This window comes from Macadamia integrifolia, chromosome 10, assembly GCF_013358625.1.
Source record: "Macadamia integrifolia cultivar HAES 741 chromosome 10, SCU_Mint_v3, whole genome shotgun sequence".
Lineage (NCBI taxonomy): Eukaryota > Viridiplantae > Streptophyta > Magnoliopsida > Proteales > Proteaceae > Macadamia > Macadamia integrifolia.
Genome location: NC_056566.1, coordinates 7,222,344 through 7,294,432, shown reverse-complemented (window position 1 = coordinate 7,294,432; position 72,089 = coordinate 7,222,344). Strand labels below are relative to the sequence as shown.

The following is a 72,089-nucleotide window of genomic DNA, read 5'->3' as shown; positions in this document are numbered from 1 at the left end:
AATTTAGCGGTGGCTTCCTTCTTGAGAGCTCGCTTTCTGTCCAAATCAGGTTTCCTTAAGGCATCCTACTTAAGTTCTTCTATCTGGTCAGGGGTAAAGAAGATTTGGGATTTTGTCAGCTCAAAGGAGAGGTGGATCGTGGGAGATGGTGAGAGCATCAACTTTTGTCAGACCGCTGGCTCTCTGACAGATCCATTTTAGATATGATTCAGGGTCAACCTGGAGATTCTACGATAGCTAAAGTAGCAAACTTCATTTGAGATGGGGTTTGGGATCTTCTGATTGTTGAAGACCCATCTCTTAGACTTATTGTCTCCTAGGTTCAGGAATTCCCTCTTCCCTCAGTGGCCCATCCAGATAACAGAGTTTTTACCCAATCGGGTGCTTTCTCGGTCTTATCGGCGTGGGAGGGGATGTAGAATAAGGCCCAAGCTGTACCATGGTATAACCTGGTTTGGGGAAAGGGGATAGTCCCTCGGGTTTCTATTTTTGGTTGGCGCCTATCACTTGGAAAACTCCCTAGAGACGAGAAAGTTATGAATAGGGCAGTTCCTTCAGTATCTAGATGCTCTCTGTGCCAAGCGGATGGTGAGTCGATTCCTCATATTTTCTTGAACTGTCAGTTTGCTGCATTGATCTGGTCTGAATTTTTGAAAAACTTTGATCTCCCTTGGCATGGATTTCTTTCCATTCAAGAGTTGTTCTCATGGTGGAAGAGAAAAGCTAATGTTTCCCCTTTAAAAGTGATCTAGAATGCTGCTTTGATATATATTTGTTATCAGATATGGGTAGAAAGAAATCGTCGGCGTTTTGACAATTGTAGTAGGGTGCCAAGCTTGGTTGTCAAAGCCATTCTTAAGGACCTACAAGACCTGTCTAGTTTTTCTCCAATCAAGATCAAGTCCTTGAGAGATCTCATGTTATCTATGTCAATGCATCTAGTTCGTGCTCCTCCCTGCTCTGTGACTATTCAAGAGCTATTCTGGCAACGCCATCCAATGGGGTGCTATAAAATCAATGTAGATGGTTGTTTGTTGGGAAACCCAGGTCTTGTAGGGGCAGGGGGTATAATTCGGAATCATCAGGGAGCTCCTTTGATGGGCTTCTCCTCTTTTGAAGGTGTAGCATCTAATTTCAATGCTGAGTTTGCGGGGTTTTTTTGAAGCTATCAAATTAGCAAAGCAGCTAGAATTATCATGGATCCAGGTGGAATGTGAATCTCGAGCGGTGGACTTGTGTATTGATAGAAGGAAGTTCCCATGGTGCTTTCGTCAAAAGTGGCTCCTGCTTAGGAGTTTATTGGATGATATTCACTGGGAAGTTAAACATTGCTTTAGAGAAGTTAATTCTGTTGTAGATGTAGGGGACTGAGTGCGGTCTCTATATCGTTTCTTGTATTGTCTCCTTGTACGGCTTCGGCCTTTTTTCTTATTCATAATTAATTTATTCCTTGCTGACCTTAAGCAAAAAAAAAAAAAAAAAAAAAAAGATTCAAGGGACTCATTGGTACTTAGACCTGGAATGTTTATCTACAGGTAAACTAACTAATAAAAGTGATATTTGTAGTTTTGGAATTGTTCTAGCAGAGCTTTTGATTGGTAAAAACGTGATTTTCAAAGAACTATATGGGGAATATATAGCTCTAGCAACATATTTTGTATCTTCAATGGAATATGGAAAGCTTTTCATATTCTTGATGATCGTATAGTAAATGAAGGGAATAGAAAAACAATTATTTAGAGTTGCTGAGCTTGCAAGAAACTACCTAAATGATGGAAGGGACGACAGGCCGCCAATGAAGGAATTCGCAAAGATGCTTGCTTCTTTCCAAATGCTATTTGAGGAGCCTGAACTTGGTTTAGGTGAGCCATTACCAAGTTCTACTTCGGATCACTGCCAACATGACAAGGTAATGTTTTTAATGATTAGAGACATATATTTTGCTTATGTTGCTGAATAACATTGTACAATTTTTTATTTTTTTATTTTCTTAATTATCATATACTCCCATACATGACATGCATAGACCTCAACCCCTTTGGCTTGAATATATCTTTTAACATTTAATTCTTAAAGTTTTTCACATATTCATACAAGTAAAAAAAAGAGTTCATGTTTTTTTTTTTTTTTTCCCCGCTAAGGGGATTATTTGTATTAAAAGGAAGAAAGAAGAAAATGAACAAATACAACCTGACAATAGTTGGAAACTCCAACAACAAAGCTTAGATAGGCCCTTCCACTTTTGGAATTCACGTTGATCATTTTTTGTTAGTTACTTGTTTGTTAGTTTGTTTGTTTTTTTATTTTGTTTTGTTTTGTTTTGTTTTGTTTTGTTTTTTTTTTTTTTTTTTTTTTTTTTTTCAACAACAATTCTTTACTGTGCCTTGTTTTATAATATTTGTTAGTTAATAAATTGTAAGAAAGTAACTTTACTCTAAAAATGAATAAAATGAAAAATCTTTTTTGGTAGACGATATAATGAGAATTCAACCCACAGTTCTTTTGCAGCATTAGTGAATTAAGCTTGGTAGGTGTTAATTGAAATCATGCCACCCATTTGAGTTGGTCTCAAGTTAAGGTTAGATCAAATAAGTGATTATTTGATAAGGTGTGAAATGGTCGTCACACCTATTCCTTGGGAATGTTCCTGTTTGGATAATCAAGCTTTATATTTCTTCTACATGCATGTCAGCTAATTTGAGACTCCAAAATAGATTGATGTAATCTGTTTTCTGCCCAAATCTGAGTTGTACTGCAAGGAGGGCTATGGCTATGACCCTCTTAGGATGTTAATAGTTTTCGTATTATTGTTGATGTTAACTTTAAGAAGAACAAAGGGAGAGATTATAGGTTTTCAATTTTATACTAGCAAGTTTTTGTTTTTGTAAGATCTAAAATCCAGGATCATGTTATAAAATTAAAAAAATACAAGTGTATCATTGAGTTGTTAATTGTTTTCATATTTTAGATGTTACTTCTTAATGTATCTTTTGCCCACACACATAGGGAAGTGGAACTAGACTGTAAAAATATGCCCATCTCCAGGCTTCACGTCCTCATATTTGTGGATGTAAATTACATTAGGTGGTAGTGCTCTTTAACCCATTTTATTATTTTATATGACTGTGTACTGTAAAGTAACCATTTGATATTTTTAACCATTTTGCTTGTTAGTTCTCTGTTCAACATGGAATTTCTGTTCTATTTTTTGCTCAGTGATTCTTTTTAATAGTTATTTTTAATCTCAAAGTTCATAAATTTCAGCTACATGGTGCTTGGTTAGGAGACGATGATTGGGACGGGTATTTCACCTGCTTCTCATGGGCTAATACAGTTGGGTCCAGCGATTTAAGTATCAGAACCGAATTGGACTGGGTAAGATTTGATGATTCTAAAGGGAAATTATGTTCCACCAGCACCTCATTGGTTGGTACAGTAGGGTGTGATGATCTATATTCTGCTCTATTTAATAATACTTTTTAATTATAATCTTATTAAATTTAACTAGTAAAACCTATGCATTAATTAATGCATCAGATACATGGGTCATTAATCATTATTGATCCTACATATTTAGTTCCAATGGAAAATTGAAAAAAGGTCTCAATTTATATCAACCTAATCTTAATTTATTATGATTGTAAAGTCTAGAAGCAAGCTCTTGAACCTTTTATACATCAGAAGCTTCGATTAGCAACCACTGGGGTCCTTGGGCATTTATACCCTATATCTCTATTTTCTAAGGCCCCATATTCTTCATTTTTTTTTTTTTTTTTTTGTGCAAATAAAATTTGACTTGAAAATTTTATTCGCAAAAAAAATTCTTATTTTTAAATTTTTTTATATTTTTGTTTTTTAGACACTAAAGTGATCAAGAAAGTTGATTAAATAGTAACCTCTTTTTCCATGCCTGATCTGAGCCAATTCTGCTTCTTGAATAAATAGAATCTATGCTGAAAAATATTTAATATTTGAAAATAAAAATTCTCAATGACATTTCAATGGGAATCAACAATACTGTTGTTAAAGAATCTATGCTATGGAATCTCAAGCATAGACATGTGGTTTCTATGATTGGGTTTTGCAAGCATAAGAATGAGATGATTTTGGTGTATGAATATATGGCAAAAGGGGATCTGGAGAATCATCTCTATGAGAGTGATGATCTCCCACCATTGAGATGGAAGTAGAGATTAGAGATTTGTATAGATGCTGCACGTGGGCTTCAATACCTCCACACAAAAACATGTCCAGATCATACCCATATTTTTTTTTACCGATGTAAAGGAACCACTGGATATATTGATCCAGAATATATGCAAAGTGGGGAATTGAGTAAGAAGTCTGATCTCTAGGTTGTCAGTGCTTAGCCACCTTTCAGTAAAGACTAAGTTACACGTAATAAATATAACTTCTGTATGTAATCACATTTAAAAGTGCATTTTATATGATTAGAGAGTTGCTTTATTTTAGAGGTATAAATACATGATCAATCTAATTTACATATATCATCTACATCATCAACAGGTACAATGGTATCTCAACGATATACAACAGTAATTCAAGAATAGATAACACTTATATTCAGTGCCATTACATTATTTTCTTATAACTTTTCCCTATTACATAAAAAAAACTACTTTTACTTAGCTCATTGAAAAAGGAATACTGCCATGCAATCTAAAAACAGTAGATTTCACCAGCATAGAAGCTGGTCTCATTAGCTTCTTCGATCTTACTTAGTGCAAATGACGTATATAAAAGTACATGTTTGGGCTTGTCGGTCCAACCCTACCATGTCTCACAGAACATGTAAGATTACATAGTTCCACCAGCATAAAAACTACTCCAAACAATTCTATCCATACATGCAGACCCCACACTGAAAGCTATCCCCAATTATTCTAACCACACAACCTCAAAGGTCAAGCCTTCTTTCCTTAGTGGAACGACGCGCTTCCATGGTTTGTTATTTCCTGGAGGCACGCGGAAGCTGTCGCAATCAACTTGGACAGTAGGGTGTTTACTTAACTGATGGCCCATTCACACAATAGGGGGAGAAAGATGAGGAGAAAAAAACAGAGGGTTCACATCTGGACAGTTCCATCGGTCATTAATGGGTGAAGGAAAACTTTATCCTAAGTAAAAAGCCTCCAAACGAGACCTAAAAAACGGAGATAGGATCCGCTGCTCATATGAATCAGCATCCAACACGTCTTATCTTTTACCAACGGATAAAAAGGTGTATATTTGATAATAAAAGGAAAACATGTTGGATGTTGATTCGTATGAACAGCTGATCCGTTTTCCCAGAAAAGTCAGCACTCTCCCTTCTACTCTTTTAACTTAACTATGATTTTGTGGAGAGCTGTTGAGTCAATCCAAAATTTCCGATTAAAAACCAATTTGTGAAAGAAGAGAGTAGAGAAAAGAGCACTTTGAGCATCTTTGTCTTTTCTTCCACTGTAAGTTATGGTGGTAGCTCCACCTTCACCTTCACAACTGGATAGTTCAAAACAACTTTAACCATAAAGTCAAGGTCACACTTCAGAGGGCCCATATACAAAGCCAAAGAAGCCAGTAATTTCGTGGTGGAATAATGGGTGACGGTGAAGGCCTTCTCTTAAGAAGGTAAATATGGAGAGCCACAAGATAATTATCAGGAATGAATGAATATAATTTGAGGAAGCAACTCAAAAAAGTCAGTCGTCGCCAATCGGCACCTGGCCTTCCACTCATTTATCTTGTGGAAGGCAGTTGAGGATCTCCAATCCTCCCTGTAAATTAGAAACCAATTTGCAAATCAAGAGAGTTCCTTGAGAGAGAGAGAGAGAGAGAGAGGAGAGCACTCTGAGAATCTATCTTCCCTCCAACTGCAAGTTATGGCAGCACTAGATTGTGGATCCACTACCGTCACAAATGGATTTTCTAGTTTTGATGTGTTCCTCAACTTCAGGGGCGAAGATTCTCGTAATAACTTCACTGCCTTCCTTAACTTAGTGAAAAGTTGTGGACTGGAGAAGCCATTGGACCAGCCTACCTTACAGCAATGATGGCTCCATAATCTCCATCGCTGTCTTCTCCCAAGGATATGCCGACAGAAAATGGTGCCTGCTGGAACTTGCTCAGACTCTTCAGTGCCACGAATCCAACCGTCAACTGGTCTTGCCTATATTCTTCCACGTTGATCCATCGCATGTTTGGAATCAAACCGGAAGTTTTGAAGAAGCATTTCGAGAGCACGAGAATCAATTTTCCTCTTAAAATGCGGGATATTCAATAGCTCAAACTCAATTAGTACTGGAAAAAAATTAGTAAATTAGGTTATCTTGATTTCCCTAAAAAATAAAAAGGTTATCTTGATGCTCTTTTATCACTCCAATGATACTTGCATTTAAGCCACCACACCCATACTTCATACAATATGTTACCTTACTAGTGTTTATGTATGATTACTTTCCATTCCATGTAAACTTAAATTCTGTATGTCCTTTTTTTTTTTTTTTTTTTTAATGAGATATTTTTCATCTCATTAGTCATTGTGATTTTCTTTTTTATACGAAATTAATGCAGGAATCAAGCAGAGATAGTTGAATTAGTTGTCAAAAGGGTTTTGGATGTATTGGTTAGTAGATCGTACTTGGCTGAATGTTAATACCCTTTTTTCACTAAAGATCAGAATTTTATTGAGAACAAGAAAAAAGAATGAAGAGAAATACAAAAGAGCTAGAATACAAGAAATGGCTCAGCTACTAAACAGAGAGAGCCTCCACCTTTGGCATTGCCATCAACAGAGGCTCACTACCGCTATTTATAAAAAAGGAATCGAGGGCAAACAGCTTCATCATGGATCAGCTCATCTATGACCGATTGAGGAAGAAAATCTATAACACCTGAAACCCTAGACTTTGCTGCATCTTTGGCAAGATAATCAACCACCGGGTTCCTTGAAGCAGTGGGTGATCTTCTAATCAATGGAGTTCACATAGTTAAGATGATTTGTCCATTCCTGGGAAACAACCCAAGGGATGAGCCTATGCTGGAAGAGGACGACTATAGGGAAACAACCCAAGGGATGAGCCTATGCTGGAAGAGGACGACTATAGGGGTAGAGTCTGATTTAATCCATAAGCACCACACATCCATATTATGAGCATGATTCAACCCCTTAATAATGCTCCAAATTTCCGCTTGAGAATTTGTAGACACCCCTTGGGAAAAACCAAAGGAGAGGAGCATTTTCCCATGATGATCTCTGAAAATACCACCACCACCAGCTCTACCAGGATTCCCTAAGGAGCAGCCATCCACATTCAGTTTCACCCACGAAAAAAACAGCTTGCACCAAAGTACTTCCAATATTTGTTGGGGAGAAGTTTGGTCATTGACACAGAGAAATTTCCTACTCAGAACAAGATTATTTCCAGATTTGGGTGATATTTTCATCCCATTACAAATGAAGGAGATATCCTTGTGAATAGCTGCCACAATCATAGCTACACTATGAGAAATTCTCTCATGCCTTCTGAGATTCCTCTCATTCCAGATGGCAGCAAGCGTTACCACTAGCCAGATCAACCAAGGGCGCTTCAGGAACCAACACTTCGACTTATTCCTCCACCATTTAATGACGTCAGCCACTGATGATTTCTTGACCCACACCATATCAAACAAGGCATCAGACTTAGTCCAAACTTCAAGAGAGAAGCTGCAATCCAGAAATAAGTGAATGAAGGATTCCCCATTCTTCCCACACAAATCACATCTGGACAAAATGAAAATCCCCTTGCCCTGGATTTTGTTGTCAGTCGGCAATTTCCCATGCACATAGCGCTAAGCCAATGTTGACAGTCTGGGGGGTAAATCCTTGTTCCAAACAACTAAGGTCCAAGGAACCACGGAGGCAGCAACCCTTAGACCTTCTCAAGCTGACTTAACAGTGAAATCCCCCATGGGATCAAGATTCCATACACACCTGTCTTTCATGGGAACCGATGAGAGAGGTATGTCTTTTATTGATTCAAAGACATAGAGAAGGAGATTTGATTCAACTCGAGTCAACTTCCACACTCCATCATCAATGAAAGAATCCACTGTAGGGAAATGATTGATGAAGACACTCTCACCAAGGCCAGAAATCTTTGAAATCAATATAGGGCCCAACCAGTTATGTCTCCAAAAATCAATATTTTTCCCGTCCTCCACAATCCATCGCTCATTCTTAGTCACAAATTGCCACATTCTCTTGATGTCATGCCAAATAGAAGAACTTTTATAGCTTTTCTTGAGCTGACCATGACTAGATAAGAACCTAGCCTGAAGGAGCCTGCTTAGATCAGAATTTTCATGCTTAACCTTCCAAACCATGGAGTGGCGAGGCTAGCAAGTCTAAACCAGTAGTGGTGAATTGGGAGAAGGTCTGTAAGCCTAAAAGAGAGGGTGGTCTTGGCATTCGCAGGCTTAATGAAGTTAATTTAACTTTCCTGGCTAAGTTATGTTGGTATGTCAAGACCGAAAAGTCTAGTTTGGCAGCTTTCTTGTGAGGTAGATTTGTGGCGCCCGATGACTCCTTAAAGCATTATGTTGCATCATCTTCTATTTTTCCTGGTATTAGAAAAGTTTGGGAACTTGTCTCAGATAGTGCTAGATGGGTTGTTGGCGATGGCTCTACCACTAGATTTTGGTATGATCGTTGGTTAGGGAATAGAAAGATTTATGATGATATTGACCATGTTTAACCTCAAGCTAGCGCTATGCTAGCCATGGTGTCTGATTTAATTAAAGATAGAAAATGGGTGTTGCCAGCGGTGGAGTCCACCAATTTGCAAAACAATTGCCAACGCATTCTTGTTTTTCAACTCCCCTCGGTTAATAGACTAGACAGATTGGTCTGGTCCCTGACTGAGTCAGGAAAATTCTCAATTTCCTCAACATGGGAAGGTTTGAGGTCAAAGAATTCTTCTAAAAGCTGGTCGAGACTTGTTTGGCTAAAAGGTCTTCTTCCTCGACAGTCTATGTTTGGGTGGAGGTTAATTCATGAGTGCCTTCCAACTGATGATAAAATTATGAAGCATCTATTGCTTTACCATCCAGATGCAGTTTATATAATCGTAGGAGAGATATAATCTCCTACCATGCTTGGACTCCTCAAACGGCCAGGACTGCCAACGTACGTAGCCGACCCTTCTTTCCCAACTCCGGTGAGATTATCATGCTCCTGATCTACTCCTGCGAAGCTAGCAGTCTCACTGGAAATGTCTCTTCTATCCTCTCTCATCCCTCTACATTGAGCAGCTAGATGCCCCAGTTTCTTACAGAGAGTGCAACGAGAGAAATCATCCTCATAAGTCACACGCTGCTTGAATCAGAAAGTAATATCCTTACCAGGCTGCTTCCGCTCAACTTGGATCTCCTCTACCCTGGAGCTGACTAATGCAATCCCTACAAGGACCCTAGCATAGTTTCTTATGGTTCCATTCAAAGTTCTGCTATCCAGGGCCACAGGCCTCCCTGCTGCTTTGGCCATAGTCAATAGGATTCTTTCATGCCAATACTCCATCAGGGGTTGATTTTCTCTCATCTCCCAAACTTTGTGTGGGCTCTCTATATTATAGGTTAGGTATCCCAAGGAGATGGAAGAGAAAGAGAGGACGAGGAGAGACTGGTGACTAGGCTGGAGGTGCTTGATTCAGATGGAGGCTGACCATCGAATAGACGTCAACAACGGCTGATCATCGATTTTTGGAAACCTACTATCATCAATCGCCCTGTGCATTAGGTAGATTCTGATAGGGCTGCTGAACCTATGGGACATGTGTCTGAGGGGGTCAGATCTTTGGAGGATGCAGTGGTGAGGGGAGATAGAACTGTTGAAGAGACTGCAGGGTGTAAATCCTATGCAGCTATGACGAAGAAGGTGTTTCCAGATGTGGCAGACCTTTTAGACCCTATTCGAGCAGGGCCCTTAACCAAGGTGGTCATAGCTCAGGAGGCCTATGAAGAGAAGCTTTAAACTTTTCAGTTTGCTCTGATCGGAAGGGTTAATTTTAGATATGTTTCCATGGATGATATTTGTCGTGACTCCTCAGATTCATGAAACTTGAAGGGGAAGGTTACCCTCGCTCCCCTAGGGAAGGGCTTCATCCTCTTTCGCTTTGAGAGGGAGGGGGACATGTCATCGGTATGGAGGAGAGGACCTATCAAGGTTGGGAGCCAGGTGATCAGGTTTCAGAGATGGAGGCTGGAGTTCAGTATCCATGATAACTACACTCAAACTAAGTTGGTTTAGGTTTGTTTTCCTAAACTTTCGATGGAGTATTGGCCTCCCTTTGACTTTGGCCATAGTCAGTAGGATTTTCTCTTGGCTACCAAACACAGCCTTAGAGACTTCACCCCTAGAGGACTCTTTCGTATTAGTTATTAATTCATCGAAGTCACCATCAGATGGAAAATAGGGCCACACGCAAAGTGTAATGGTGTCTACCATAATAAAAAGATAGAATAGAAAAAACACAACAAAATTGTTCAGTCCCTGAGGTTTTCCTGTCTCTAAAATCATTTTATTTTTCTTTTCTGTATGTATAGTGAAAGGCAAAATGATTTTGGATGAACCCAAGCCTAAAGTAAAATTTATAGTGTCCATACTCCATACCTCGATATCGTAAGCCGTTTGGCTAAGGGGGCTATTGACAATAATTCACCTAGTTGGGTTATATTGATTGGTGATTTGATGATTTTGATATTAGATAATTATAAAATGATATAGGCACTTGTCAAATTTTATATTTAAATTCGATCATATATCCTTCAATTTATTATTTTGCACTAACCAAGGAGGTATTCAATATGGATCAATCAAAACAAACATTTGAATTGAAGCCGGAAAAATCACTAAAATTCATTATTTCGTTACTTTTTTTTTTTTTTTAATCTTTTATAAAAGCCAAGACTCGACCGATATAAAGTATAAGCATGTAAGGGCTTTTAAAATAAATTGACCATGGATTGAAATTGATCAAGCCGATAGCTATCAATATTGGATTGGTTTTTTAGACCAAATTATCTCATTGTTCCGACTCTTTTTTTTTTTCGCTAAAAGGTCATGTATATTAAGAAGAGAGTGAAAATATTATACAATGAACCCAAAATTCCAGGGAAATAAATAAAAGAACATAGAAAAAGAGAAACAACCAATGTAGTCCCAGAACTCTTCCCCACCTTCGGCATTGCCATCAGGAGGGAGGAGGACAAGGCATCAAGAAAATAAAATCACACTAGTAGAATCTATAAAGCGACCTGCCCATCGCATCATCTAGAAAATACTGTAATATCTCCAAAGGCCACATCAAAATTGGTGAAGTTGCTTCCTTCTTGGCAGCCGTATTTGCTAGAAAATCTGCTATGGGATTTGCTTCCCGATAGCAATGAGTAATTTTCCAGCAGATACTCTTGAGGAAAGAGAGAAGAAAGGCCCACTTCTGCTAGACAAACCACGGCACCAAACCCCTTTGCACCATCATTACCACTGATACCAAATCGCATTTGATCCACAGAGACTTATAGTTCATCTCTCTCGCTCTTTCGATACCTTCAATCAAAGCATAAAATTCAGCTTGGAAGCTATTTGCATTCCCTAAGAAAGAGTTGTAGTACAAGACCATCTGTGCAGTACTGTCCCTTATAATTCCACCGACCCCTGCTCTTCCTGGGTTACCCAGAGATGAACCATCACAATTTAATTTCCACCATCCTTCCCTTGGTGGCAGCAATGTTATCTTCCGCACTCCCTTGACACGACTTCTTGGAACTGTGATGTTCAGTCTGGAGCACCTTTGCTGGTCCAGGCATGATTTTATTCTATCTTACTTTCCCAATTTTGAGACCACCACTTTACTAGCTCTGACAAATCTGCCCACTGCGTTGGCCAACCAAGCCCAAAAGCCTCAGCAAACGAACTCCATACAAAGACAGCACCCTCACACTCCAAAAAAAGATGAGGCAGCGACTCCTCCGCCTTGTTGCAAATCTCACATCTAGAGGCAAGGGGAACCCCTTTCCTTTTCACTTTGTCATCACAGGGTAGATTACCATGCATAAGCTTCCAACCAAACATCGATTGACGAGGTAATAGGTCAGCCCCCCACACAACCTTCGCCCAGCTCACCTTTAGGTTTCTTTTCCTTAGTGCCTCCCAAGCCGATTTGGTGGTGAAATTACCTAAAGAAGAGCGGGACCAGCAACATTTATCTTTCTGCTCCAACAGTAATGAGATATTCTTGATCTCCCTGACAATACCCTTTAAGAACTCCAAAGAGGCTCGAGGAAGAGGCCACTGGCCATCTATAATAAACTCTGCTACTTTACATGAGTTCTTATGGAAATGAGAGGGAGGGAGGGGAGATCGCTCCGCAATTGACAAAGGGCCTAGCCATCTATCATGCAAAAAGAGAATGTCCTCACCATTCCCCACCATCCAGTGCTCAGAAGCAGAGACAAACTTCCACATCCTTGAGATGCCTTTTAGAATCGAGGACGACTTATACCCCTTCTTGAGATCACCTCCTTTGTCCACGAACCTTGCTCTCAAGAACTTGCTAAAAGGTGTCTCTTCGTGTTTCATCTGCCACACAAGTTTACTAAACCCCGCACAATTCACCTCCATGAGTCTTCTAATTCCCAAGCCCCCTTCAGCCATGGGTCTACACACTTCCTCCCACTTAACCGATATTTTCTTCACTGTGTCAATCTCCCCTGACCACAGGAAATTTTGGATCCATTGCTCCACTATTTTTATCACCAACTCAGGCCACCAATAAACTGAAAAATTATGGATAGACATACCTGAAATAACAGACCGAATCAGTTCAGCCCTACCTGCCATGGATAGTAGTTTTCCCTTCCATCCCTGTAAACGAGCCTTGATCTTGTCCATCAAGGGGAGTAGCCTATCTTTTTTGACAGCTTCTTTGAAGATTTCCACCCCAAGATACTTCGTAGGCAGCGCACAAATTGGGATTCCAATCAAGTCCACGATAAACCTCTTCCTGTGGGGAACAACTTTGCTGAAGAAAATTTTTCTCTTGTCGAAATTGAGTGTTTGACCTGAGTAAAGTTGATATTTGTGGAGGAAATCATGCAAACATTTAAAATGTTTGGCAGCGGTGTTCATGAATATAAAAATATCATCGGCAAAGAGAAGGTGACTAGGAACCACTGCCCCTCTTGACCCAGGGAGAGCCTTTATTTTCCCCCTCCTTGAATAAACCAGTCAAACCCCTATATAGAACTTCCTCTGCTAGGATGAATAGCATAGGGGAGATTGGGTCCCCTTACCTCAAACCCCGCTCCACACCGAACAAGCCTACTGGACCACTATTAAACAAAATAGAAATTCTAGATGAAATCAAAATCTTATGAATTCAGCTTAACCATACATCCGAGAAGCTAAACCTCTTCAACATTGCAAAGAGAAAGTCCCATGACAGCGTGTCATAGGCCTTTTGCACATCCACCTTAATCCCTATACCACCGCCCCTAACAGAGGTGTGTAACAAGTTTGCCAGCTCCGATGCCAAGCCAATGTTTGCTGAAATTATCTTACCCTTGTGGAATGCCCCTTGTTCATCTGACACCAAGTGAGGGAGGAGGCAAGATAGCCACTCAGCCATTATCTTTGATAGCACCTTACAAAAGAAGTTTGCCATACAGATGGGGCGAAACTTATCCATGGATGCTGCCCCTTCCACCTTTGGGATTAAAGCCACCAAACCATTGTTCACCCCATTGGGTAGCTTACCACCTCTGAAAAAAGTTCGCACAGCCTCACAAAATCTACGCCAACAATTTCCCAACACTTCTTGAAGAAGGCTCCAGGGAAGCCGTCAGGGCCTGGGGAGCTCTCTGGATCAAGACTACAAACCACCCTCTTTATTTCATCCATCTCAGGGATAACTTCTAAAGCCAAGGAATCTTCTCTATTCACCTCCTAGGTGATGATCTGAAGCAGTTCTGAATAATTTTCATATTGATCGGCCTTATGGAAGACTTGAAAATAATTCAAGATATACTTTGCCAATTGCCCCTGCTCTGAAACCACCGATCCATCTTGTTTCTTCAACAAGCAAATATAGTTTTTGGCACACCGCACCTTCACTGATAAATGAAAAAACTTTGAATTTCTATCTCCTAATTTAGCCCACTTACAGCAAGCTTTCTCTGCCCAAACTTTCTCATGTAATTCCATTGCTTTTAAGAGCTTCGTTTAGCCTCTGCTTCCTTAGAAAATAACTCATTAGTCATACCAACCTGGTCAATGGATCACTACACCTCCACCACATCATCAGTAGCTTCCTTTAGGGCCAAAATCAGCATTTGGAAAAGCTTGTCTCGCCCACCCCTTAAATGCGCCCTTCACAGCCTTTAATTTTTGGACTCGCCTTCCAATTGGGCCGTCCCTTACTTCCCTGAACCACACCTGCCTCACAAGATCCTCAAAAGACCCCTCTTCCATCCAAAAATGGTGGAAATGGAAAGGGGCATTCCTAGGCTTAGGGGCTGCCATTGAAGAGATTAAAATAGGGGTGTGATCTAACACTGACCGATGGAGGACCTGTTGACTACAATTACCAAAGACATCCAGCCAACGAGCATTGAAGAAACTTCTATCGAGCACAGCCACCACATGACCTATATGTCTATTATTCTTCCAGGTAAATTGGAATCCCTGAGAAGGGGTGCTGATCAACTCACATGCATCCACCATCACCTGAAACTCCGCCGCAACACCCACATTAAATCTACCTGGGCCCCGATTCTCATGGGAGTAGAGCATGGTGTCAAAGTCACCAATGACTGCCCATGGAAGGGAAGAAGAGGCCAATGCAACCAAATCCATCCATAAATTCCTATGCTCAACCCTAATGCAAGAGACATGAATCGTAGAAATCGACACCATTTGACCATTCCATTCCAGAGAGACTGAGATCAGCTACTCCGAGGATTGAATGACCACCAGCTGCCTTAGGGAATTTTTCCAAATAATCCAAAGGTTAGGAACCTTATTGCGACAAGAATTATGAATTAACTCTGCCCTGAAGCCAAGTCGATCAAAAAGTGCAGAAGGGAAGGATAGGGAGTCCACCATGGGTTCCGCTATGCATACCACATCTGGGGAGGAGTCACGCAAAAATTTTTGCAACGCTCTAGCAGCCGCTGCTTCTTAACACCCCTGATATTCCAAAAAAATATCTCCATACGAATCAATTCTTCCCTTTAGCCTTATCAAACCTCGAGGCCTAATCACCACCTTGCTTTGATTTTCCCCTTTTATCCCCTAGATCATTCCCTTTTTCAGCTATCGCCGCCACTTTATCCACTGCCAGAACCCCCATCCTAGCCACCTCCCTTCTACTCAAAGTAGTGTTCGATGATGCCACATGCTCTCCATTGTCATTGGGAAGACCACCTCTACCCGCCAACCCACCGCGGAAGCTCCCTAAAGCTGTCCCTGACCTTTTTAGTCTCGATGAAACTCTCACAGCACCTTGAGTGACCACCGCGCAGTTCTCCTCAGGCGGTATCACTATTGGTTCAGCGTTAGAGTGGAGCCCAGGCTGGTTTGGTTCTCCTCCATCAACCACATCAAGTTGGTTTGGGTCCGACTCCATCCCAGAACCTAACTCTGAGCCAGACCGGTCCACATCATCCTCAGTCGAATCTGAGTCATCATCCGAAGAATCCATATTGGATTCCTCTCCTTCTTGCGCCAACTCATTTGGAGATGTTTCCATAATACCCACCTCCTTATCCTGTGTTAATCTTTGCTTACCCGAATTGGATTGGACAGAATTGTGATTTGAAGCAATCAAATCAATTAAGATCTCTCCCCTCTCCATTGAAGGTAACCGAGAGGAGCTAATATTGGTAGGCATAGCTTCAATCCCTCCCCCTTCAGCGTTTTGAAACGACGGATGAGAATTTGAACTTTTTGGCATTAAATCTTGGTCAAATCTTTCCATAGAGGTACCATTTCAACCCAGCGAGTCACCTCTACCTAAGTCGGCTCTATCTTCTTCATACACCACTCCTAGAAGCCCCGCCTTATCCAGAGAATTATGCTTCTCATCCTGTGCCTTCTTTAACGGCATGCATTCACCTGATGCCCCAGTTTTTTGCAGAAGCCGCATTGCCCCAGAGAGTCCTCGTAGAGCACCTGCTGCTTAAACTAGAATAAATTCTCTGTTCCAGGTTGCCTACGTTCGACCTGGATTTCTTCAAGCCTTGGAAGCCCCACCTCCATCTCAACTAGGATACAGGCATAGTTCCCATATAGAAAATTTTTGGTGTGGTGATCAAGTGCAACCGGCCGCCCTATCGCCTTGGCCATCATTGATAGAACCTTCTAATGCCAATATTCTAAAGGCAGATCTGGGAACCGCACCCAAACTAGGGCCTTGTTGATTTGTTTTTAATGGATACTAAAATCTGGATGCCATCTTTGAAAGCGAACATACTGCCTTCCAACCCTTACAGGGCTTCGCCTCCACATCAGAGCCATATCCCCTTCAAAATCAAACTGAAAGATGGTGAAACCTTTCCCCATAGGCACCATCTTCACCATTCCTTTCAATTTCCAAATCTCCCTGGTCATTGTTCCGACTCTATCCGACCTTGGAATATATAATAAATAAATGATAAAATGATTGGGATAGGTTCATATAGTGGTGGCTAATCAGTCTTGTAGGTAAGAGGATTTTGTGTTGTGGTGATGAGACATATTAAAAGCAAAAAAGAGGTAAGAAAGCAATATGAACATGGAGAGTTAGACCCATTCCTTTATTTATCTGTACAGTGCCTAGTGAGAAAAGCAATATCAATAATCTCAAAGGGCTTGTACATTCTCACGCAATACTATGTGTTGGGTATAGATCATCTATTGTTGGAATTTAAGTTTCAAACTATGGTCAAATTGGTCTTTTCAAAATGGTCTTTTTGAAATGCAAAGTAGTCTTTTAGAAATTCAGCTTTCCCCCTCAAAAGTGTCTCTTCTACTTTTATTATTTTGTCTTTAGCACATGTGGAGTTGTGAATGAGTTAAAGACAACTCACAAAAGTTTTGTCCCACATTGCTTAGGGATGAAAGAAAACTTGGATATATATATATATATAGGAATGTTTATTAAGGGTGCAAGCCCTTTGGAAAGGCACTCTCCCTTGTCATGTGTTTGTGGGGGTACCTAAGGTGTTTTTGAATCGCGCGTGCACCAAACCTACTTTTTACTACATGTAACTTTTTGTTTGGATCCACACTAAGCGACATATATGTACCCAATATATGTAAATACGTATGTACATGTACATGCATGCACCTGTACGTATAAGACATATACCCTTCCCCATAAGTGAATGTACCTTCCCATACATGCATAGAGTCACACCTGTGTATGTATGGGTACCTATATAGATATACCCATTCGTATATAGGTGCTTACATTCCATATATACAGAATACAGATTCTGGTTGGCTATTGTATGAAATACATACTGTGAGTTTTTGGTTCTCATTTATCTGCAAGTGCTTCTGGTCTTTTTATTGTGAGTTTCTGAGTATTACCTTCGGACATACCTATTGGAATCAATTATTGGAAGTGCATCTTAGTTGATTTGGGAGTTGTTTTTATCTTGGAGGTGAGAACGTAAGGTCAACCCGGTTGCATACATATATACGAGGGCATTCAAATACCATAAGGAGAGTATCTGTATACGACTCAACTCTACTTAAGACAGACGATTTCTGCTACTGTTTCAGAGGATTGCTTGAACAAGTAAGTCATCTTTTACTTGTAATTACATTTCAATTAAGTAATTGTTTTTTGTCAAAGTCTTCTACCTATTGCCTGGTTTCTGTTTACTTACATCTATGACAAACTTGCCTCGCTGAATCGGCTATGATCTACTAATGAGATTGATTTCCATCCATTCCCCGAAAGGAAGGAAGTGGGGTGAGCTGCTCGAGGGGATGAGATGATGAGAATGGATTGTAAGATTATAATTATGGTTTGAAAGGGTGATTCCACAGTGGTCAGGCGAAAATAAAATAGCCAAATAGGCCTCAAATACCCAGATATGCGATATGGCATATTATTTTAGTAGTGTCTAGACCACTCGTAATTGGGTGTGCCCAATCTATACAGAAAATGTATGTGTTAAGAGTGAACACCAATAAATACGAAAGAAAAACGAACACAGATTCATACAACATAGAGATTTAACGAGATTTTCACACCGATACAATATGCTACATCCTTGGGTGAAGAAGAAGAAGATGATTCACTATGATTGAAGAGAATATTAGAATGGAAATTTCTCTCAAGAGCACCCAAATCGCGGCAAGAAAGCTCACCTAGAAACACTAATACGAAAACCCCCAAATTCCACTACTTGCTCAACAAGACGATGATACATTATATACTCCTCCAAATTGGGTCAATCCATCGGATCGCGGTTGATCAGATCGAACCGTAGGGAAAAAAAAAACCCATTCGGGTCGCCACCAACAACAAATTCTAGGCTTTTAATCTGACTTAGAACTGATTCGAGGCCAGAAATGGCTTCTCATAGACAGAGACCCTTCGCACATTGTAAATTTTCTCCCCACTACTTGATCTTTTCTTCAGATTTTTGAGATTGATGAACTGTTCTTGAGTAGGACTCCATGTAAGCCCTAAAAAACTGGTCTAAACCTCTTCAAGTAAAGGGTTTAGGATTGACAAAATCACTTGGTCTGAGCTTCTCAATGAAACAATTAGGATTTATACCAGAAGAAACATAAACGAACCTGAAAATGGCAAGGCAAAATAAGATATGTAAAGAGAAAGCTTATATTTAATCTCATTCACCAAATGATATTTGTATTTGCAATTCTGTAACAGTGATTTGGATATGAAATTTTCTCATTAAAACTCCTTCATCGACATCTGCATATCCACAGGGGTTTATGATCTCACACCCTTCAAGGAATCCCCGCTAGGACGGAGAAGATAAAAAAAATTTATAATTCAGTTGGGTCCCCAACAGCTGAGGTACATAACTTTCCTGAGCGGCTCCTCTGACTGCTTCAATTTCTCGTCGCCGACCTTCTTAGCTGTTTTCACCATTGAAGAAGTGGCCGGAGAAGAAGAGGCCTTTTTAACCTGTGAGAAGGATCTGATATTGCCCTTGTCGTGCTGATGCCGCGACCCCAACACATAATTCCATCTAAAGATGCCAAAGCCACCAATTCCAGTCACCATTGATTTATCAAAGTTCTCTGTTGCCGCTCGGATCTCTGCTGCTGTCAACAATTTATTATCAACTCTATCAATAGCTGTGGAGCCATTTAGATTCAGATTTCCTTCAGTGAACTGCTTCCCAACCGTATTAGTAGTTGTGCCATTTAGAGGCAGACATCCCCCGAGGACTTTAGATACTTTAGCAACAGGGTTGTTGATTCCAATGGTTCCAAGAAAAAGTGGGTGACAACCAACAGGATTGTCTTTCATAGGCCACATCTTCTTTCTCTGCCTACTTAAAGATGCAAGACTGGAGATAGAAGCTTTATTTCCTTTTAATTTTCGCAACGTATTTTTCCACTCTTCTTTGTTACTTATGTCTGATAAGTAAGACCCTAACATCTCTAGAATTGAAGGCAACCCTACAGAATAACGTACCATATCATATGAAAGTTGCATATATTCTTGAGGAGGTTCATCCATTGAAAATGCATGCAAACTAAATAGTTTAAGAGATTCCTCAATGTCCAGCCTTTGAAGCCAATAGATTTTATCTTTATCAACTTTTGCCACATTCAAGATATGTTCAGAACTGGTTGTTATAATGACTCTACTTCCTTGACCAAACCAATTGAGTTCACCGGCCAAAGCATCTACCTGTTCTTTATTATCCACATCATCAAGAACAAGAAGAACCTTTTCATTGCAAAGATGGTGTTCTATCAATTTTTTCCCTCTATGATAATGACCTACGTCAAGGTCAGTTTTGAAGATATCTTTAAGAAGTCGATTCTGTAAAGACGCAAGCCCTGTGCATTGCATTGCTTGTTTGCTAACATCTGAGATAAAACTATACTTCTTGAAGGTTGAAAAGATGCGATTATAGACAATCTTAGCAATGGTTGTCTTCCCAATGCCACGGGAGCCACAGATTCCTATGAATTGAATATCATTGGAACCAATACTTAATAAAGGTAATATTTCCTCAACACGGGAATCTATACCAATAGGGTATTTGCATTCATTCAAATGTGTGCTACTGACCAATTCTTCCAGAACCCTTTTCACAATTAATTCAACAATCTTTCCTTGATCCCTACAATCATTTCATATATGAAGAAAAAAGAAAAGAAAATCACAACAATTAATGAGATGAATATATCTTAATCATTTAATGGAAAGCAATCAGAATAAAAATTAGTTAGAATTTAGTACTAAGTAAAAATTGGAAATATGCATCATTATATATGAAATAAGGGTGTGATGGGTCAAACACAAATATCATTGGAGTGGTGATAGATTACAAGACAGCCTAATTTACTACTTCATTCCAACACTAGGTGACAATGAGCTATTCAATAAACTACCTTGCTCATAAGAAATTTGAATCTCTATGATCAACCTATCAATTTTAGGCATCAAATATTGTAAAAAAACCCTGATAACATGTTAGATTGGGTTTGAAATGTCTTATTTCTTGAAAATCTTGCACCACTTGAGATACAAGGGAAAGGGTCTAATACATGGTCCACTATAGATGTTGCACCAAATTACTAATATATGGTTGATCAACAAGATACCCCTAGTCCAACCATTGCGCCAAATTTTCCATGTTTGCCATTCAAGTGGGATATTTCCTTCTTGTAATTATAAGTTGTTTACAATATGAGCATGTATTCTTATATCCCATTCAACATGCTTGGAGAAACTCATTATAAAAATTAATGGATAGAAATGAACGGCAACATTCTTATCTAAAAAAATAATTACAACCCTTATGTTTAAAGATTTTGTAGCCATAAGAAAATCTTAGTGATAATGTTTGATTTTGATAAGGTATGTAATTCAGTTGCAGTTACTATAAAAAGGTTAAGAATCAAACTCCATATTGGGATGGGGTGGAGAGAGAAAATAGCTTAGGATGTATTGATGTATATTGAGTCCTAGCCAATCGGGTAACTCAATATACACCTTTCATATATTGGTATCCTATTTTTGGTAGGACAATATTTTATGTAATATCCACTGAATCATACCTGTATCATATCTTTCCAGATATATATAGAATATGATGACTCATCCTATGACTCACCTTCCTTTTATCATAAGGATTCTATCCTTCCTCATACGGTAGGTCTTATCCTATGATTCAGCTTTCCTTTCCCACAAGGATTATGAAAAACAATATTCAAAATCAATTTTGTCAACATGGTATCAAGAGCATAGTTTCTTTTTTTTTTTTTGGTTCTCAACTCTTACAAGCACTCGATCCTTCTCTCTTGTGCACCTCTCTCCCTGCGTTTTCTCTATCTCATGGCTACCGATCCCCCATCTCTTCCTCTTGCCGCCACCACCGCAGCCATGGTTGTGCATCCCACGCCCCCTTCCTTTACTTCCCCTCATCACTTCCTTTCTCTCAAACTTACACCCACTAATTTTCTTTTGTGGAATAAACAACTAGTGCCCTTCTTGAAAGGCCAAAGCCTCTTTGGCTTTCTTCATGGTATGAACCTCTGTCTTGATGATGCAACTGCAGTTACAACCTGGCACCAATAGGATTCTCAACCAATAAGTCTCATTGCCTCCTCCCTCTCTGAAGCTGTCATTCCTGTCATTCTTGATAAGGACACAAATCATGAGATCTGGACCACCCTTTAAGCCACCTATGGCTCAGCCTCCTCCACCAAATTGATGTCCCTTCATCTATGTCTTCAAAACCTCCATCAAACATCAGATGAAACTATGACTGACTTCCTCCAACGGACAAAGGCAATCATTGATGAACTGGCCATTGCTAGGAAGCCCCTCACACCTCAAGATTTTAACATCCATGTTCTTCATGGCCTCAAAGAAGATTTGCAGGAGATCGTTCCCTCTCTTCTCACACGTCCTGTGATTCCCTCCTACACAGAGCTTCACGGTCTTCTTCTGAGCCACGAGAGTATTCGTGCTTTTCGCAAGCTCGACCTATCAGACATCACTGTCACGCCAACTACCAATAACGCCCAACGGTCCTCCCCTTCCTCTAGTGAGAACGGTTCCTCCTCTGACTGTGGCCCTACCAAAGATAATGGGGGGCGTGGCCGAGGACGTGGTCATGGTCGCGGAAACTTTTTCTGTACCATCTGTGATCGCACCAACCATGCAGTTGCCACTTGCTTCTACCGCAACCATGCACCCCAAACCTACACAATTTCCTCTCCATATAACCAACCCTGTCATCCTCCATCTTACCCACCCTTGGCGCACTATGCTCACCCCAACGCGCCCCTCCTCCCAATGCTCTCCTTCCCACCCAACAACTCTCTAACCTGGTACCCTAACACTGGTGCCTCTCACCATGTTACCCCAGGACCTCCATTCTCTCTCTACATATAACCCCTACACAGGTACAGATGAATTCCAAGTTAGCAACAGTAAGGGTATTCCCATCTCCCATATTGGCTCTACCACTATTCCATCGTCTTCTCCTTCCTTTTCTTTTCTTCTTTCCAATGTTTTATTTGTTCCTTCTATTTCTAAGCCTCTTCTCTCAGACCAGAAATTTGCAAAAGAAAATAATGTCATTTTAAAATTCCATGCTTCTCATTTTGTTGTCAATGATCAGGCAACCAAGTGGACCCTCCTCTCCGTTCCGAGTAACAATGGTCATTATAACCTTCAAGCCCCCATCCTTCCTTCTGTCAGTATTGTTGAGTGGACAATGCAAGATGGTTGGCATCGTCGCCTAGGGCATCCCCATGAGCGTCTTCTTAAGTTGATGTTACATGATAATAATATCCCGTGTCAGTCCACATGGTTGAATAAAATCTGTACGGCTTGTCAATTAGGCAAAGCCAGTAAGTTGTCATTAGGATCTTCTTCATCTGTTAATTTATTTCCCCTTGATTTGGTTTATAGTGATGTATGGGGCCCTTGTGCTACCCCTTTCCCCTGAAGGTTTTAAATACTTTGTCATATTTGTCGATGATTATTCAAAATATATCTGGTTTTACCCCATTGTGAATAAATCTATTTCAAAATTTTCATGAATTTCATGCACTAGTTGAACATCACTTTTCTTGCAAACTCAAATCAATTCAAACAAATTGGGGTGGGGAAACCGCTCTCTTCCTACTTTCTTCTCTGCGCTTGGCATTGCTCACAGGGTCTCCTGCCCCCATACCCATGAACAACAAGGTGCTGTTAAGCGTATTCATAGACATATAGTTAAACTGGTCTCTCCCTCCTTGCCTATGCGTATGTCCCTAAGTAATACTGGCGGTATGCCTTTGACATTGCGGTCTACCTCATTAGCTGCATGCCTTCCTGGGTATCTCTCAATACCCCTCCTTTCCAACTAGTTTTCTATAAGACACCTGATTACTCTTTTCTTTGCAATTTTGGGTGTCAATGTTTTCCTTACCTCCATCCATACAATAATCACAAAATGGACTATCATTCTACACCTTGTGTCTTCCTCGATTACAGTCCCTCTCACTCTGGATACCGTTGTCTCGACCTAGCCACAAACTATCTCTATATAGCTCATCATGTCTGTTTTGACGAGTCTTATTTCCCATTCTCCACCCACTCCCTACCTGATCCATCTCCACAGGCACCTCTCTCCACAGTCCCATGGGCTTCTACCCCTAATGGTGTCTACCCTCCTTCCCCACTATTACCAGTAGCCCTACCATCTCCTTTCCCTACCCCAAACCCAAGCCCTACCACAACCCCAATCCCACTCGCCTCTCCCCTCCATATGCCGACCCCATCTCCACCTCTATCCCCTTCTCATCGCACACGTCCTCTCACATCCATCTATGTTGTAACCAACCCACCAACACCTCAACCATCGCCCCCTTCCTCCGCACCGCCCATTGGTCTTCCACTACTCCCTCAGCCAGATCCCTCACCAACTTGACTTCATCCCATGTAGCTAAAGCACCCCCCCAATGCCTTAACTGCTACCTCACCTGCTAACATTGAACCTACCTACTTCACCTAGGCTTAGAAACTATCCGAATGGTGCCAGGTAATGGCTAAGGAATTTAATGCCCTCATTCGCAATGGTACATGGTCTTTTGTTCCCTGCTCTACTCAGATGAACTTAGTTGGTTGCAAATGGGTTTTCCGAACTAAGCACAAAGCTGACGGTTCACTTGAGCGATACAAAGCTCGCTTTGTTGCCAAGGGCTTCCATCAACAGGAGGGTATGGACTACAATGATACTTTCAGCCCAATGGTCAAACTGATCGCCATTTGCTTTATCCTAGCAATTGTAGTTTCTCATGGGTGGCCAATTCACCAGTGGAACGTCCACAATACATTACTTCATGGAATCCTTTATAAGGTGGTCTACATGGTTCAACCCCCAGGTTTTGAGGATAAATCTCACCCAAGCCATGTTTGTCGTCTTCACCTCTCCTTATATCGGCTCAAACAAGTTCCCCGTGCTTGGTTCCAATGTATGACTCAATTCTTGATCCAACTGGGTTTTCATGCTTCCCGAACAAACCCCTCTCTATTCATTTATCATGAGGGTTCCACCTATGTCTATCTCTTGATTTATATGGATGATATTATTGTCATAAGTAGCTCTCCTTCAACGGTTGGCTAGCGGGTTCTCTATCAAGGACCTCGGTCCTTTGCATTTCTTTCTTGGTATAGCAGTCATCCAGCACCCTCTTGGCATTCTCTTATCTCAAGAGCGTTATATTGATGATCTTCTCAAACACGCTGGCATGGTTGATTGTAAGCCTGAGTAGACCCTAATGGTCACTACCACAAAGTCGTTTGACTTAGGGGGTGCACCTTATTCTGATCCCACAAGGTATCGTTACATCATTGGCACCCTTTAGTATATTACCCTCACAAGGCCAGATGTAAGTTTTGCTGTAAATAGGGCATGTCAATACATGCGTGCTCCCGCTAAGAACAATTGGACACTGGTCAAGCGTATCCTGCTATCTTAAGGCCACACGCTCTCATGGGGTTCTCCTTTAGCACTCCATCTCCTCTTCACTACATGCAAATCAATGTTGATTGGGCTGGCAACACCACTAATTGTCGCTCCACAGGGGGTTATGCTATCTTCCTTGGGCCAACCTCATCTCCTGGACATCTCGCAAATAGAAAACCGTTGCACGGTCATCCATTGAGGCAGAGTATAAAGCCTTGGCTAACACTTCGGTTGAGCTAATCTGGCTGGAATCTCCATTCAAGGAACTTGGTTTACCTATCAGTGGTCCCTCAGTTCTATGGTGTGACAATAGTAGCGCCACTTACCTTTCAGCCAAATCTTTGTTTTATGCTCATACAAAGCATGTCGAGATTGACTATCATTTCGTGCGTGAACGGGTGGCCAATCGTCAACTTTCAATTCAATTTATTTCTACCAAGGATCAAATTGTAGATGTTATGACCAAGGCATTAGCAACGACGCGGTTCCAATTTTTGTGTGACAAGCTGAAGATTCGAGCTTCTCCATCTTCAACTTGAGGGGGTGTATTGATATATATTGAGTCCTACCCAATCGGGTAACTCAATATACACCATTCATATATTGGTAGCCTAGTTTTGGTAGGAGTATATTTTGTGTAATATCAACCGAATATTACCTATATCATATCTTTCCAAATCTATACATAATATGATGACTCGTCCTATGACTCACCTTCCTTTTATCACAAAGATTCTATCCTTCCTCATACAACACGTCTTATCCTGTCACCTTTCCTTTCCCAAAAGGATTCTATCCTTGATCATATAGAAAGTTTCCCTATTCTTCATAATTGTAATTGGTAAGGCAATATTATATATATATATATATATATATATATATAAAAGATGGAAGTGGAATGGGCTAATGAAATGAAATAAAGTGATAATCCATTAAAGTTTAAGATATGATAATGAGAATACCTTCAAGGTAATTTTGTGGGATGAGACTTACGTATTTTTATTAATAACATCTCCTTTCAAACTCCCCACTATTGTCATAGCTTTCCTCCAACTCTCTACAATATGGGGCTCAAAATTCTTCTCGTGCTCCCGAAATGCTTCTTCAAAACTTCCGGTTTGATTCCGAACATGCGACGGATCAACATAGAAGAATACGGGCAAGACCAGTTGACAGTTGGATATGTGGCATTGAAGGATTTGAGCAAGTTCTAGAAGGCACCATTTACTGTTGGCATATCCCTGTGAGAAGACAGGGATAGAGATTTTGGAGGCATCAATTGCTCTAAGCAAGGATGGTCCAATGGCTTCTCCATTCCGCAGATTTTCACTATCAATAAAAACATTGATTCCTTTGTCTTTCAAAGTTAAATTAAGGAAGCTAGTGAAGTTATTACGAGTATCTTCGCCCCTGAAGCTGAGGAACACATCATAACTAGAATATCCAGTTCTGAAGGTGCCACAGCTGTGGGAAGAAGCCCCATCTAGTACCTCCATGAACTTGAAGTTGTTGCAGAGAAGAAAAGATATTGAAACTGCTCTTTTCTTTCTCAAGGAACTCCCTTGATTTAACAAATTGGTTTCTAATAGGAAGTGTTGTTGTTCTAAACTGCCTTCCATGGTAATGGTGGAGTGACGCGCTTTCATAGTAATGGTGGACCTTTCAAGTCTTTGAGGTATGCCTTTGGAAATTACATTTCCCATTACCATGGAAGGGAGACTTAACCTTTCAAGTCTTTGAGGTATGCCCTTGGAAATTACGCTTCCCATTCCCATGGAAGGGACACTTGTCTTTGAGCGTATGCATTTGGAAATTACGCTTACTATAGCTTTCTGTGTGGTGCTTGGTTGGACAGAGTTTGTTTTGGGGTAGCTTTTATGCTGGTGGAACTATGAAATCTTGCCTCATAGGAAAGTAGTTCGTAGACATGTTTGGGTTGGAGTTGGACCCATAAGGACAAACCTTTACTGTTATGTCTTCCGTATGGCACCTAAATAATACGGATCGGCATAAACCGTCAAACCAGTTGGAGTGGGTGGGCGTGCCCCCAATTATTCCTTGGGATGCTCTAGAACTTGAGATTGGATCCGCTGCTTCGGATGATTATACAAGTCAGTATCGAACACTTGTTCTATTTTCTGTCATTATAGGGTGAGAAATAATATATTTGAAAGCAATAAGGACAAGTGTTGAATGCTAACTTATACGATTAGGTGATCGCGAGAGCATATGATCCTTTCTCTTAGAACTTGATCATTGTTTCTGGTCTTGATGCATATTTTATTTTAGAGAAATGTTATAGAAACGAATTGTTTGTAAAGTTCAATTTAAACCAAATTAAGTTCAGTTTAGTTTCTGAAGTAATATGCAAGCTTTAGAGGGTGATAACTAAAATTTCCTAGAAGGTTTCGTAGGAAGTATTGGACAATTTTTTTTTTTTTTTTTTTCCTAATGAATAATAAAATATATTATTTAACCTCAATGGGGTTACTCATTTGACAAAGAGCAACAGCTTAAATTTTAGAGAATTGACAAAGAGCAACACCTTAAATAATAAAATATATTATATAATCAAACAATATATTAGAAGGGATCGAGTGGAAAAGTAAAGTAGAAGGATGCAAGTGGAATGGTTAATGAAATGAAATAAACCATATCATAATTCATTGAAGTAAAGATGATAAACAAAATAAGAGGAATTTTATGGAATTGTGACTTACTTATTTTTGTCAGTAACTTCTCCTTTCAAATTTCCAACCACTCTCAAAGCTTCTTTCCAACTTTTCACAATATTGGGCTCAAAATTTTTCTCATGCTCCTGAAATGCTTCTTCAAAACTTTCAGTTTGATTCCGAACATGCGATGGCTCAATATGAAAGAATATGGGCAAGACCAGTTGACGGTTGGATTCATGGCACTGAAGAATTTGAGCAAGTTCCAAGAGGCACCATTTGCTGTTGGCATAACCTTGGGAGAAGATAGGGTTAGAGATTTTGGAGCCATAGATTGCTCAAAGTAAGGCTGGTCCAATGGCTTCTCCACTCCACAACTTTTCACTATCAATGAACACATCGATTCCTCTGTTTTTCAGACCTAAGTTAAGGAAGGAAGTGAAGTTATTACGAGTGTCTTCGCCTCTTATGTTGAGGAACACATCGTAACTAGAAAATCCAGTTATGAAGGAAACATAGCCGGAGGAAGTCCAACCTTGTGCCTCCATAACTCGCAGTTGCAGAGAAGATTAAGATGTTCAAAGTGCTCTTTCTCTGAGAGGACTCTCTTTGTTTATTTGTTTATTTATTTTTTTTTTTTTAATCTCAAATAATTGTCATCCACATTTTTATATTTGTTTCTGTACCTCATAATCGTCATCCGCAATTTTTTTTTTTTTTTTTTTCTTGTTGACCTAATAAAGATGGTTAAACCTGGCATTTGGCAGGTCATATAGAATTGAAAATTTCTAAAAATTCTTAGAGACCTTGACCCATTACCTGGGTGGCGTGCAGGGACAACGGCCCACCGTGTACCGTCCTCGTAATGCTGAATTATATATCTTAATATGATTTTATTTTACTATTTATTTTCTTTTATAATAAAAGAAAGATCTCCTTGGTAGTGATCATGGCTCCGGACTCAGTCCCCGCCGGCCCAGTTATTGCAATTGTGAAGCCTGCGATGGCTTCTTACCACTAAGCTACCACATCAAGTAACATACATCCTAATATATATATATAAAAGCAGTATGAATCACGGTTCTTTTTTTTTTTTTTGGGTGGTGGGGGTTGGGTGGGGGGTGGGGGGTGGGTGGTGTGGGGGTGTGGGGGCGATATTCTTTCAAAAGAAATTTGCCGTATTGTTGATTTTGGATCAAAGGAATTGGTACTTGGTCAAGTGGCTTTGTACCACCACAAGGCCTATAAGAGCGTGTAAGGACATCAACATCAGTAGAAATTCTTATTTCGCAAGGCCTGGGGCAGTAATTTCATGCAACTCATGGTCTAGGTGTAGGGACCATGCAACTAGGTAGTTTTCTTTTTCCCTTCAGTTTATTAATTCCAATTGAAACTTTTTAGTTCAGAAACTTCTATTTGAGAGGGGAAGAAGGGTATCACACACACACACACACACACACACACAAAACAAAATTTTGAAAAACTTATCAAAGTGGAATGATGATATGGCAATCCTAACAGTTGATTAAATAGTGCATACTTTGGATTAGCCATACATTAAATTTCAAAGTTTAATTCAATGAAAAACATCCCCCCATTTGGAATAGGAAGCATGCATCACCATAATGTTATGAATGCATATTCCATCCAAAAGGAAACAAAAAAAAGGGATATGTATGCATATGACACTCCAAGCACTACTAGGCACCCTCCCAAAGTCCTAGATTTCCAAAGCTATTTTGCCACTAAGTGAACCATGCCAAATGTACTACATGTTAAATTGGATGGGACCCAATTTGTTAAATAGTCAGACCCCCGAGCACCCTTACTAACATGTACAATTTCAGCCCAAAAATGATCCGCCAAATGGCAAGATGGAACCCTGAAAAATCAATGAATATGGGAGAATGTATATTATTTGTGAGAGTATTTTGTACCATCGAAGAGTTTGATAAGTATTATATCATGGACCTTGCCTATATTAATCCTTAATTTAATAATTAATTCATCGTAATGAGTTTTAAATCAAAAGTATAAGATGCTACCAAGTGAGCTACCCTATTAATGTACTGCAAAGCTTTCAAATGATTGGTCTGATAAAACCATATATGACTTTCCATAATTTGATCCTTTTCCTTATAAATTAATATCCTTATGTAATTAAAAAAATATATCCAATCTTTTTAATTTTTAAAATCAATCTAGTAACTAAAACACGTTGAGGAATTCCATTAGGAAAACGGTCGAATCTGTGCTTTAATTAGGGAGTCATCATATTAGATTTGTCATTTACTTTCTTTGCTCATCTGATGAAAAATCTGATGGAAAATTTGACTAATGTATTATGAGCTCGTTGTTGCTCTTTCTGGGTTGAGCTAGTTTTCATTTGCTAGTTTCATGTTTTGATCCTTTTAATTCTCTTTATTTGTTGGAGTCTAGCGCCTCTTGGTGGTATCTTGCCTTAATTTGTATTTTTTTTTCTTTTCTGTTTTAATATATTTTTATTCATTAAAAAAATAAATTGCTAGAAGAAGATACCCAAAATAAAAATCTTAACAACAGGAATTAGATCCTTCTATCCAAATTTTGTATTAATGAAAATTAGAAATTATTAGATATCTATATTAGCATTAAATGAAACTTTAAATTCACCTTATTATCATTTTATTCATATCTACTCGGCAGTCATATTAGATTCCCTCCTCTGCTGTCCCACTGGACATTATAATGAGAAGGGATTAAGATTTGTAAAATGTAGATTAATACCCTATTTTTTTTTTTTTTTTTATTCTTTCCTTGGAATTAAATGTCTTGGATCAATACTGATCGATGACCCATATATCTTATGCATAAATGTATATGTTCGCTATTCTAAAACTGAAAATTATAATAACTACTAAATAGCATTGGTGAGAAAAAGATAGAATAGAACTTCCATATTGAACTGAGTGTTGGTGTATGATGTCTTGTATTCCGTCGCAGTTTAATCCAGGGAGTACTGGTGCAGCACCTAGACAGCCAGGACGGCGGTCCCGCTAGCCGATTAGCGGACCGTGGGGTTTGCAAGGGGGGCAATTGTAGTTTAATCCGGATTAGAGTTTTTTTTCGCTATATATTTATAGCGAGAATTTCTTTCTCTGTAATGCAAGTAATACTGAGAGGTGTGAGGACGAGCGTTGTAACCCTATTCTCCATTGATAGTGAAGCAGGATCTCATCTCACCGGGGATGTAGGCAACCTTGCCGAACCTCGTAAAATCCGTGTGCATTGTTTGTTTTGTTTTTTCATTATCTTCTGCATCGTTTTAGGGTTGCGTTTCTACACTAAGATGGACATATAAAATGGCTAAATATATCATAAGTTCTTTCTCAGTACATATATGTTTCGCAGGTTAATTATCAAACAACACAAATCCAATAGAATGCTCATAAAGCAAGAAACATTTCTACAACAAAAATTGAATCATCAATACAATAATAAAAATTTATTAACGAGTCCTTGAGCAGGATTTAGTCCTCATAACAAATAGAATGAAAACCAAATAAATAAGAAACTCCATTAACTACATTGGACATTATCAATCAGGGGCTTCTTCACAGTTGTCTCTATCAATCATTTGTATAACATGTAATTTTTTTTTTTTTTTTTTTTTTTTTTTTGTGTATCAATTGTGCACCTTGTACATAGTAAGAAACTTCAAAAGTAACCATGGATTTGAGTGGAAAGAATTTTTAAGAATGTAAACAATTGAATCCAATGATTGAAAAATGTTCTCGCTCTATCCCACCTTGAGGGTTTTTTTCGTTAGAAGATTCAAAAATTATATTAGTAGTGAAGAAAGAAAAAAACATAGTACATGGGTGAAGAATCATCAACACGAAGCATAGGAAGAGGATTTGCAAGCTACTATCCCACCTTCCGCATGACCATCAGCAGGATAGAGCTCCAAAGAAACTCAAACCTATCAAAAAAGACAAAAAACTACCTGTAATGGGGATGCATATTCGGCATCCCACTCCGGCTCCACCATCCAATGGGGAGAAAGAGGATTACTCTTTCCCAATAGAATCATCATAACTGACCAAAGCTGATCCAATTCTGATTTTTGAATCCCTGGACCCAACAATACCAACCAATAAGGAGCAGGTGAAACATTCTTCTCACCTATAGAAAGGGGTAGGGGGATGGTAGCAGTCAAGAGATTTGAATTTGAGACTTTCTGGCGAGTATGAACTTAGCACACCACAATCTCACCAGCTGCACTAGCCATGCAGTTGTTGTTCTGTTAACCAAGCTTCATGCAGCTGCAAAACGTACTCCAAATCCTGCAACACTTCTCCCATTCTAGTTCGGTTCTTAGCCTCATCAAGAACACATTTTTTTTGCAATCTCCCCAAATTTCTTCAATGATTCGGGACAGTAATTTCCTTCAACCTGTGGATCCACAATGGTTTCAAGCAATCCCTGTCTTTGCCACTGGACTGCCCATTTTGTAGGGCATACCTGATCTATTATCAAGCTTCGATCTATGATGGGTCGTGCACAAACAACCTCAAACAATACTACACCAAAAGAGTAAACATCAGACTTCTTAGTAAATTTCCCACTTAGCAAGTATTCTGGAGCCATATATCCTGAGTTATGATCTAATGAACGAAGTGTTTTTGTAACCCCAAAATCAACTATCTTTGCCACAAAATTCTCATTCAATAGTATGTTTGATGTCTTCATATCCCTTTGGATTGTACCATACTCTGCCCGTGTGTGTGGATATAGTGGAGCCGACGTGCAGCACCTATGCAAATCTCTAATCTTTGTTTCCATGTCAATGGTGGAAGATCACTCCCATAGAGATGATCCTTGAGATTCCTATTTGCCATATACTCATACACAAAAATCGTTTCATCCATTTCCTCACAGGACCCAATCATGGAAACCACATGTCTACGCTTGAGGTTCAATAGCATCTCAATCTCTATCTCAAATGTTTCATGTTGGCCTTTTATTGAACCAGATTGTGGATTATGGGAACGATTAAACCCATGTAAACTTTGCCAGAGCCACCAACTCCGATCACCAATGATTCATCAAAATTATTTGTTGCAGCTCGGATCTCTGCTATGTTGAACCACTTGCCAACTCTATCAGTAGCTAAGGAGCCATTTGGATTCTGATATCCTCCCGTGAATTTAGATAATGCAGCTTGAATCTCTACTATTGTGGAGCGCTTATTACCAACTCTGGTGTCATCTTTCATACGATATGTGTTCTTTCCCTGTCTTCGTAAAGATGCAAGCTTGGAGATAGAAATTTTACCTGTTTTCAATTTTCGCAATGTTCTTTTCCACTCTCCTTTGCTGCTTACGTCCAATAGGTGATCACCTAACACCTCCAGAGTTGAAGGCAACCCTTTCAAATAGCATACCATATCATGTGAAAGTTGCATATAATCTTCTGGCGGACCATTTTTTGAAAAGGCATGCCAACTAAATAGTTGAAGAGATTCCTCCTGATCCAGCTCTTGAGGCCAATAGATTTTTCCTTTATCTATTTTAGCCACATTCAAGATGTGTTCATCTCTGGTGGTTATTATCACCAGACTTCTATGACCAAACCAATTGAGTTCACTACCCAAAGCATCTAGCTGTTCTTTACTGTCAACATCATCGAGAACAAGAAGAACATTTTCTTTGCAAAGTCTTTGTTCTATCAATTTTTTCCCTCTATGATAATGACTAATATCAAATTTTATTTTAAAGATATCTTTAAGAAGTCGCTTTTGCGAAGAAACAAGACCCATCCATTGCATTGCTTGTTTACTAACATCTGAAATAAAACTATGCCTACTGAAGGTAGAAAGGATGCGATTATAGACGGCCTCAGCAATGGTCATCTTCCCAATGCCACTTGAACCACATATTTCTATGAACCAAACATCATTGGAACCAATGCTTAATAAAGGTAATAGATCTTGCACATGAGACTCTATTCTAATAGGGTATTTACATTCGGTCAAGTGCGTGCTATTGACCAGTACATCCAAAACCCTTTTGACAACCAATTCAACTATCTCTACTTGATTCCTGCAATAATTTCATATAAAAAATAAAATCACTATAACTAATGAGATGAAATTATCTAATAAAAAAAAAAAGAATATACTGATTTTAAGTTCTTATACATGGAAAGGAAAACAAATAGAAATAAAAACTAGTAAGAATTTAAAACGAGTCAAAATTGGAAAGATGTGTCTCTTCTGTTACCTACTCTATGAAGTTGGAGGGTAGTCTTCACTGACCCTTCAAGGGTGTCCGTTAAGCCATATGTCTTTAACCATTTCTTGGCTCGTTCATGTGTATAGAGACCTTAATTTGTTTTGTGGTATTAAGATTTCTTCTTTAGCTCTTAAAATTACACATCTTGGTTTTGCTAATGATACTTTATAAATTGTAGAGCGACTATGGAAGATGTTTTGATCATAAGTTCATTTTGGACTTGTTTTTTACTCTATCGGATCAAAAGTTAACTATGATAACTGTGTTAGACATTTGGTGTTGGGGCCATGGTAAGTGAGTGCATTTGTAAGTGGTGCAGTGTGTGATATTGTTGTCATTATTGGCAACATAGCGTGTGTAATGGTTTAGATGGTTTTGGTTGAGTAACGTATTTGTACGCTCTGTTTGGATCATGTCATGGTGCTCAGTGATGTGGGTGATGATGTGGTAGAGATGTGTGCTACACATGGGCTGGAATTGGCATGGTGGCAATTGATTTAGTAGGAGTGGTTGGTGTGCACAGCACTGGGTGCGGCACCATGGCTGCCCAATGCACAAAGGATGTGTATATAGATGGCATGTGCACATAGAAGTCATGGACATGTGTGTACGAGTGCAGCCTAGTGCACCACAAGGCCAGTGGGCATATTTAGAAGGGGCTAGCGCAAGGTGCAGGTTACTAGCGCCCAAGGCTATAGGGCAGGTGCACAAGGCTTGATGATATTTTCTTAAGGCATTAATTGCTTTCAAGATGTTTGACACTTGGCTCAAAAGAGTTTTCAGATTTAAGGAGCAAAAATGTTGCTCTCGCTGATCAATTCTCTGCAATACGGATTTGGCTTTTGAAAATTCGATTCCAGAATTAAATCGGCCCTTGGATGGACGTTTGCTGCACAAGATTCCAAATCGGTTTCTTGAATGAAGTGCACAATTTTTGCCCAAGAAATCTATGCCCTTGTATGCTAAGTGGTCTGATGCAGTGAAGCATTGTGCGCTACGCTACATTTAATCACTTAAGTGATTGGTAATTGGCATGTGCTAAATTCATCATTTAAAAGATTCTATTTGAGATAATCTCAATGAATCTGGGGTTTGGATGATGTTTTGAATTACAAATATTCCGTTTGTTATAATCTTGTGATCCCCTCTCTGTAAAAACCATCCAACGGCTAATATCAAAGATGCTAACTCAATATGCTTCACCAACCTCTAATGGAATGACATGTGTCTCAGAAGTGCCTTATATTTATAGAAATGCCCCTCTACACGGGATTGTGTATATCTTGGCCATTTTAGGGTCAAATGGAGTGATTCAAATTGGGGATTTCTCACAAGAACGTGAAGAAAATATATTGGGAGTGAAAGTGAAAGATGAATCCATCTACTCATCCCAGATTTTGAAGGTGAAGCTAAGTCTATGCATTAGGACATTGAAAATTCTATGCATTAGGACATTGAAAACTGCCTTAATCATTTCAACTTGGTTCTTTTGACACTTTGAAGCTATCTTGGATGGAGAAATGGTGTTGATGGTGGGTTTACTCAAGGGACTTTCTCACTTAGGTAAAGTTTCTAAAACTCCATTTGGTTTTGGCTATTGCAAGTTGTTGCTGCCAAAAATCTGTATGAGCTGACCCTGCACAAGCACAGACGGCAGAGGCCCAGAGCTTTGTCCGGGGTTAGTCCTCCGACGCTCAAGTTAGGAATTGGCCGCACAGTTTTTGTTATAGGAGTAATGGTGTGGGTATTGATGCTTACCTCTCCCTTTCTTCCGAGCCTTCTTATATACCTCTTAGGGTTTAGGGTTTCCCCTTTCCTAGGAGGAGTCTTCCTCAAGTCTACCTCCTTTCCTTTTAGAGTCCTACTCCGATACGTCCTATCCCTTCGTGGGGGATATTCTCTTCACGCGGTTGATGTGGTAGAGTCCTGGCAGCCTCTATCAGGTGGGTGACACGTGTCCAAGTGGGCGACGCATGTCCTTACCCTACTGGACAGTCAATTTGGCTGTATCAGGAGCCCCCTTACTCCCGTCAGGAGACTCTTCCTGTGGGAGTAATCAAATTTTTCATCTTTTCTCCTCCTTTTTTTTTTTAGTCCCTTCGGCTTTATTCCTTCTGCTTCTGCTTTAGTTCTTCTTGCAACCGAGAGCTTCAGTCAGCTGATGTGAAGACCTTTGGTCAGTTCGGCTCTACCGTGCTCGAGCCCCTGTTCGAGGTGGGGGACCTTCGGTTAGGTCTGCTCGGCTTTGGCCTGAGCCCCCAACCGAGGTGAGGACCTTCGGTCAGGTCTGTTCGGCCTTGGCCTCAACTCCCAACCGAGGTAAGGACCTTCGGTTAGTTCGGCTCAGCCTTGCCCAAGCCCCGATCGAGGTAGGACCTTCGATCAATTTGGCTCGGCCTTTTTCGAGACCCCGATCGAGGTATGGACCCTCAGTCAAGTCCGTTCGGCTTTGGCCCAACTCCGAACCGAGGTGAGGACCTTCGCTCAGGTCCGTTCGGCTTTGGCCGAATTCCCAACCGAGGTGAGGACCTTCGGTCAGGTCCGTTCGGCCTTGGCCGAACTCCCAACCGAGGTGAGGACCTTTGGTCAGGTCCGTTCGGCCTTGGCCGAACTCCCAACCTAGGTGAGGACCTTCGGTTAGGTTCGTTCGGCTTTGGCCAAACTCCCAACCGAGGTGAGGACCTTCAGTCAGGTCCGTTCGGCCTTGGCCAAACTCCCAACCGAGGTGAGGACCTTCAGTCAGGTCCGTTCGGCTTTGGTCGAACTCCCAACCAAGGTGAGGACCTTCAGTCAGGTCCGTTCGACCTTGGCTTGAACTCCCAACCGAGGCAAGGACCTTTGATCAATTCGGCTCGGCCTTGTCCGAGACCCCGACCAAGGTATGGACCCTCGGTCAAGTCTGTTCAGCTTTGGCCAAACTCCCAACCGAGGTGAGGACCTTCGCTCAGGTCCGTTCGGCTTTGGCCGAATTCCCAACCGAGGTGAGGACCTTCGGTCAGGTCCGTTCAGCCTTGGCCGAACTCCCAACTGAGATGAGGACCTTCGGTCAGGTCCGTTCGGCCTTGGTCGAACTCCCAATAGAGGTGAGGACCTTCAGTCAGGTCCATTCGGCCTTGGCCTAAACTCCCAACCCAGGCAAGGACCTTCGGTCAATTCGGCTCGACCTTGTCCGAGACCCCGACCAAGGTATGGACCTTCGGTCAGCTCTGCTCGGCCTTAGCCTGAGACCCCGTCCGAGGTTAGGACCTTTAGTCAGGTCCGTTCGGCTTTGGTCGAACTCCCAACCAAGGTGAGGACCTTCGGTCAGGTCCGTTCGACCTTGGCCTGAACTCCTAACCGAGGCAAGGACCTTTGATCAATTCGGCTCGGCCTTGTCCGAGACCCCGACCAAGGTATGGACCCTCGGTCAAGTCCGTTCAGCTTTGGCCAAACTCCCAACCGAGGTGAGGACCTTCGGTCAAGTCCGTTCGGCTTTGGCCGAATTCCCAACCGAGGTGAGGACCTTCGGTCAGGTCCGTTCAGCCTTGGCCGAACTCCCAACTGAGATGAGGACCTTCGGTCAGGTCCATTCGGCCTTGGCCGAACTCCAAAATGAGATGAGGACCTTCGGTCAGGTCCGTTCGACTTTGGCCGAACTCGCAATCGAGGTGAGGACCTTCAGTCAGGTCCATTCGGCCTTGGCCTGAACTCCCAACCGAGGCAAGGACCTTCGGTCAATTCAGCTCGACCTTATCCGAGACCCCGACCGAGGTATGGACCTTCGGTCAGCTCCGCTCGGCCTTAGCCTAAGCCCCCGTCCGAGGTTAGGACCTTCGGTCAACTCAGCTCGGCCTTGCCTGAGCCCCCGATCGAGGTGAGGACCTTCGGTCAGGTCCATTCGGGCACAAACCTCGAGGGTTCGTACTCGGTGATGTGGCGGTGCCATTAATGCTCGGGTAGTCGTACCGTTTTTCTTCCATCTATATAGTGTGGGGGTCCATTTGTGGGGCACTTTTCTTTTTCCCTCGGAGAGTCTTCCTTCGGTCTTATTGTTTCCTTCGGAGAGTATACCCTCGGTCTCGGCTTTCCTTTAGTTTAGCAGTACTCCAAAAGTAAGTTCCATGTCTTGTTTGTCGGGCTACAGTCCATCGTCCTCCGAGAGGACGAAGTCTAAACATAGGCGTCAGAGTCTAGGGGAGGTCCGAGGGATGTCCTCGGACTCCATCGACTTGCCCTCTTCCTGCGACTCATCGCCTGTGGCCTCGCCGTCTGGGTCCGAGGGTGGCTCAAACGGTGCAGGATTTAGGGAGAGGATGCTCGATTCCCGAGCCCAGACCCAGGAACCCTTAGAGGTGGAGGCTTTCCACATCGTATCCACAATGGATGAGCCGGAACTGGAGGAGCTGAGGGCCTCCTTCGGTATCTCGGACACTTTCAAGCTTCGACTACCCAGACCATCTGACCGAGCCAGCTATCAGAACTCCAAAGAGTTGTACTTGTACAAGGAGGCATTCAAGGCCAGCCTTTGGCTTCCCCTCCATCCCTTCTTCGCCCGAGTGTTTCGACACTACGGGATTTGTCTGACCTAGCTGACGCCGAACGAATGGCGGCAGGTGCTCAGCTTCGTCGTCCTTTTCTCAAGGCACCAGAGGCCTCTCACCCTACCTCTCTTCATCAACTGCTTCTTCCTTTAGGCCTGTAAGGGGCTTTCGGGCTGGTACTACTTCTGCCCTCGGAAGGACCTTCGGCTGCTGAGTGGTTACCCGACGTTGATCCATGGGTGGAAGGAGAAGTTTTTCTTCGTGAGGTCGTCCGAGGGGGTTCCCTTCGGCACCGTCCAGGATATCCCTGACCTTAGGGAGGTGAACTCCACCCCTGCCCTTTTCGAGGTAGACGCGGAGTCGTTGGCGATGGCGAGGCGGCAAGAAATCGGTCCTCTAGTCGAGGCCGACTGCCTTAAGTCCGACGCCATACTGTTCAGATTCGGGCTTAGCCCAGGTGAGTTAGGCTAGCCCCAGTTTATTTCCCTTGGGCGTTGGTGTTTCGTTCTAACTCCCTTCATTTCTTCATGCAGTGCAAATCTCCAAGGCCGAGGCTAGGGCTGCCGCAGCGGCAAGGCAAGCTCAAATCAGGGAGGCCAGGGCACGGGATGCCCAATAGCAGCCGAGGTCGAAGAGGAAAGAGAAGAAGGGGCCCTCCTCCGAGACTCTAAAGAAGAGTTCTAGGGGCGAGGGGCCAAGCACCGAGGCAGTCCAGGCCCTCGCTGCTCCGGGCCATGACATGCCTGCCCGAGACCCCTCCCTCGTCGCGGACTTCAGAAGCCCGAGGGTGGGGAACGTGAGGGCCAAAGTTGGATTTGTCCCTCAGTGGTCGGTCAAGAAAGACGACACGTCGGTAGTCGGGCATGTTGCTCGTGAGCTGGTGATAAAGGGCAGTCTTCCCCAAGATGCCGCCGAAGCTCAACGACAAGGGACGGCGACTATGATAACCAACGCCTGCATCTTCATGGCCGGGGTAAGCTTCGGTCCTCTAACCTTTGTTTTATGTTTCACCACAGCATTCTGACCTTCGGTGTCTCATGTAGGCCCAAAACCAAATGGGTCAGCTGGCGGCTCAGGCTGAAGCTATGGGCTGAGACCTAGAGGTCATCGAACGAGAGAAGGCAGTCCTGGAGAATAAGCGTTCGGTCCTCCTCGAGAAGGTGGAGCGACTGGAAATGGACCTCCTTCTCATGCGCCAGGAATGCGGTCGGAAGCTGGCGGAGCTAAAGTCACAGATGAAGACAAGGGTTCAGGAGGCCGAGGCCCGAGGGGCCGAGAAGTATAGGTCCTCCGAGGGGTCGAGAAGTATAGGTTCACAATGGGCGCTACCGAGGTCCGAGACTGGGTCCTCGAGTGTTACCCAGGGGTCTCTTTCGAGGATAGCAGGCTCATATTCAAAGAGGAGGGTATTGAAGCGGCCCCATCAGCCACTGAGGTTGCCGATGCCGACGGCGGAGGCTGCAACGAGGAGGGTGAGGTTCAGCTGCAACGCGAGGTCCCTCTGACTCTCGGTCACGATGGCTCGGATCAGGAGACCCACCATGTCGAGGAAGAGGGCGTGAAACCGATGGACGCCCCCTGAAGCCACCCTAGGTCTCGGCTCAGCCTAAGCTCTTTTTGTTTTTGATATGAGCCTTCAAGCTTCTTCCTGTAATCTCGGCCTTCGGGCCTTCTTATATAATCTCGGCCTTCGGGCCTTCTTATGTAATCTCGGCCATCGGGCCTTCTTATGTATCTCGGCCTTCAGGTCTTATCAATGAATGTATTTCCTTTCGTATGCTTTGACTTCCACTTTTTCGCTTTCTTTTGGGTAAGGTGATCTTTAGTTCGTAGGTAGATGCAAGGAGGCCGAAACCCATTGTTGCCAGCCTTAGGATCCGCACATCTACTTAAGCATGGCTCGGTCCTGCTCCCTTGGCTTATCCGAGAGGTTTCCCGAGTCCGAGGGCTCTGGACTTAAGGGATCTTGAACAAGTGTGGTTTTCACCAAGTGGTGTTCCCCCATCAGCTCCGGCCAAAGGGTCTTTTAAACTCTAGTATTGATCCGAGATCCAGCCGAGGGTAGATCCCTCGACTGTCATCGCTCCCTACCAAATTGAGGAGCTTCGGTCAAGTCCCCTCAGCCATTGGCCTGAGCCCCCGACCGAGGTGAGGACTTTCGATTAGCTCGGATCTACATTTGCCTGAGCCCCCGACCGAGGTGAGGACCTTCGATCACTTCGGCTCAGCCTTTGCTTGGGTGCTTGACCGAGGTGAAGACCTTCGGTCAGCTCGGTTCGACCTTTGCCTGAGCCCCCGATCGAGGTGAGGACCCTCGGTCAGATCGGCTCGGCCTTTGCCTGAGCCCCCGACCGAAGTGAGGACCTTCGATCGCTTTGGCTCGGCCTTTTCCTGAGCCCCTGACCGAGGTGAAGACCTTCGGTCGCTTTGGCTCGGCCTTTGCCTGAGCCCCCGATTGAGGTGAGGACCTTCGGTCACTTAGGCTCGGCCTTTGCCTGAGCCCCTGACCGAGGTGAGGACCTTCGGTCACTTCGGCTCGACCTTTGCCTGGGCGCCCAACCGAGGTGAAGACCTTCGGCTGTATCCGTTCAATAGAGTTAAGGTCACCAAACAGGAGAATTCCTCTCAATTGCCGTAAACCAGCTTTCGTATTTTCCATGAATAAGATCCTCCAGGGTTAAGGATGAGGAATTACAAATTAAAAGTGCATAAGAGCAAAAATTACAAAAATTACAAAAAACAAGTGTGCTTTCTACTTCACTACTGATAGAATTCTACTTCACTACTGATAGAACTTTTTTAAGTTCTAAGAGTTCCAAGATCGGGGTACCCTTTCTCCCCCCGTAGTCTCCAGGTGATAGGACCCTGGTCGTATTACCCTTGAGACTCTGTAGGGACCTTTCCAATTTGGATCTAGCTTCCCTTGATGTCTCGGGTCTGATACTTCAGCCCTTCTGAGGACGAGGTCACCCATTCTGAACTCGTTCTTTCGAACTTTGGTGTTGTAGTGCCTCACAACCCTCTGTTGGTAAGTAGCCATCCTTTCTTGCGAAGTGTCTCTGATTTCGGCCAAGAGGTCTAACTTTGCTTGGACCCCTCCATCGTTTTCCTCTTCATTGTAGTACTGAATCCGATGGGTAATGGCCCCTATCTCCATTGGAAGTACAGCTTCAGTGCCGTACATTAAAATGAAGGGTGTTTCTCCGGTGGCCGATCTCTCAGTAGTGCGGTAAGCCCAGAGGATGTGGTGCAACTCGTCTGCCCATAGTCCTTTGGCGTCATCCAGTCTCTTATTTATTCCTTGAAGCAGTGTATGGTTGGTTACCTCTATTTGCCCGTTGGTTGGTGGATAACCGACAAAGGTTTTCCTGTGGTCAATACCGAGGGCATCACAGAACAAGCCGAAGGTCGGATTGGCTAACTGAGTTCCATTGTTCGTTACCACAACCCGAGGGATTCCAAATCTATAGACTACCACCCTTTGGAAGAAGTCCCTTAAGTTCTTTTCGGTTATCGTCGCCAGTGCTTCGGCTTTTGCTCATTTCGTGAAGTAGTCTACCGCCACCACGACAAACTTCCTTTGTCTCGTGGCCAGGGGGAATGGGCCTAGGATGTCGATTCCCCACATGGTGAATGGTATTGGGCTTGATAGAGATGAGAGCTTGGTAGAGTGTAGCCTAGGAACGGGGGCGAACATCTGGCACTTGACGCACTTCTTGACTAATGATTCCGCGTCCTTCCTCATTGTCGGCCAGTATAGACCCTGCCTTAGCACCTTATGTGCCAAGGCCCGGGCTCCTAGGTGTTGGCCGCATATCCCTTCATGCACTTCCCGGAGTGCATACTTGCCATCTGCGGGGTCCAGACACTTGAGGTACGGCACGGTGAACCCTATTTTGTACAGTGTCTCGTCCTTCAGAAGGAAGCGTGCCGACCTTATTCGTACTTTCCTTGCCTCGTCCCTATTCTCTGGGAGCTTTCCTTCCTTGAGGTATTCGGTTATGGCATCCATCCAGCTTTGGCCGTGTTCGCCTATAGGTAATACCTCTCGGGATTTTTCGGTACTTGGCTGTGATAGTACTTCGAAATACACCGATCGTCCAAGATCTGCGAAGTCGGAGGTGGCCAGCTGTGACAGTGCATCTGCGCTAGCATTCTCTTCTCGTAACACCTGCCTTACCTCGAATTCCTTGGAGGTCGATATTCTTTCTCGCACCGTCTTCAAGTACTCAGCCACCCTTTGTTCTTTGGCTTCGTAGTCTCCATTCACCTGTCGTATCATGAGCTGTGAGTCACTATACACCACCAGCTCCTTTACCATCAAAGCCTGAGCTAGATTAATTTCGGCTATTAACGCTTCGTATTCTGCTTCATTGTTGGAGGCGTCGAAATCGAACCGTAGGGCGTATTCTATCTTGAAACCCTCGGGGCTGACCAACATGATCCCTGCGCCGCTTCCTGCACTGTTGGAAGCACCATCCACGTACAATGTGCAAGCCTTTTCTCCTCAGTTCTCGGTATACTCCTGGGGGTCATCACGGAGCTTCATCTCGGCGATGAAGTCTGCAAGGGCCTGTGCTTTAATTGCGATTCTCGATTTGTACTAGATGTCAAATTCTCCCAACTCTATGGCCCAGTTTACCAGGCGACTGGACATTTCAGACCGTTGCAGTATCTTCTTCAGGGGCTGGTCTGTGAGTACGCATACCGTATATGATTGAAAATATGGCCTCAACTTTCTTGCCATTGTCACTAGGGCATACGCCACTTTCTTTGCCTTTCTATATCTTGTTTTGGCATCTAGAAGGGTTCGGCTGACATAGTATATTGGCCGTTGTTGCCTTCCTTCTTCCTTCGTCAATACTGCGCTTACCGCCACTGCTGATATAGCAAGGTATAGCTGCAAGGTATCCCCAATGTTCGGCTTCGTCAGCAGTGGGGCTGCGGCCAGGTACTCCTTCAATTATTCAAAGGACTTTTCACACTCCTCCGTCCATTCAAACTTTTTGGTCCCCTTCAGTGCTTTGAAGAAGGGGAGGCATCTGTCTGCCGATCAAGACATAAATCGCCTGAGGGCGGTGACCCGACCTGTTAGCTCCTGGACTTGCTTCACACTCTGGGGTGACCTCATATCCTGAATGGCTTGTATTTTAATCGGGTTGGCTTCAATTCCCCTCTCCGAGACAATGAAGCCGAGGAACTTTCCCGAGGCTACTCCGAATGCACACTTTGCCGGGTTCAGCTTCATGCCGTACTGCCTCAGCACCTGGAACGCCTCTTCTAAGTCTTGGATGTGTTGTTCCGCCTTTAGGATTTTTACAAGCATATCGTCCATGTACACCTCCATGGTTTTGCCGATCATCTCCTTGAAGATTTTATTCACCAACCTTTGATAGGTGGCCCTTGCGTTTTTTAGCCCGAAGGGCATGACTGCATAGCAGTATAGTCCTCCCTTGGTCACGAAGGAAGTTTTTGGGACATCAACCTCTGACATCTTGATCTGATTATACCCCGAGTATGCATCCATGAAGCTCAGCACCTCGTACCCTACCGTGGCATCAATGAGGAGGTCTATCTTCGGCAGGGGGTATGCGTCCTTCGGGCAGGCCTTATTCAGGTCGGTGAAGTCGATGCAGATCCTCCACTTTCCATTTGCCTTCGGGACCATCACTACATTGGATATCCACTCCGGGTATTGGATCTCGCGGATGAACTGGGCCTTCAGCAACTTCTTTACCTCTTCATCTATTTTCTGCTGTCTTTCGGGGGTAAAAGTCCTCTTCTTCTGTTGCATCGGCTTCTTCGTCAGGTTAACATTCAAATGATGCTCTACTACTCCTCGGTCTATTCCAGGCATGTCTGAAGCCAACCAGGCGAAGACCTTAGAGTTGTTTCAGAGGAATGAGACGAGTTTTTCTTGTTGTTGCCTTGGCATTGTAGCCCCGATCTGGAATTACTGAGCATTATCCCCCTCTTCGGCCTCAACTTGTACCAGATCCTCAGTCGGTTCCCCTTGTTGGTAACTGGCATTAAGCGTAAATCCTCTATCGGGAGCGCCTTGCCCGCCTTTTCTTTTTCCCACAAGGTGGTGACGTAGCACCTCCTGGATGCCTCCTGATCGCCTCAACATTCCCCGACACCGTTCTTGGTTGGGAATTTCATCTTGAGATGGGGTGTGGAGACGACAGTCTTTAGTATGTTCAAACCGACCCTCCCTAGTATGGCGTTGTGCGCCGAGGTAATGCCTAATACCAAGAAGTTGATCATGACTGTTACTTGGCGATCTCTGGTGTCGGCTCTTACTGGCAACTCAATCGATCCTTCCACTTTTACTGGGATGCCGGAGAATCCCTGCAATGGGTGTTTGACTTTCTTCAACTTTTCCTCGTCCAGGCCCATCTTCTGGAAAGCCTCAAGGAACAGGATATCAGCTGAACTGCCATTATCCACTAAGATCCTCTTCACTCTACAATCTGCTATGGTCATGGTGACTACCAGGGCATCATCGTACGGGGTGTGCACCCCTTCCAGATCGTCGTCTAAGAAGGAAATAACCATCCCCATCCTCGCCTTCTTGTTCGACCATTCAGCCACATGCACGCTTCTCGCATAGGCTTTTGCTTTCCTAGCTGAGACTGAACTTTCTCCAGCGGCTAGGCCTCCATAAATGGTCGTTATAACTCTGGTTGGCCTCTTATTCTCATCTCGGAGGCGATAGTCAGCTCCCTCGGGTGTCTGGTCCCTTCGCCGTTACTGATTGCCTCTGCGGGCAGGCCCCCTTCTTTCATAGTGGCCTCTGCCATCTCTCCGACAGTTATCCCTACGGTCATTACCGTCTTGGGCATCCTCCTTTTCGCGGTCCACGAATCGGCCTAGATATCCTCTTCGAATCATTCCTTCTATCTCCCCCTTGAGGTGCCAATAGTCTTCGGTGTCGTGGCCGTGGTCTTTGTGGAAGTGGTAATATCTGTCCATATTGCATCTCTCGGGGTGTCGTCCCATCTTCCCAGGATACTTCATCGCCCTGGCATCCGGGGAGTTTTTTATCTGCATCAGTACCTCCGTTCGTCTCCGATTCAAGGGTGTATATTTTTTTAACTTCCTTGGTTGACTGGGTGCCCGTCCGCGCTCAGACTTTCGTCTTTTGCCTTCTTCGAAGGGTTTGTCATCGGCCCTAGAGGTCCTCTTCCTTCCTGTCTTCCTTCAGCTTCTTCATCGGCTTAGAGGGTTTCTTCCATCTGGATGTACTTATCGCACCGAGCTCTCAGCTCGGCCAGGTTCCTCGGTGTATGCTTCGCCAAAGACCTTTTCAGCTCCTTATCCTTGACGCCTCCTAGCAGGGCTGTGAACTCTTCTTTCGGGTCCAGACCTCTGATCGTGATCTTCTCTTGCTAGAAGCGCTTCATGTAATTCCGCAACGATTCTCCTTCATGTTGCTTGATGTTGGTCAAGTTCAATGTAGTCTTTTGAAGGGGTTGGCTACTGGAGAATCCCTTCACGAAGAAGTAGCTTAGATCACTGAAGCTGTGGATCGACTTCGTCGGCAGGTGGTTGTACCATAGCCTTGCCGCTCCTCTGAACGTCAATGGCAGGGCGCGACGCATAATATTTTCTAAGACTCGATGGAACTGCATGGCGACCTTGAAGCCTTCCAGATGATCGACGGCGTCCCCAGACCCGTCGTATGTGTCATACTTTGGTAGGTAAAATCCGATCGGGAGCGGGTCCCTCATGACTTCATCAGCTAGAGCCATGTCATTAGTGAGGTCTGGCTCGCGGGCTCCCGTCTGATTTTTTGCCACCTTCTTAATCTCATCTTTCAGGTTCAGGATCATCTGCTTTAACCCCGAGTCCTCGTGTCTCTGCTCATCACCTTGGCGTGGTTCCCCATGTCGGTCTTCGGCGGCACGCCGCGTCCTTCCCCTAGGTGTGGGACTTTCCCTCATTGCTCAGTTTCGAAGATTATGACCGAACTTATCGATCTTGTACTGCTCCGATCCTCGTCTTGAGCTCTCTCATGCTGGATATGGGGCCTCGCGGTGCTCCGTCGATCTTCTGGGAGACAACTTTGGAGACCTCCTTTACTGCCTCGGCCATTCGGTCATATTTGTCCTGGAGGGCTTTGAACTGCTCCCTCGTCACATATTCCTGCGCTCCAGGAGGGGGAGGAGGATTACTGTCTCCGCGCACCGAATATCCGACCGAACGCTGGTACCTCACAGAACCTTTCCGGTCATCGTTCCCCCTTTCTCGTCCAATTTTCGTCAAGGGAGGGTGCCTTGCTGAAGGTTCCTCCTCCGCCATGTTCATGTTCGATGCTGCTCTCGTCTTCTTGCGATTGTAGGTTCTCCCCACCATTACTGTCGTTCCCATAGATGGCGCCAATCTATTGCTGCCAAAAATCTGTATGAGCTGACCCTACACAAGCACAGATGGCAGAGGCTCGAAGCTTTGTCCGGGGTTAGTCCTCCGACGCTCAAATTAAGAATTGGCCGCATAGTTTTTGTTATAGGAGTAATAATGTGGGTATTGATGCTTACCTTTCCCTTTCTTCCGGGCCTTCTTATATAGCTCTTAGGGTTTAGGGTTTCCCCTTTCCTAGGAGGAGTCTTCCTCGAGTCTACCTCCTTTCCTTTTAGAGTCCTACTCCGATACGTCCTATCCCTTCATGGAGGATATTCTCTTCACGCGGTTGACGTGGTAGAGTCCTGGCAGCCTCTATCAGGTGGGTGACACTTGTCCAAGTGGGCGACGTGTGTCCTTACCCTACTGGACAGTCAATTTGGCCGTATCACAAGTTAAATAGAATTGTATGAATAGCTATGAATATGATTGTGTTGGAGTTTTGAACTTTATTATTTGAAATTTCTTGTAAAGGACTTGTGAGTGGATGCCCATAAGGTGTTTGTTGAAATGCCTAGTACTATCTAGGGATCCACAGTTGTAACTATGAGTGGTAGGTTGTAGCCCAGGTTTTGTATCATCAAAAACCAAACCAAGAGTGTATCGAGCAATATATGAAACCCATTTGTGAGTATTTCTCCGTGGGGATCCACAGTTGTAACTGTGAGTGGTGGGTTGTAGCCCAGGTTTTGTATCATCAAAAACCAAACCAAGAGTGTATCGGGCAATATATGAAACCCACTTGTGAGTATTTCTCCGTGGGGTAGGCACATTGCCGAACCACGTAAAATCTTGTATTATGATTGTGTGTGCTTATTGTTTGGATAGAAGTGCCATGGTTTATTTTTGCAAAGTGGGTGTACACTCTTGGTAGGCCTAACCATCTTTGATTGTAGGCGGGAGTGGGCACGAACTGTAGTTGGTAAAATTGGGATTGCCCCAGCCAACAGTGTATACAGGTGTGCATCTATTCTCAGTGCTTGCAATGCAGTGGAGTTTGTCAAGCTAATTTTGGGGAGAAATATTAGTGTCTACTGATTCAGCCCCTCTCAGTAGTGAAGTCGGTTCATCAAAATGTAGGGTTTTCTTTAGGCCTGATTTGAAGTGGTTTCAATTTCAATTTCATGGGGTGATTTATATTTCAGATAATTGTTTGGTTTGATTTTTGCATTTTATTTTAGTGAAGTAGAAATTCTTCACTTGATTTCACTCTTGCTCTTTAATGAACAAATGGTTAATTTGATGGGCAATGAGATAATTTCATGTTAAAATAAAATACCATCCTTCTTATCCTAATCGTCACGCCACAACCATTACCACCATCGCCACTACTCTGCCAACTACTACTACCACCACATGTTTCTCTGTCCTACCCCCACCACCATGCTCTTCCAAAAGAATATAGAGAATTTATTCTAAGAAATTGAATTAATAAATGGATTTCTTATTCTTCAAATAGTTCGGATTGATGAAAAAATTAATAATTTCAATTTCTTGACCAAAAATCTATTAGTTGACTAGCTATCTCATGAAATTAATCAAAAATTGAAATAAAAAGCATTCTAAATCTGGTCCTAGTAAAAATATGTATGATAATGATAAAAACTCCCTTTCTCATTTGTTAGGGGTTAGGTTGATGTCTCCATGTGAGTGGTCCAAGGTGTACCTAGTGGGACTCGAATTTAGAACGTCCAAATTTATAGTCTGTACCAAATTCATTGCTTGCCAACTGCACTACCCCTTGGGTTGGTTAGGGAGATGTCTAAATAGTATCTTTATCGGTGCTAAACTATTCCATCATGCTTCCTTGGTTCAAAGTGTTGAGAAAAGGTTATCTTACTAGCTAGATGTTATCCTCTAAATTTCCTTTTCGTATATGTCCAAAACTGGATTTTATTAACTCCAATTTTGCGCTGGTTCATCTCGCTCACAGAATAAGGCCCATCTTATGTCATGAACGTTAAGTGTTATCCTCAAAAGCTAGAAGGGTTAGGTTTAAAAAGAGTGGTTTGTCATAATTTTTCTTAATTAATCAAACTTTCATGCCGTTTATTGACCAATCAGAGCAACTTTTGGGCATTTGTTTTGAAGGACCAAATTTATTGCTTCAGTAATTTCTAGAATGGCTGATATGGCGGATCCTAGTGGTAATACTAAAGCACGTTTATTTTTTCCTTTTTGTTTTTTTTTTTTTTTTTTTTTTTTTTTTTGCTGTCATCTTCCTTGCTGTACTCACCTGGAGGTGTCGTATCCGTACGGGGAGTTCGCCATTAGCAGCTTGGTGAAGGGGGTGGACATCTAGTTGACAGTGGGGACCTTGGCCAACATCCTGGGTATATCAGCGGCTGGACACTGATACTACAGTCCTTCCAGGAGTAAGCCTCTAGGACCGTTCATGAGCCTGGCGACGCTGGACTTCATCTACGAGACTATCTGCGGTAGCAGCACCCGTCCGGAGTCCGAGACGTCTTTCTACCCTGAGGTTCGCTTATTTGCCAGGTTGGTCCAGTTCAACCTGCTCCCCAGAGGAGGTCATCGGAACCAGGTGGGTTTCATGGCGGCTTTCATCGCTTTCTGCATCTTCACGGCCGCAGAGGGAGGCGGCGAGCACTTGTGCCTCCCCTACATCATTCTCAGGATGATGGAGCACCACACTTCCCACCCTGAGGATGGAGGATTCCCCTACAGTAGGATCCTCACTAGGATCTTCGAGTTCTTCGGTGTGGACTTGAGGGGCGAGGAGGGGAAGACTCCGGCTGATAGGTTTGACCGGAGTAACCTCCTGAGGATGGGTCTCCAGACCCTCATGGATTCACCTCCGAGATCAGGAGCTCAGAGAGGTAGGGGTAGGAGGGCTGCCCCTACGGAGGATGTCCACATGGAGGAGGAGTCCAGTGAGGAGGATGAGGACTACGTTCCTCAGGACGAGGAGGAGGATCTGATGGGTGGCGGCATCCCTGAGGAGGCGCCTCAGGAGTCGAGAGGTCCTGGCCCTAGTTCTTCCAGAGCTGCAGCCTCACCACCTGGGAGTGGTGCCTAAGACTTCGAGGGCATGGTGTCCTCCATACGGGCCTTGCAGGATGGCCAGGTTCAGCTACTGAGACGGCTGGACGAGAGTGCCTCCAGGGAGGAACGCATCCTAGAGAGGCAAGCCACCTTGGAGGATTCCTTCCTCCGGCTGGGTCAGGACTTAGACACCACGGCCAACGCTATCTCGGCAGATTTTGGCCGGCTTTGGAGGGAGGTACGACTGGTGAACACGAGGTTCGATTATTACGATCACCGCCTCAACGTCAACTCTAGGCCTCCGGCGAACGTGGTGATCATCGATGATGATGACGATGACCAGTGAGGGCTTGGCTCGCCCACACCAGCTGTTTACCTATTTTCCCTTTTCATAAACCTTGTTGTATATTTCATTTCTTATCATTCCTTGTATTTACGCTGTAACTGGTTTCATTTATGGAATGATATATTTTTGGATAGTGGATTTTGTGGTGAATTCAGATGTGGAATACTTGTGTAGTTTAGTTGTGTATTTTGCTACTTGATCATTGTTATTTCATATTATCTGTTGTTTATCAGGTATTTGTGTAAAATTTTTGGAAATCCCATTTTACGCCGTTATGCTGCCGAAATTTCGTCAGAGTAGTACGCTATAGGTTATATCACCAACCTAATTACCTTTTATCTATACTCACGCATGCCATAAATGCAACATATAATGCAACCCTTTTTAATACTCCATTCTTTGGCTTTTACTCTTTAAAGCTTTTATATTAACCCAACCCCATTTCCCTATTATAGAGTCTATGGGATTCTAATGGTATGCTGTGAGTGAAGCAGAGCATCACGCTCTGATACCACCGTTTGTCACACCCCGTTCTCACAGAACGGGGCCAGTGACCGAGTTAACACCGGTTAACCCAAACCTGCCAGGATCATCAGATATTGTATTCCACCACAGCATACACACAACTAATATAAACTCATCAGATCAGTGGAAGACTAAGTTTTACCTGTGAATAATCCCATAATACTTGATACCCGGGTAGTGATATAATAATTATATACATTTGGGCCCGAAGGCATGATATTTACACAAAAGAATAAAATTCAATTATCAAGTACATAAGGAAATCCACAAAAACAATCAGAGTACACAGCTAGGCTCGGTATCAAGGCTAGAGCTTAGCTCGCCCTCAGAAGTGGAGCTCAGCACGGCCTCAGAATTGTTGTCCCGCAGCACAACTCTCGCACGAGCAGTCGGTGCCGTGCGCTAACTCCTCAGGGGAACTAGTCCTCTTCAGGAAACTCGACTGTGGGACCCACCCCGTGCTCCTCAGATGTATGACCTGCAAAATCATCTAAAAAGGGGCGTATACGTGAGATGAGCTCACTAGCTCAGTAAGTAGAAAGATGGACCACACAGTAGTCCACACATCACAACACATCATATGCACTACATGCCATGCTATACATTTTAAATCACATCCACCTAAGCAACATTACTAAGTCCTTGGTTTTAGTGCTACTACAACCACAGTGCGCGTATACTCCGGGTACGAGCCGCAAACTCCCTCCCACGATACGCCCATAGGGCTGTCGGAGAAGGCCCACCGTGAGTACTCGAAAAAGTAAAGACAATGCCGTCCACCGGCTCTCAACAGAAATGTAAATGACTGAAAATAAAGGTGCTGACTCCAGCAATTTAAAACCAGTACGATTGGCCCTCTTGAATGTACCACCGGGGTTGCCGGCTGTCCTACATGACCCGTCGGGCGTTATGTCTAACCGCCACAGTGACCCGACGACCGTGACCACTACTTCCCCCCAAATGATAACCCAACACCTTAACCCCTGTTGGGAAGGGTCGTAGCACGGGATGGTGAAAATCCTAATACCGCATGCTCCTATATGACAATAGTATGATTGCATAGTGCCTCCGTGTCCCATTCCACGGGCCACCAATGCACTCGTCTCCAAGCCGACTACGGCATCTAGTCTATCAATGCAACATGCACAATGATGTCCACATTCAACATATAAACATCTCATTCAATTGGCATTTGGAAAGTAAACATAGCACATATGCACATCAATGTGTGGGATGACTAGACTACATAGCATATTCATGATGGCATGACTAGACTAGATATATTTAAATGAATGCCAAACAATGCCTTGAAACAAGGCCAAACTTCCTCTCCCCACTTACTTGTAGTGTACAAGGATTCCCGTTCGGTACGGGTGAGATCCGGTGCGAATGGGGTAAGATTTGGTGAACCTAACATAATTGAGCGGGGTTAGTACTTCACCATTTTAGGATCAAAATTAATGAAATCCGATGACAAAATCGTGTTTAGAACGTCAAAAGAAGGTCATACGTCTGATTTGGGTCCAATTGGACATAAGGATCACCCTCGGGGCCACACGGGTGGGTCAGACAGGTGGGCAGTCTGGCCCACCGGTCCTACCCACCGGTTGGGACCGGCGGGTAGGGGCCCACCGGTATGGCCCACCGGTTCCACCCGCCGGTTGGGCCAGGGGCCCTTGCTAGGACCGGTGGGTAGGATGGCCCACCGGTTGGCCCGTCGGTTGGGCCCGTCGGTTGTGCCCGATGGCCCCCTGCCTTCTTAGGTGGGTGCCCACAGGCGGGTAGGGGCCCACCGGTTGCACCCACCGGTATTGGCAGGAAACACCTTGTTTCTTCCCCATTTTCTCCATTCTTTGGGGAATCAAATGGGGGTTTTTCCCATCCATTCTTTACACCTTCAAGGTCTTATAGGATAGTTCTAACCTAGATCTAGGTTAGATTCAAGTGATGGGAAACCATCTCACCTTCTTTGCTCAAGAACAACTTCAAACCCTCCAAATCACTTCAAACTCACAATGCTTCTTCCACCTTGTCAATATCTCTTCAAATCCTTCAAGATCAACACATAAATCATCTATTAAACCTTAGATTCATCATTTCAAAGGGGATTTACAAGATCTCAAGAAACCATACTCGAATCAAGGGTTTAAAGCTTGGATATGGTGAATGTTCACAAAACCCAACTTTGCTTACCTCTAACTGTAGATCTAGAGTTGAAGATCACTCTCCCGGCGCCGGAATGGGAAGATCGAGCTTCGGCGCCGCTGAAATCCCTCTTTTCTTCCTCTTCCTTCTCTTCCCTTCTTCTTCCCTTTCTTTTCTCTCTCCTCTTTACTATCCTCACCAACGTACGGGTGACATAAATGGAAAGAAAAGAAAAAAAACATAAAGCTATATATACAATTCCTAATTAAGTGAATAGTGCACATGGATGGGTCACTCAGGTGGGTGGGTGCACCCACCTGCCTGCCCACCTGAGGTCTAAAACTTGGGATTTTGACAGGGTTCGAGCCTCGGCACGAACCCCACCCCTGGCATACGATGTAGTATACGTATATACCTTAAAATACGGATATAATACCTGCTTTATCCGTACATGGCCTTATGGTAGGTGCATGTACACGGCTTGGGCACTCCCGTCTCTTCTGGTATTGGCTCGGACTTGTCAGGCCAGCCGGTGTTTAAGGTCACCCGTGCCATCATAGCCCATAAGGAACCCACTCTAATTTCCTCTGGCTCGGTTCCTGCATGGTTAAACCGGTTCAACCGCAAAATCAGACCGGGTTTAAAAAGTAGGGTATTACATGAAAAGACTATGTTGCCCCTGCCCCATACACTAAAGATGCCTTTGCACAACCTCCCATTAGTCTATGTGCTAGCATAGTGGTGGCGCACACGAGTATGTTCTCTTTCCCAAAATAAAATATATGTGGGATTAGTGTAGCTCAATGTATGAATGGAAATAAATGAAAATTTTCTATGAACTCACTTGTGGTGACTTGGTGATCTAAAAATTTTTAAGAGTTGGATATATTTTAATTACTTAGAAAAGGTTAATTCAACACACACAAAATTGAAACAAAAAAGAAGAAAAAGAAGAATATGGTTGCTTCATTACCTGTAGAAAAGAATTTTACAGTTTACCTCCTTTGAGACCAATTTCTGAAACCATAAGGAACCATTCAGCTTAGTATCTTTAATGCAAAGTCTTCACTTACCAATATAAAAAGAGGACAAATGTGTTTGTACCTTATTCTGTCCCAAAGGTAGACTTTCTTTGGACTTGGCATATCAAGATTATTGAAAGCACTTAACTTAGTTGTTATAGGAACAGATAATATTTCATGGTCCTTAATGTCACTTTGATATTTCATAGTCCTTAATGTCAGTTACGGTCCAAAATTTCGATATGAAAATAAGAAAGGTTATATATCATGATGTCCAATTTTAGAATGCTTTCTAGAAGAACAGACTAAAACATCTAAAATTTTATAAAGAAATTCTCCCATTGTGAAAACAATGGCAATTTTTTTGTGATTTTTTTTTATGTGAATGTTAAAAAAGATCCTTTACAATGTGTCATGATATTTTCATATTTAGCCCCCACCCAACAAGCCTTTGCTTGGATGACAACTTTTGACCCGTGTTCAAGTTTAGCCAATTCTAACGTGGTTTTTAGAACCGGTGAGGTTAAGAACTTAGAACTTGTCTACAAGAGTTGAACTTGAACTAGAGTGTCAGGAATTAACAATGTAACCGAACAATGATTAGTAAAGAAATGCAAAAAAGAGATCACATATAGAACACATTGATTTACATGGTTCATCCACAATAGGTTACTTTGAGAACAATGAGGTGTATAAGCTGGCCCAATAAGGAAGGGGCAAACACTTGTCCTCCATCTCATCTCTTGGGGGAGAAAGAGATGATCAAATAAAAGTTGCTACCCATAATTAGGGTTTAGGACCCATACAAAAGAAAATATTGACTCCATAACCACCTCGTGGGAATTGGTCAAATCATTGGTCTAAGTAAGGGTCTTAGTTTCAGTTCAGGGAAGGTGTTAGGAACCTCGGTTCATCCAATGTGAATTGGTCTTTCTGTTACTTGGCATCGATATGGAGCCTCTCATTGGCTAAGAATTGAGGATTACACTGACTAGCAGGACCTGGGAATAAGAATTGAGGATTACACTGTCCAGTAGCACTGCAGTCTGGAGAAAATCCCAGTTATTAAAATGGAATATTTCTTAAATAAGGAGAAAATAGGCTCAACTCCTTTCCAAAATGGGGGATATGGCAAAATAGTCCTACACCGGGGCATCTCAAACAACTTTTGGGCTGAAAACCACATTGCGGAAAAGATTTTCCCTCTAGAGGTATTTTAGTCATTTCACATGGATTGTTCATGAACATGTCAAGTCGGTAGGTATAGGATTCTTACGCCTCCAAGGATACTCATCATCGTCCAATTAGTCTTCGGAAATGACAAAATGAGGTGTCTATAGCTACATCCATGGCCAAGCCATAATTTAGAGCTTCCACTATTTTGATGAAGAAATTACAAAACCCTCACAATCAGCTCCTTATATCGTCTTGCACATTACATAGAGAAACCATAATCCCTGAAAGTAAAAAATTACCTCAGTATAAATTGAATCCCAAAAATTTCAGTCGAGAGACTCTGCTCCCTACACCCCTTGGGCAGCCTTGCAACCCCACAATTCACTCATTGACTGGCAGGACTTCTGTTATTAGAAAAGAATCACCAATACTTCTTAGACTAAATTGACATAAAGCCTCACCAATAACAAGTACTAGACCTAGCTGATTCATTTTCTTTTTAAAAGGATGAATTCCTATAGATTCTGGCCGGACCTATTTGTTCCCTCACTAACAATGTTGATACAATCCCATCACCCTTGGTTTTTAATGAATGTATTGTGTCCCTTTCTTTCCACTCATAAGAGTCTTAGGAATGGTGAAACCAACTATGGTTTCCTCATCATATTTGGCTCTCCCCAACCTCTCACTTCCTATTTTCTCATTGTTTCAGTCCTTGAAAATGTCAAAGTTGCACGAAAGAAGACAAAACTTAGGTTTGGCTATAGACCCTCTTGGATATTTACTTCCAATCACCCTCTCTCTAAATATTGAGCTCTTCAAATATCTATTTCAATGGATGCTTCATTGCAATTCTTCTTTGGTCAAATCCAAGTAAAACTAGATTCATAATTATGTTCCTTTGGTAGTTGATTGTAGTTTTGTCGGTTATAGGTTCAAACCTTGGAAACAGCCTCTCCTACAAAGCATGAGGTAGGGTGGCACCTCCCAAACCTTGCAATAACAGAAGCCTCATGCACTAGGTTGCTCTTTATTTCTATTTTTTTTTTCTTTTGTAGTTTTGTTCTCTGAAGGAGGTTACTATTTTGTAGCAAATGTAGGTTTTCTATCAGGGGTCCTTTGGGTTAGAATCATTTCCTGGTCCTCATCTACCTCAAATGGTTTGATCTCACACCTCACCTTTATACCTGATGTGGTAAATATTGACCAGCCGATCTTCCTTGCAGCTCTTGATGCTTCAGTAGATCTGCACAGAAGAGAAGACAGGGGAGAGCCAGGCTAACCCGACGGGGGACTCTCCAATGCCTAAGTCAGATCTTTCCACAATAGTTACTAAAGAGAGCTTTTAGTAAAAAAAGTGTTCAATCTCCCTTGATGGAGGCTTACCTTGATATTTATAGGCTGCTGATGAAGAAAGAGAGAGGAACATTTGTGGAGAGTTCTGTTTAGGCGTGTAGAGTCCTTGAGGGGAATGGCTCTATGATTCTGGGAATATTTCAGATTCCAAGGCATGTTCTGGGGATATTCCTCTCTTATCTTGAAAATACAAGTCATAAGAAGGGTGGACACTTCTGGGGACGTGAGTGGATTGAGTCTTGCCCCTATAATCAGGGGTCACATTCCTTAAATGTAGGAGTGAACATGCACAAGCTTCTGGGCACCTTTCTTGTGTGTGTCGAGCCGAGGTTGTAGGTTTGCCTGAGGAGAGGCTGAAGTGGTAGGTTGGCTTGAGGAGAGGCCGAGGTGGCAGGTCGACCTAAGGAGAGGCTGAGGTGGTAGGTCAGCCTGAGGAGAGGCCGAGGCGGTAGGTCGACCTGAGGAGAGGCCGAGATGGCAGGTCGGCCTGAGGAGAGATAAAGGTGGTAGGTCTATATATACGCTTCAGTCGTGCTGAAGATGGGAACATATTTGGCCTCATCACCTAGCAGCTCAGATTAGTCTGCTAGAGTAGTTAATTCTATCTCAACTTTCATGCGGCATGTGCAGTCTATTCGATGTGAAACGCGATGCTTCTACCACGTGTCGCTCCGTTGTTATTTCACCTCAGGTAGGTGAAGAGACTGCTTTGGATGGCTATTGATTTCAACCAGATCCAATCATTCATTCACTGCCTTCATCTCTTATAAATAGGGTGCTTTTCTTCATAGAAGACTTCGTGTTTGTTCGAGAGATCAAGTCAACTCAGCTCACTCATAGCAAGTCTATCCTTTGACACTTCAATGTGGTTATCAGCTCAGCTCGGCTTCATATCTTTAACCAGTAAGTAGCTTCTATACTATAGTTTTGACTCGTTCTTCTGCTCAACCCTCTGTTCTTCCTAGCATCGGGCCTGGTCCAACATGGCATCTGTCCGTGATTCTGACCCTATCCAACCAACCACCCCGAGTGCCCTATCGCTGACGATTCTTCCTCTAGCGGCGATACTTTAAGCAGGTCAAGCTCTGACAGTGGCTCAAGTTCGTGCAGTAGCTCAAGCTCTGAGTCTACTGATGGGGCCTCGCCAATGGCTGACCTGACCAAGGTGGATCCTGGCTCAGGGGCCCCAGCTCAGCCCCCTGTGCTGCAACAGCGGGCACCTCAGTAGCTGGACCATCCGGCACAGTAGGTTCTAAAGGAGGCCCAAAAGGATCTAAAGGGGAGGGCTCAGCCTCTTCCGTTGGCTGAAAAAGGACCTTCGTCAACACAAGGAGTTTCCTTACACCCAAGGTCTTAGACCTAATCCGAGGTCAGTATAGTATCCTAGAGTACATGGTGGTGTGTGCCCCTGACAATGACGAGTGCGTGGACGCTTCCGAGGGCGAGGTGGCTCTTTATGACATGGCCTTTCAGAATGGTCTCAGGATCCCGATCCCTGAACTGGTCAGCTCGGCCCTAGAGTATTGAGGCCTCGCTCCGAGCCAGATTACTCTCAACCCCTAGTGTATTCTTCTCAGTTTTGAGGTGTTCATCTCGAAGCTGGGTCGAATTGCCACTCTGGAGGTCTTTATCAAGTTATTCTTGGTGAAGAAGCACCCCTCGGGGTGGTACTACTTTACTAAGAGGGATAGAGATGGTCCTTACGGAGACTTGAAGATGTTCACCCACATGCCTTCCTCAGTGAAGAATTGAAAGGATCGATTCTTCTATGTGGTGATGGAGGGGAATCCTTTCAAGGGCTAATGGACAAAGCCCAATTTGTTGAAGTTAACTGAGCTCCAAAGTTATCAGAGGCTGACCTCCAAACCTATCAAATGTGTTTGGGTGGGGAGCTCGTGGATGTCCGGAGGTTGTAGGATGACGATTTCCTCCTAGAGTGGGAGCTAAGTAAGGTTCCTAAGGAGGGTGAGGGTCCAATTGAGTCCAGTCTCCTTCTTTTCTTAGCATAGTCTTTGTACTGATTTAGCTCGGCTCATCTTTGTTTTGCAGTGGTGAATGTGAAGGTTTTTTCAAATATTCTTGCTCCTGAGGTGGTAGAGGCATGGAAGAAGGAAACGGTTGAGCAGGTCGTTAAAAAGGGTACAGATAAGGGCAAGGCCACCCCGAGCATAGGTGTTGGCAGGAAGCTCCACCCACTGGTGCAGGTCACAAGGGCTCACTGATTATTATTGAGGGCAAATCCGGAGCGAAGCCCATCAAGTACCTGCCTCGACACAGAGCTTCGGGCTCATCCAAGGGGCCAGAGGGTCCTTCAGGAGACAATCCCCAGGGGCAGATCGACACGCCAGGCTGAACAGTTGGTGGCCAGGAGGGCCAAAAGAGAAGACATTCACTTGATGAGGAGGCGCAGCCCGACAACCTTCCCAAGGCTGCTCGGACGGGGAAGAGGACTTCACCAACCTAGGAGGACCTGATTGAGAGCGGCACCATGCTAGACCCTAACAATGCCCAGGTTTGGTGTCATCAAAGCCGTCCCAAGAGGGACATTTCCCTTGCCAAGAAGCATTCAAATATCGAGTTCACAGCCTGATGTATATGAGGATTGGCGACGTGAGTTTTTACAGCCTTTAATTTGTATTTCTTGAGTTTTGGGTATTTCTAACCGTTTTATTAGGTCTTTGCAGGGCTTCAATTTCTCGGTCAAGGCTGCTCATCGATTTGAGGACATAGTCATCGCTTGTCCAAAGGTGGAGGCCAAGGTGAAGTGCCTTCACGAGGGGCTGCACATTGCCATGGGCCAGCTGGAGGCTGAGAAGAAGAGGGCCTGATCAGAGGAGGTCTGCACCAATGATGCCAACCAAAGGGCTGGAGAACTGGAACGTGAGGTTTCCAAGCAACTCAAGGCCAACAGCAACATGATCAAGGAGAAGGATGTTATCCAGAGCGAGTTGTCTGAGGCTCAAAACACATGCAGAAAGAAGGAGGAGGAGCGCGTAGCTAGGATCAACGAGTTGAAAAAGCAGCACCAGGCTGCGCTGGAGGCCAATGATGAAACTGCTACAAAGAGGTGGTTGAACTCCCCAGCCGGTTAGAAGTGGTTGATTGACTTCAACATTGCTTCCTTTAATGCCGGCTCAGATAATGCCATCCAGTTCATCCTAGGTAAGATGCCAGACTATGATCTGACAGACTATGACCAATGCGCTTCTGCCCTTGCTCCTTCGATGCAGCTCGGTGGCCTGGCCGACGTTGGTGAAGAGGTGACCCAAGCCGACCCGAAGGACAGCCAAGTGAAGAGCTAGGCCTATGGATTAGCCCCCCCCCCCATGCCTTATGATTTTGTTGCTATTTTCCTCTCTTCCCTTTTTTTTTTTATGTAAATATCTTCTTCAGGAGTGATGTACTTTGAGGGCTTTTACCCCTCTTTTATGAATGAAAAATATTATATTTTTTTTGTCTTCACCTCTCAGAAATTTTGTGATTCTTTCTTTGTTTTCTTGTATTGAGGGTGGCTCCAAATGAGTTTTTTTTTTCTTTTTTTTTTTAAGTGCCAAACCTAGGTTTGGTCGTGGTAGCACCGAGCTAGGGCTCAGTCTTAGAGAATGTTGAGCTGGGGCTCGGTCTTAGAGAATGTTGAGCTGGGGCTCAGTCTTAGAGATTGCCAAGTTGGGGCTCAGTCTTAGTGCTTTAGGTGCTAAGGTCTTTTGAAGTGCCAAACCTGGGTTTGGTCTTGGTAGCGGGGGCTCGGTCTTTGTGCCTTAGGTGCTAAGGTCTTTTAAAGTGCCAAACCTAGCTTTGGCCTTGGTAGCGCTGAGCTGGGGCTCGATCTTGGTGCCTTAGATGCTAAGGTCTTTTGAAGTGCCAAACCTGGGTTTGGTCTTGGTAACGCCGAGCTGGCGCTCGGTCTTAGTGCCTTAGATGCTAAAGTCTTTTAAAGTGCCAAACCTAGGTTTAGTCTTAGTAGTGCCGAGCTGGGGCTCGGTCTTAGAGAGCGCCAAGTTGGGGCTCAATCTTGGTGCCTTAGGTGCTAAGGTCTTCTGAAGTGCCAAACCTGGGTTTGGTCTTGGTAGCTCCGAGTTGGGCTCGGTCTAAGAGAATGCCGAGCTGGGGCTCGATCTTGGTACCTTAGGTGTTAAGGTCTTTTAAAGTGCCAAACCTGGGTTTGATTTTGGTAGTGCTGAGCTGGGGCTCGGTCTTAAAGAATGCCGAGCTAGGGCTTGGTCTTGGTGCTTTAGATGCTAAGGTCTTTTGAACAGTAAGCAAGTCTTGAGGGAGAACTCTTCATCTATTATTAGATGGCATGTACTAGTAACGGATACATTGCATTGAAATAGATTCAATTCTACTCCATGAATAAAAGTGAATAATGTGAAATGAAAATCAAACTAAGATACTGAACTCACGAAACCTACAAGACTAATACCTGAATGTGCGGGACTACAATTTCAAGTAAAGTGTTATCTACTGATAAAATTGTTTGAGATTTTCAACATTCCATGCCCTTGGTATGGCTATACCCCCTGAGTCTGCAAGTGGTAAGTACCAGGGTGAACCACTCTGGAGACTATGTAAGGGCTTTCCCAGTTCGCACTTAGTTTGCTTTTATTTCTTGGGTCTGCTGCCATTGCTTTCCTGAGGACTAGGACACCTACTAGGATTCCTCATGGCTGAACTTTTCGGTTGTGATATTGCCGCACCTTTTGCTTGTAGGCTTTATTTCATATTAATGCCTCTTCTCGGACTTCTTCTATAAAGTCGTTGTTTGCTTGAAGTCATACCTCATTCTGTGATGCATCAAATACTACTGATAGGAGCGAGGCTTGAGTTATCTCCACAGAGGCTAAGGCTTCAGTCGCATATGCCATCTGGAAAGGTGTTTCTTTTGTAGGGTCCGAGCTGAGGTGCGATAAGCCCAGAGCACACTAAGTAGTTGGTCGGCCTTGTTATTCTTCTCATGGTCTAGCCTTTTCTTGATTCCATCCAAGAGTGTGTGGTTGGCCTTTTCCACCTAGTCGTTTGACTGTGAGTGTGCGACTGCAGTGTTTCAGAAATCAATGTTGAAGTTTTTATAGAAGAGCTTGAATTTTTGATTATCGAATTTTCACTCATTGTCGGTTACCAGTACTTTTAGGACACCATAGCGGTATATGATGTCATCTCTTACAAATTTTTCCATCGCCTACTCGGTGATCCTTGCTAGGGGCCATGCTTCCACCCACTTCATAAAGTAGTCGATGGCGAAAATCAAGTACTGGACACCACCCTTGCCTTTTTTGAACTATCCTAGGATGTCCATCCCCCACATTGCAAATGGAATCGGACAGATTATGGAGCTTAGTTCCGTGGCTGGGGCATGTGGTATCGAGGTGTGTATTTGACATTTAAAGTATCGCCGGACAAACATCATCGCATCTTACTGCATCTTTGGCTAATAGAATCCTGCAATACCTTGTAGGCCAATGCCCGTCCGCCCATGTGGCTTCCGCATATTCCTTCATGGACCTCTCAGAGTGTTTCTTCGGCTCGGCTTGGTGTGAGGCATTTCAGCAGGGGCCATGATACTGTTCTTTTGTACAATACTCCTCCTTGGAGGGTGTAGTTGGCTACTCTTCTCTTAACTGCTCTCACCTCCGTCTGATCTCCCAGGAGTGCCCCTCTCACAAGTAGGCTGCAATAGGATCCATCCAAATAGGATCGACTGCCAGTGGATCATTGCTGCATATCATTTCTTGCTCATAAGTCGATTTTTCTAGCACTTTGTATACCAAATTTGCACAGTCATTGAGTTCCACTATGGTGAGTTTGGAGAGGGCATCTGCCACTGCATTTTCTTCTCGTAGAACTTGCACCATTTCGAATGTACTGAAGCTAGTGATCAGGTGATGAGCTTCCTTCAAGTACTTGATCATTCTCTCTTCCTTAGCCTCATGTGCCCGTTGACTTGGTTTACAATCAGTTGGGAGTCACTATGCATGATTAGGTCACCTTTGCCAACCTGAATCCTACTATCAGGGCTTCATACTCCACTTCATTGTTTGTTGCAGGAAATGCAAATCTGAGGGCATACTGTATTGCGAATGCCTCTGGACTCTGTAATACAAGTCCCACGCCGCTCCTCATCAAGGTGTTGGACCCATCAACAAAGAGTTTCCACTTCCTATTTGGCTTGGCTTTTACGTTTGATCCCTCCTCTACTTGCAAACACTCCACCAGGAAGTTTGCCAATGCCCGGCCCTTGATTGCACTTCTTGGCTGAAACTCTATGTCATGTTCACTTAACTCGACAGCCCACCTCACCATCTGCCCTGCTACACTAGGGTTGTGGAGTGACTTTCTCAGTGGCTGATCCGTCAATACAGCTATGGTGTGTGCTTGAAAGTAAGGTCTCAGTTTCCTGGCTATCATGACTAATGCCAACGCAAGCTTCTCAATCCTTGGGTATCGTGTTTCCACGTCGAGGAGCACATGACTCACGTAGTAGATAGGCTTTTGGAATTTTTCTTCTTCTCTTATAAGAACTGCGCTAATGGCCACTGGGGATATAAGATATATAATTGGAGCACCTTTCCTAGTTCAGGTCAGCTAAGCAGAGGGGCCCTAGTTAGGCAGGTTTTGACTTCCTAAAATGCCGCTTCATATTTTGTCTGTCCAGCTGAATTGTTGGTGTCCTTTTCCTCCCTTTAACAGCTTGAAGAAAGGGAGACAATTATCTCCATCTCGAGAAAGAAATCTGTTCAGTGCAGCTAGGCACCCCGTCAACTTCTGGACCTCGCAGATGTTCCTTGGCGGGCGCATCTATTGAATAGCTTCAATCTTGGAAGGGTTTACCTCTATTCCCCTTTGTGATACTAGAAAGCCTAGAAATTTCCTGGAAGTCACTCCGAATGTGCACTTTGTAGGGTTCAACCTCATCTGGTTTTGCTGCAGGACATTAAAGGCTTCCCTCAGGTCTAACACATGATTAGTGCCTTTTGCACTCTTGACTAGCATGTCATTGACGTAGACTTCCCTATTTCTTCCGATCTGGCTTCAGAACATGGTGTTGACCATTCTCTGATATGTGGCTTGTGCATTCTTGAGGCCAAAGGGCATCACAATGCAGCAATAATTGCCCTGAGTTGTGAGAAATGCCGTTTTCTCCTCATCTTTAACTTTCATCTTTGTCTAGTTGTATCTCGAGTATGCATCCATGAAGGTCAACATCTCGTGGTCTGTCATTGAGTCGATGAGGGAGTTAATCCTAGGTAAGGGATAACAATCCTTGGGACAAGCCTTGATCAGATCTTGTAGTCTATGTAAATCCTCCACCTTCCGTTGGACTTTGGGACTATGACAACATTAGCCAACCAGGTTGGGTATTTTACTTCTCTCACGAACCCTGCAGCTAGGAGTTTGTCCACTTCTTCATTGATGATTGTGTTTCGCTCTGGCGTAAAGTTCTTGTGCTTCTATTGAAAAGGCTTGAAGCTAGGGTTAATGTCCAGACTATGCTCAGCCACGTCCCTTGGGATGCCTGGCATATTAGAAGCTTTTCACGCGAAGACGTCAAAGTTTTCAGTAAGGAAGTTCAAGATTTCGTCGCGATGCTTGGAGCTCAGCAATGCCCCAAGCTAGATAGCTCGACCTTGGTCAGTGGGACAGTGAGCAATTTTTCCACAGACTCAGCATGGTGCAGAAGACTTTCATCGTGGCAATCGATGATTTCTACCATACATGCTAGGCCAAAACATAGTTTTTTGGCAGACTTTATGAAGTTGGCATAGCACTCTTGGGACTCCTTTTGGCTAGACCTGCATTCTTAGATTCCCTTGTTATTGGAAAACTTGACCTTCATATGCTTGGTAGACACAACTATTCCTAGGCCATTAGGACCGGGTCGGCCAAGGATTATATTGTAAGGTGAGGCTATCTTGGTGACCATGAATGTTACCATGGTGGTGTCCATTTGAGCTCCCTGACCGATGGTCACTGGCAGGTCGACTACTCCCTTTATCTCTGCGTGTGTGCCTAAAAATCCATATAGAGGTCCAGGGGCGAGCATTAGGGATCTAGCGACAAGCCTTAGTTTTATCAAGGCTTCATAAGACATAAGGTCAACGGATGCTCCCGTGTCTACTAGAATCCTGTGGAAGGGATGGTTGGCTACCACTAACTGGATCACGACGATGTCATTGTGAGGCCAATTCAGTTCTTCCAGGTCCTTGTCCGAGAATGTGATGGGAGGATCTACTTTTGAGGGTCTTGACGGGCTGTTTTATAATACACACAAACCGACTGTGAGCCTTGGCCTTTCTTATTGATTTTATGGTGGGTCCTCCCATGATAGTTAGGATGGCTAGACCCACAGGCTGGTTATCATATGGGTTGGCTCGGTCCATGCCTGGCTCCTTGGGCTACTCAGCCCTGTCTCAGCTTGGCCCAACCTTATCTCTCCTCATCTTGGGCCAGTTTCCACCATATTTCTACTTCAAGTATTTGTTAAGGTACCCTGCCTTAATGTGCTCATTAATCTCCCTTTTCAGGGACTTGCAATCCTTAGTGTCGTCTCTATGGTCCCGGTGGTATCGATAGTACCGATTGGGATTCCTTTCCTCTGGCTTAGCCACCATTGGTCTAGGCCAGCGAAAATATTTCTGGTCTTAGATCTCCATAAGCAAATTTATCCACGAGTGATTGAGCTTATACAGTTCGGGTTCAGCTGTGTCAAGTGACCGATTTGTCCTGTTCTTCTTTGGCTCTCGGGAGTCTTCCCTAGGCCTTGGGGATCTTTTCTTTTCTTTTTATGGTAGCTCATTTTTATCAATTATCCCCTTGGCGGCTAGGACCTCCTCCATATTGGCATACTGATTACACCTCCTTAACAGCTCAGGCATTGTATCTGGAAAGTTAAGGGCCAGAGATCGGACCAGATTGGGGTATGTAATTCCATTACACAATGAGCTATATGCTACTCCTTCTAGCATATTTTTTACTTCCAGGGTTGGTTTGGTAAATCGGGTGAGGAAATCCCGTATAGTCTCCCCTGATCTCTATCTCATGTTTATCACATTCTGTGAGGTCTGCTTCTGCTTTATGCTAGCTTGGCAACGAGTGAGGAATGCCCTCGTTAGTTCTTCATAGCTGTGGATGGACCGGGGCCTCAAGTTCAACATCTATACCAGTGTGACACCCTTCAGTGAGGTTACAGAGAGTTGCGTCTAATCTCCCATATACTGTCATGGCTGAACTATAGTATAGGAGATGATCACAGGGATCTGTGGTGCCATCATATGTGTTAAAGATAGGTACCACAAAATTTGGGGCAGCTCGACTTCTATCAACTCATCGGATAGTGCATTATGAGTTGGGATCACCGTTATGTCATCCGGGTGCCTCTGCCTCTGCATTTCTTCAATCCTCTCAGTGAGATGCTAGATACACCATTCCAGGTCATCCCTTCTTTCCTTGGCTCGGTGGCCTAAGGAGCGACGTTCCAGTTCAAGTCATCTAGGGCCTCTTCCTCCATCCTGGCATCTATCAGGTCGATCCTCTCTGTGCTGATGCACGCCCCTAGTTGGCTTGTGTGGCAAGTTCTGGCGTTCCTCTTCCCTGGGTGGGGATCTATAGGCATCTTGTCTCTCAAGGCTCCGGTCACGAGTTGAATGATGTGCCCTCTCTTTTTGGGCATGTGAAGGCCCTTGTTGACGTCTCTTGGTGAGAGATCAGGGTGGCATCAAGCGAACCGTAAGTGACGTCCTAACAGACCCCCCTCTTGCTATGGATTGAGGGGCCACACTGTTATTGGGCAATTTTTCCCAAGCTCGCCTATCCGGAACTCGTCTAGGTAGCTGAGCAGAGCATGTGGAGGGTATAGGAAGCACCGAGCCAAACTGGCATGTGAATTCCCACACCAGGTTGTTGGTTGCCAACACTTGTAACTACAGACTCTGGATTTGTTCTTCCACAATTGGGTGGGTCATTCGGGATGAAGGTCCTTGGTGAGATTATTGAGAGTTTCGATCGCGTTGCCCTACTTCTCCTAGAGTAACTCCTATGTCGGTCTGAATTTATGAAGGTCTTGGCAAGGGCCCTTCTACCAGGACATTCTCTTGATCTGCCATTGGAGGTGGGAAAGGTTCCTCTACTTTTTCAAGTGGCAAACCACGAGATGATCTTACTCGTGTTGTAATGGAGGAGATGACCTTCTCACTTCTTAGCTGCATTGGCTATAGTAGCTTTTCGTATCAGTTTCCCATAGACTGCGCCAATCTGATGTGGTGAAAATTGACCAACCGATCTTCCTTGCAGCTCCTGATGCTTCAGTAGATCTGCACAAAAGAGAAGATAGGGGAGAGCCGGGCTGACCCAACGAGGGACTCTCCGATGCCAAAGTCAAATCTTTCCACAACAGTTACTCAAGAGAGCTTTTAGTGAAAAAAGTGTTCAATACCCCTTGATGGAGACTTACCTTGATATTTATAGGTTGCTGATGGAGAGAGAGGGAGAAACGTTTGTGGAGAGTCTTGTTTAGGTGTGTAGAGTCCTTGAGAGGAGTGGCTCTATGATTCTAGGAATATTCCAGATTTCAGGGCATGTTCTGGGGATATATAATCTTGTCTTAAAAATACAAGTTATGAGAAGGGTGGACACTTCTGGTGATGTGAGTGGATAGAGTCTTGCCCTTATAATTAGGGGTCATGTTCCTTAAATGTAGGAGTGGATGTAAGCACACTTCTAGGCACCTTCCCTATGTGTGCCGAGCCAAGGCGATAGGTCGGCCTGAGGAGAGGCTAAGGCAGCAGGTTGGCCTGAGGAGAGACAGAGGCAGTAGGTCGGCCTTAGGAGAGATTGAGGAGGCAGATCGGCCTGAGGAGAGACCAAGGCGGCAAGTCGGCCTGAGGAGAGGCCGAGGTGGCAAGTCAGCCTGAGGAGAGACCGAGGTGGCAGGTCTATATACACGCTTCGACAGTGCTGAGGATGGGGACATATTTGGCCTCATCAGTACCCTATCACATAAGCTTTAAGATTATAGAGTAATCCCTCTCTTCTTGCAAAAGAAGATTAGAAGAAATATGTAGAATTTGATGCAAGATTCAAATTATCTGCACTCCTTCACTAGCTGTTGGAGCGATCCTAGTTGAATAAAGAGAAGTAACTTTCTGTCTAATAGTCACTTCAGCCTTCAAGTTTCATTTATTTTATTGAGACTGATACGTCAGGTTTTAAGTATTGTTATTGGTGACGTTGATCTCTATTTACTCCAAGACATACTGTAGTCCTGTTTTTCGATGAAGGGGAAAAAGGAGCCCCATGTCCAGGGCAAGGTTCTAAAATCTAGAGATCAGTTAAGGTCGATACCGATGCAGACCCCTACTTTGTAATAAAAATTAATTTATTACGTTTTTAGCATTGGGTCTTATTTGTGTGTTAGGATTGGATCGGTCAGGATCAGCAATTGGCCAAGGTTGATACCGATATAATCCATCCAAAATTGACCAATTCGATTCGAGTTTTTGGAAGTTGTTTGTACTTTTAGAGATTAGGATTTCTTTATATTGTAACGTATTAAAACTCAATATATAAGGTTGATCTTGAAACGAGATGCAAGGGTTATGACTTTGTAATTTTTTTATCAAGATAGTGGATATTTTAATTATCACTTTGCCGCACGTAGTCCATCTTGAATGAACCACTTAAATCATTGTGTTACATGTGATTTCTTTTTTATTTTTCTTTTGCTAATTGTTGTTCTATTGCATTGTTAATTCCTAAGTATAAGCTCACAGTGGGAGTTGCCGATATTTAGTTCTATCATTATTTACTAGTTGAGGACTGGATAGATTATGGATTGAAGAATTCTAGATGGTTAAATTTAGAATTTTTCTCTTTCACTTTTCAGGAATAAGCAAGAGATCTTAAACAAATATTGTCCATGTGGTGAAAGGGGAGTGGGAGATTGCTCAGCAGAGGGCATGCCATAGGAGGAGAGAGACGCCTTCATTTCTCTTGCTGTGAAGGAGAGAAGTGGAACTAAATGAATAACATTAAGGCACCGTTTGACAACGTTTCGTTTCTGCCATTTCTGCGTTTTTTTGTTCCTAGAAACGGAGAAACAGTCAAAGAAAACGTTTGATAAAGTTGTTCAGTTTCACCCATTTCTAGAAACATAAATCAAAATTTATGTCTATTTACAATTCTAGAAATGACTTTGATGAAACAAGTCGGACATATTTAAAATTCTAGGATTATCTATTTACAATTTTGGACTTGTTTCGTCATTTCTAGAAATGAATTCAAGAGGAAAAAAAAAAGGCTGTTGTGCCTAATAAATCTCTCAACTATTTAAACCTAAAATGTGGCAATCAAACCCTCTCTCCCTTTTGGGTGTCCGATGATAGTGGCATATGTCTGCAAAAAATGTTTTGAGAAACAAGTTTATCAAACACCAAAAAATCCATTCTTGTTTCCGAAAAAGTGAAAAGCCGTTTCTGTTGTTTCTAGACACAGAAATAGTAGAAACGTTATCAAACGGTGCCTAAATGTTCACTACTCAACTTCAAGGTTAACCCCCGTACTTGCGGGTGATTGAATATACAAAAAGATAGTTCCTAATTATTGATGATGCAATGATTCAAAAGCCAAATAAATTCTATTGTTTCGAGCTTTCAAGTTAAGAAATTTTCTTATGAAATTCTTGAATAGAACCAATTATGCACTCATTTTGGTCGTAGAAACAGGTGTTAGAAGGAGTGTCAATTGGTCGGGCTGAGCCGGTTTCGATTGGGGTATAATCAGACTTTTCCACTTTAGGACCTCACATCTGCTTAAGTAATTAGTTCTCATAGGCGAGGCATGATCTCATTTATATATAGTCGGTCAAGCACTCATCTTTAATTGGGCTACCAATAATTGGGATAGATGGACAGGCTGGATAAACAAGCTCTAAGCGGGCTTTTAACATGTTGGAGAACACAGTTACACCAGAAACAACTGAATGTTAGTTGAGCCGGGCTTGAACCCGACACGTTTAATAAATGTTGTGCCTGACTTACAATGATGAATCTTTCAATTTCTAATGAAACAAAAACTTTGGTTTTTTTTTTTTTTTTTGTTAATCATTCATAAAGCAAAGAAATTTTAGATTTTGTTAGTCATCCATAAGGAAAAATTTTGATCATTCATAAGGTGAAATTTTTGTTTTTGTTTACTATATGTGAAGTAAAAAATTATAGAACTCACCTAGGGAAGTCTCATCCTTTAGGAACATGGAAGGGTGATTTGGGAATTTCATTACACAAATTGATTAATTAGTTGACAATTTGATGGCAAAATTCAATCATTTATCTCCCTTCTATTATGTAATTTCCTTCCAAATAATTATTACTTTTTAAGTTTCATTTTTTCAATATCAGTTTTTTTTTTTTTTTTTTTTCATTTTAAATCCAAACAATTATTGTATATTAGAAAGAAAACATAACTTTTCCACATCTTTTACATGAAAACAAATGAAGCCTTGGAGCACTTTCTATGAAGAAAATTTTGTGATACATCTTATGGTAAAGTTTAATCTTTGATGAGCTAAATGGTTTAAAATCCAAACTCAACTTAATTAAGCCTTTATTCCGATTAAATGTGAGTGACTATATATATCATATTTGCATTTTCTATTCAGCTCTGGTTGAAACTATTTTTTTCAATGCTAATCCATGATTGCCTTCTCTCACCATTTCTTACGTAGTAGTTGTTTTATGCCAAACATAAGACCCACAAGCAGCAACACTTGTTCTAATTAGGGGTATCAATTTTGAGCCCGCAGAGGTAGTTCCAACTGAGCCTGACACGTTTATAGCCCAACCTAGATCGATCGGATTAATAAACCTAACATGTTTATTAATCAAGTGTCCACGGTGCAAGTACTTAGTTTGTTGGGCCCCCGACCAAATTGATACATTTATACGCCCAATTTGAGTGACTCATTGTAGCTCAACCCCGTTTAATACTACATAAAATTCTTATTTTGCCATTGCTAGTAAGAAACTAATCAAGTTTCTTAGTTTTTTGCTTTGTAATAGGATTTGATTAATTAAGCTTTGTTTTGTAAGTTGCAACGGTCATAATCGCTTGTTGTTTCTTTTTTAAGAACAACAATAATCTCATATCATTCTCTTCTTTATTAAAGATTTGTTTCACATATTTCGGGGCCTTCAATCCACTTAAGAAAAGAATTTTAGGGTAGGCACCTTAAATAGGTTTGTAACCCGATTAAGGTCTTGTTAAGATCCGTTTAAGGTAGCCTGATTAAAGCCCGACACCGACTGACCCGATTATAAATCGTACCATGCCTCCCAAAGCTAGGTCCGTTTATTTAAATGGGCATTCACGATGCAAGGTTTTTAAGTGGTCAAACCCGGTTAGGTCTTTTTTTTTTTTTTTGTAATATTTCATTTTTTCCTTTTCCAATACATCACTTACACTTCTCCCAGAAAAAAAGCCCATACAGCTGTGGGGTCAATATCGACCCGTGGAATTAGTCAGGTCGAAGACCTAGATACCATCCAACTTAGACTAAAAGCCTCAACGGAATCAAAATGTATGTATATCCTATGAGACAAGAGTTCGGAACGAAATATTAAAATTAGATAACGCATTCAATTCAAGACTATAACGTGCCCCGAATTCCCCTATCAAGATTCAAGACATGTTCACTCGTTTCTTGAGATAGAATATGATAAGTAATTATACCAATTCACTGGAAGAACTATTTGATATAATCACCAAGATTTGATTTCAAATAAGAAAAAGACTTTACAAGAGGTCATGTACAAGAAAAAAGGAAAAGCCTATCAATGATTTTATGAGCTAAACTGCTAAACCCCATTGTTTTTTTGGGCGGTGGGTGTGAATATTCCGTGCTTTAATTTTTTGGTAAATTAGATTCTCTAATTCGAGACATATATTGTTTGAAAAAAAAAAAATTCGAGACATATATTACCAAAAAATATATGAGTCATACTATGTTCTATGTGGGTTGGGTTGTGAAATTATAAGAAGCTAGAGGGTGTAATGACTAATGACTATCCAATTTCATTTTCTCACCAAATTCTTTGACGCGAAAGATTTTCCGAAATCCGAATAAGCTTTCATTAAGACGTTGAGAACAACCGTGATCTAGTGAAGCATCGTGAGGTCTGCGAGGATCAGGTATTTCTCCCCTCTTCTGCAGATTCCTTTTTGTACCCCTCTTGCTTGACGGGATTTAACGTTAGACTGCATGTTAGGGCTTCGTTTTCATCCTTTTTATTTCCCAATTTTATGGTAATTGTGCCCGGGTATATTTACAGGATCGAAGTACCAATAATTGTGTGGTTTGCGGGTGAATTTTCAATTTGGGAGAGGTGTATTTGTGAAAGCTTTGTGAAGATTAATTGGAATTTCCTTGTGTTCTTTTCAAA

At 43.0% G+C, this 72,089-nt stretch overlaps 3 protein-coding genes across 6 annotated transcripts in view; 1 reads left to right on the top strand and 2 right to left on the bottom strand.

Moving 5' to 3' along the window:
* Positions 1 to 18,891: 18,891 nt before the first annotated feature.
* Positions 18,892 to 28,465, bottom strand: LOC122091162. The gene is made up of 2 exons (XM_042661007.1): positions 27,933 to 28,465; positions 18,892 to 20,364 (listed from the first exon to the last, which is right to left on the bottom strand). Exon 2 carries the CDS (start codon positions 20,088 to 20,090, stop codon positions 19,056 to 19,058), a length of 1,035 nt encoding a protein of 344 aa, XP_042516941.1. The 5' UTR covers positions 20,091 to 20,364; positions 27,933 to 28,465; the 3' UTR covers positions 18,892 to 19,055.
* LOC122091610 (disease resistance protein L6-like) lies at positions 26,202 to 26,915 on the bottom strand. The gene has a single exon (XM_042661626.1). The coding sequence runs from the start codon at positions 26,913 to 26,915 to the stop codon at positions 26,202 to 26,204; it is 714 nt and encodes a 237-aa protein (XP_042517560.1).
* A 43,135-nt stretch (positions 28,466 to 71,600) lies between the features above and the next one.
* The window catches only part of LOC122091900 (protein GDAP2 homolog), an 11,725-nt gene continuing 11,236 nt past the window's right edge, over positions 71,601 to 72,089 (top strand). For 2 of the 4 annotated variants that reach the window (XM_042662141.1, XM_042662140.1), the window contains exon 1: positions 71,610 to 71,838. The gene's annotated coding sequence lies outside the window, so the exon portion shown is untranslated. Of the gene's footprint in view, positions 71,839 to 71,906 lie in introns of those variants that run through there. The other 2 variants (XM_042662143.1, XM_042662142.1) reach the window with 2 other exon arrangements.

Coding starts and splice junctions, on each gene's coding strand:
- LOC122091610 (XM_042661626.1), bottom strand. CDS start 26,915: ATGGGAAATGTAATTTCCAAAGGCATACCTCAAAGACTTGAAAGGTCC.
- LOC122091162 (XM_042661007.1), bottom strand. CDS start 20,090: ATGCAATGCACAGGGCTTGCGTCTTTACAGAATCGACTTCTTAAAGAT.